This window comes from Solanum dulcamara, chromosome 12, assembly GCF_947179165.1.
Source record: "Solanum dulcamara chromosome 12, daSolDulc1.2, whole genome shotgun sequence".
NCBI lineage: Eukaryota > Viridiplantae > Streptophyta > Magnoliopsida > Solanales > Solanaceae > Solanum > Solanum dulcamara.
The window spans coordinates 16,414,493-16,486,581 of NC_077248.1; the positions used below are offsets into that span (position 1 = coordinate 16,414,493).

At 35.8% G+C, this 72,089-nt stretch overlaps 1 protein-coding gene and 1 pseudogene across 1 annotated transcript in view; one reads left to right on the forward strand and one right to left on the reverse strand.

Annotated features, from left to right (window-relative positions):
- Nucleotides 1–24,857: 24,857 nt before the first annotated feature.
- On the reverse strand, nt 24,858–28,643 carry LOC129875644 (uncharacterized; annotated as a pseudogene).
- A 35,348-nt stretch (nt 28,644–63,991) lies between these two features.
- The window catches only part of LOC129875541 (V-type proton ATPase 16 kDa proteolipid subunit), an 11,124-nt gene continuing 3,026 nt past the window's right edge, over nt 63,992–72,089 (forward strand). The window contains exons 1-2 of the mRNA XM_055950852.1: nt 63,992–64,132; nt 64,595–64,880. Of these exons, the coding sequence (XP_055806827.1) occupies nt 64,057–64,132; nt 64,595–64,880 (362 nt within the window). The 5' untranslated portion in view covers nt 63,992–64,056. The remainder of the gene's footprint in view (nt 64,133–64,594; nt 64,881–72,089) is intronic.

Below are 72,089 nucleotides of genomic sequence, written 5' to 3' on the forward strand. Positions count from 1 at the left end.
TAATAAAAATAATAGTAATAAGCAATGCTTACTCAGTTGGGAGTTTCTCTAACCGACAACCATCACTTATGAGCTAGCGATGATACAACGAAGCGATATTGTTGCCACATCCATACAATACCTTACCAGGGTAAATGACATCACCATCTTGGATCCATCCATCAAAGTCCTCTTTTTGGGACTCAAGAGGCATAGCCTCCATCCTACGCTGGCTACGTAGTTCTGGGGTTTGAGTCAATTAAACTCTTACCCAACTCGGTGCTCAATACTACTCCCAAAATATGTGCTCATATTAAACTCATCATCTAGTCTCATTGGACTTTAATTTAAATCTTCAAACTCATCTCATTTCATGTTCATCAATCATTATACTTTCAAAAACATCATTTACATCTCATCAAAATATCTTGCTCAAAATATCATTTGCTCAAATTCATTCAAATTCAACTCTTTTGCTCTTTTAAAACTCAATAAAATACATATATAGTATTAATTCATATAACTTCTTTTTATCAATGAAAATAATAAAAAGCCAACATCTTTACTCAAAACATGTGTAAAAATATTCATGAACATCAAAACAATTAGGATTCATGGAAAAGTAGCCATGAACAATAATTTCAATAATATGAGAGATAACAATAATAATAATATTAATGCATAAATATATCAAACTCAATAGACGAAGAATTAATTTATTTAGAATTCAAGATTTGGATAAAACTCAACTATAACTCAATTATAATGAATTTAAATATTGGGCGCATTGACGAACTCAATCCAATGCTATGAAAGCCGTACATACCTTAAATTCGAAGGTTTACTCCGAATTGGAACACTCTTGGACGCCTAGCTTTTTCTTTTCGCCGGAGTGTTTTGTGTACTACCCAGAGTATAAGAATAATTGGAGTAGTATTTTTATACTACTAAAACTAAAACTATATTTGAGAAGAAGTATAAAGAGAGAAGAAATGCTTAAGAAAGCTTGATGAATAAAATGAGGAAATAAGGTGGGTATTTGTAGGTGGGAAAGAGTGACCTAACAATAAATAAAATGATTATAAAGAAAAATCTGAAAATTTAATGGAATATGTTGATGTCATGGATGATGTTAAATGGAGGACAATTTATGCATGAATGATGTCAAATGTATCTAGATCTTTCCATGGTAGGTAAGATGAGTTCTTTTTAACAGAATACTCTTTTTCGAAGCTGCGTTTGAATAAGATAAATTCCTTATTAGGATTTTGTGTCTTCATAAGAATTGTAGATATGGAAGTCTAGTTTCATATCGTTCAAGAATCAACCAATTTGGAGCAACCTACAGTGAGATATGAATTTTCTTCTATAAACACTTAATTCCGTCACAGTACTATATCTTGCAAAGATTAATTTATGTGACCTACTTATACTCCGAATCTTAAGATATGTTCTTCATGAAAGTTGTAGGTAAGGATGGTATGGTTACCCAGAAATTTGAATCACCTAATTTGGACCAATCTATGAAAAGTTATGCCCAAAATACAGAGGCTGTATTATTTTCGTCGAGAATTGAAATACCGACATACAACATTTTAGGGATTGTTACAATATCTCCCCCTTGGGATCATTCGTCCTCGAATGAAGATGAAAATAGGAGACAAAGAATGAATATCATCAATACATCAATTTCTCAAAAACTCTGATACTCAAATGGTCAATGACTCAAACTCAAGAATAATCATCGATTCAAAGGTAGAAATAAGGAATATTACCTTGAATATCGTCATCAAAAGGCACAAATAGATGAGGATAGTTAGCCTTCATATCTTCTTCAGCTTCCCATATAGCCTCTTCAACAAATTAATTTCACTATAGGACTTTGACAGATGCCACTTCCTTAGTTCTTAATTTGCGAACCTGACGATCAAGAATTTGAACTGGAATCTCTTCATAACTCAAACTCTCTTTCACCCCAATGCTCTCAGCTGGGACAATAAGTGAAGCATCTCCTAAACACTTCTTAAGCATAGAGATGTGAAACACGGGATGAATAGCAGCTAATTCTGGGGGCAACTCCAATTCACAGGCTACGTTACCTACCCTCCTTATAATCTGATAAGGACCAATGTAGCGGGGACTAAGCTTCCCTTTCTTTCCAAATCTCATTACACCCTTCATGGGTGAAACTTTCAAGTATACCCAATCGTACACTTCGAACTCCAAATCTCTTCTCCTAACATCAGTGTATGATTTCTGACGACTTTGAACAGTCCTCAACCTCTCTTGTATGGTTTTCACCTTCTCCATAGCTTGGTGAACCAAGTCTGGTCCAATCAACTCAGCTTCACCAACTTCAAACCAACCAATTGGTGATCTACATCTCCTCCCATACAGAGCTTCATAAGGAGCCATTTGAATACTCGAATGGAAACTATTATTGTATGCAAACTCAATAAGAGGTAAATGATCATTCCAATTACCTTTGAAGTCAATGACACAAGCTCTTAACATATCCTCCAAAGTCTGTATCGTACGCTCTGCCTGGCCATCTGTTTGCGGATGAAAAGCAGTACTAAGGTTCACTCTTGAACCCAAGCCCTTCTGAAATGACTTCCAAAACTGAGCAGTAAATTGAGCTCCCCTATCAGAGATGATAGACAAAGGAACTCCATGCAGTCTAACAATCTCTCTAAGATACAGTTTGGCATAATCCTCTGCAGTATTTGTAGTCTTAACCGGCAAGAAATGGGCCAATTTGGTCATCCTATCCACAATCACCCAAATAGAGTCATGTTGTTTGCGGGTTCGTGGTAAACCGGTAATGAAGTCCATATTTATCATTTCCCACTTCCATTCTGGGATCTCTATGTTCTGAGCTACTCCACAAGGCCTTTGGTGCTCAACTTTAACTTGTTGGCAATTTGGGCACTTGGACACAAACTCTGCTATATCTCTCTTCATTCCACTCCACCAGTATATTTCTCTCAAGTCATGATACATCTTTGTTGAAACTGGATGGATGGAATACTTAGAATTATGTGCTTCTTTCATGATTCTCTCCTGAATATCATCAACACTTGGAACACATAATATTTCTTGATATCTTAATACTCCATCTCCCCCTTTGGTAAAAGCCATTACCTTCTGCTTGTGAACCTTATCCTTCAGTTGAAGAAGAATGGGATCCTGCTCTTGCTTTTCTTTCACCTCTGCAACCAGAGATGATTCAGCTCCATTTTGTACTATTGCACCACCCTCACTAGAGTCAATAAGTTGAACTCCCAAACGCGCAAGTCTATGCACTTCCTTTGCCAACTCCTTCTTTTCTTCTTCCACATGGGTTGTACTCCCCATAGATAACCTACTAAGAGCATCAGCAACTACATTTGCTTTACCTGGGTGGTAGAGAATGCTCATATCATAATCTTTGAGCAACTCTAGCCATCTCCTCTGCCTCAAATTCAGCTCCTTCTAGCTGAATACATACTGTAAGCTTTTATGGTCTGTGAACACATCCACATGTACACCATAAAGATAGTGACGCCAGATCTTAAGAGCAAATACCACAGCTGCCAACTCAAGGTCATGAGTGGGGTAGTTTCTCTCATGAGTCTTAAGCTGCCTGGAGGCATAGGCAATGACCTTACCTTTCTGCATCAATACACATCCCAACCCAACTCTTGAAGCATCACAATAGATTACAAAACCATCCGTTCCTTCGGGTAGGGATAGTACTGGAGCAGTAGTCAATCTAGCTTTCAACTCTTGAAAACTTTTCTCACAAGCATCAGACCATTGAAACTTAGCTTTCTTCTGAGTCAGCTTAGTCAATGGTGAGGATATAGATAAAAATCCCTCAATAAACCTCCTGTAGTAACCAGCCAAACCTAAGAAACTCCTTATGTCGGTTGGAGAGGTGGGTCGGGGCCAGTTCTTAACTGCCTCAATCTTTTGAGTATCAACTTGGATTCCATCCCCAGATATAATATGGCCTAGGAATGCTACAGACTCAAGCCAAAACTCACACTTTGAAAACTTAGCATACAACTCCTCCTCATTAAGAGTTTGAAGGACAATCCTAAGGTGATTATCATGCTCACTCTTACTTCTAAAGTAGACCAAAATATCATCGATGAAGACAATTACAAACGTATCTAGGTATGGCTTGAATACTCGGTTCATGAGGTACATAAAAGCTGCTGGAGCATTTTTCAATCCAAAGAACATAACAAGAAACTCAAAATGACTATAGCGGGTTCAAAAAGCCGTCTTCGGGATGTCACATTCTCTCACTTTCAACTGGTGATAGCCTGATCTGAGGTCTATCTTAGAGAACCATGTGGCACCCTGAAGTTGGTCAAATAAATCATCTATTCTAGGAAGAGGGTACTTGTTTTTAATGGTGACCTTGTTTAGTTGTCGGTAATCAATGCACATTCTAAGGGACCCATCTTTCTTTCGCACAAATAGGATAGGAGCGCCCCAAGGTGAGACACTTGGCCTAATAAACCCCTTATCTAGGAGGTCTTTCAGTTGTTCTTTCAACTTTTTCAACTCAGCAGGAGCCATCCTATAAGGAGGAATGGAGATAGGTTGTGTATCAGGAAGGACATCAGTACCAAATTCTATCTCTCTACCAGGAGGGATTCCGGGTAGATCCTCAGGAAAGACTTTAGAAAACTCATTTACAATGGGAACTGACTCAAGAGATGGAGTCTGATCATTAATATTTTTGACTCAGACTATATGATATATACATCCCTTAGAGATTAATTTTCTGGCCTTAAGATAGGAAATAAATTTACCCCTAGGCACTACAGAATTCCCCTTCCACTCTAAGATAGGCTCGTTTGGAAATTGAAACTTGACAATTCGGGTCCTATAATCAACTAAAGCATAACAAGAATAAATCCAGTCCATACCAAGAATCATATCAAAATCAACCATGTCCAACTCAACTAAGTCAGCCATGGTATCCCTATGATAGATTGACACAGTACAATTTCTATAGACCATCTCAGCTAAGATAGAATCACCAACAGGAGTAGATACACTGAAAGGCTCAAGAAGACACTCAGGAAGGATCTCAAATTTACTAGCCAAGTAAGGAGTCACAAAAGATAATGTAGCACCCAGATCAAGTAATGCATACACATTAAAAGAAAGGACTCGGAGCATACCAGTAACAACATCGGGTGCATTCTTTTGGTCTTGGCGACTACCCATAGCATACAGACGGTTGGTTACCCCACCTGCACTTAAAGCTGCACCTCTATGATTACCTCTATTCTGTGGAGCTGCAGAAGAAAACTGAGCTCTACTACTTCCATCTCCTTGCCTCTTTGAAGGACACTCATTCTAGAAGTGACCTGTCTTTCCACATCCGTAGCAAGAATTGGTGCCCACACGACACTCTCCCAAATGGAGCCTCCCACATCTAGCACATGGTGGTTTTCCTCTAGAACCTTGAGCCATACTTAATTGGGACTGAGAACCTTGAGATCGAAAGTTTTGGTGACTTAGCGATCTCTGATCATACCTGGTATTAGGTGTAAAAGCATTTGTTGGGGAAGGTGCATAATTGGAAGACCTTTTCTGAAAGAAAGACTTGTTACCCTTCCTTTGCTTCTGCTCATTCTCATGCCCGGCAGACTTAGCCTTCTTGCTTAGGTGTTCCTCTCGGTCCTTTTTCTTGTCATCCTCAACCTGCTGAGCATACACCATCAATCTAGAAAAATCCATGTCAGAAATCATTAGCATTTCCTTACATTCTTTCTTTATATGTTTGCCTAGGCTAGAGACAAACTTCCTTATCTTAGACCTCATATGAGGAATCATTTTTGGGGCATATTTGGACAATTGAATAAACTTCAAACTATACTCTTTTACAGTCATACTCTCTTGTTTGAGGTTCACAAACTCCTCAATTTTTGCTTCACGTAGCTCTTGGGGAAAGAAGTTATCCAGAAATGCTCTTTCAAACTCATCCCAAAGAGCAGACTCTGCATCCTCACCTCTACTTTCTTCCCACTAGTTATACCAGACATTTGCCACATCCTTGAGTTGATAAGACACCAACTCAACCCCCTCGATCTCTGTAGCATGCATCGCTTTTAGTATCTTCCACATCTCATCAATGAAATTTTGGGGGTCTTCATCAACGTTGGAACCCATGAAGACCGGCGGATTCATTCTCAGAAAATCTTTGATCCTCGTGGCAGCAGACGGCTCTTGATAACTAGAGCTAGGAGTTGGTGAACTTTGGCTACTATTTCGAGTAGCCACCAACTGGGTGAGCATAGCAATCGCTCCTCGAAAATCTTTCTCAGAAGTAGGAGTGGTCTGAACAGTAGGTACTTGGGGTACCTTAGTAGACCTTGCAGGTCGGCCCCTAGTTCTCCGTGGAGGCATCACTGACTGTGGAACCTCAGTGCTGGTAGCGTTTCTCTGACTAGCTGAACGTTTAGGAGGCATGTCTGAAACGTGTAAACGCACAAATTAGAAAGAAAGATTTTATAGAGTTAAACTCTATCGCACGAACTCAAATTATGAAAGAAGTGAAATAATTCCTAATGTCCTATAGCTTCCTGATTATAAGTGTGGTGCACGACACACCCATAAACAAGACTCTACTAGACACGGCTTCATAGACACCCTAGGACTCTTGAACTCTATGCTTTGATACCAAGTTTGTCACGCCCCGAGAGGGTACCCTAGGCGTGGCCAGCACTCAGAAACCATCTCTGGCTTCCGAGAGAACCACTTGGTCTCATTACTCATTTGTTCATCAGCGGAAGACTTAAGAATACTAATGTGGGCTTGTCATCATCAATATCAAAAGAAAAAAAAATAATTCTTAGAAAAAGTAGTTTCTAAGGAGAACTACACGGATTACATCATCAAACTCTGTCTATGAAGCCTCTAATACTCTTAGATGGTGCCAATGACATGTACATGGCTACCTCAAAAAGAAACATCACACGCAACAATAATAAAAGGATAAGAAGTTCCTTCGAATACAAGAAAGACTCACCAAATAGCCGAAAAGAAATGATCTTCAACAATGCGCCTATTGAGAATCTCTAACACTTGTATCTGCATCATAAAACAATGCAGGTCGAATGACATCAGTACATGAAGTGTATGAGTATGTAAAATGGCAGGAAGGTAAGGACAGATATCAAGAAACTCCTCTCAAGAAAATTCAGCTCAGAACTCAACATCATCTCAACATCAATATGTAATGCAAGTTTAAAATATAATAATAAAAATAATAGTAATAAGCAATGCTTACTCAGTTGGGAGTTTTTCTAACCGACAACCATCACTTATGAGCTAGCGATGATACAACGAAGCGATATTGTTGCCACATCCATCCAATACCTTACCAGGGTAAAGGACATCACCATCTTGGATCCATCCATCAAAGTCCTCTTTTTGGGACTCAAGAGGCATAGCCTCCATCCTACGCTGGCTACGTAGTTCTGGGGTTTGAGTCAATTAAACTCTTACCCAACTCGGTGCTCAATACTACTCCCAAAATATGTGCTCATATTAAACTCATCATCTAGTCTCATTGGACTTTAATTTAAATCTTCAAACTCATCTCATTTCATGTTCATCAATCATTATACTTTCAAAAACATCATTTACATCTCATCAAAATATCTTGCTCAAAATATCATTTGCTCAAATTCATTCAAATTCAACTCTTTTGCTCTTTTAAAACTCAATAAAATACATATATAGTATTAATTCATATAACTTCTTTTTATCAATGAAAATAATAAAAAGCCAACATCTTTACTCAAAACATGTGTAAAAATATTCATGAACATCAAAACAATTAGGATTCATGGAAAAGTAGCCATGAACAATAATTTCAATAATATGAGAGATAACAATAATAATAATATTAATGCATAAATATATCAAACTCAATAGACGAAGATTAATTTATTTAGAATTCAAGATTTGGATAAAACTCAATTATAACTCAATTATAATGAATTTAAATATTGGGCGCATGGACGAACTCAATCCAATGCTATGAAAGCCGTACATACCTTAAATCCGAAGGTTTACTCCGAATTGGAACACTCTTGGACCCCTAGCCTTTTCTTTTCGTCGGAGCGTTTTGTGTACTACCCGGAGTATAAGAATAATCGGAGTAGTGTTTTTATACTACTAAAACTAAAACTATATTTGAGAATAAGTATAAAGAGAGAAGAAATGCTTAAGAAAGCTTGATGAATAAAATGAGGAAATAAGGTGGGTATTTATAGGTGGGAAAGAGTGACCTAACAATAAATAAAATGATTATAAAGAAAAATCTGAAAATTTAATGGAATATATTGATGTCATGGATGATGTTAAATGGAGGACAATTTATGTCATGAATGATGTCAAATGTATCTAGATCTTTCCATGGTAGGTAAGATGAGTTCTTTTTAACAGAATACTTTTTTTCGAAGCTGCGTTTGAATAAGATAAATTCCTTATTAGGATTTTGTGTCTTCATAAGAATTGTAGATATGAAAGTCTAGTTTCATATCGTTCACGAATCAACCAATTTGGAGCAATCTACAGTGAGATATGAATTTTCTTCTATAAACACTTAATTCCATTATAGTACTATATCTTGCAAAGATTAATTTATTTGACCTACTTATACTCCGAATCTTAAGATATGTTCTCATGAAAGTTGTAGGTAAGGATGTTGTGGTTACCCAGAAATTTGAATCACCTAATTTGGACCAACCTATGAAAAGTTATGCCCAAAATACAAAGGTTGTATTATTTTCGTTGAGAATTGAAATACCGACATACAACATTTTAGGGGTTGTTACATAATATCGAATTTACTTAGCAAAATTTGCCATTTTGTCAACTTTCCCGTAGGCATAGGCTTTCGAAATATATATTTGAGCGGATCCATCCTTGAGATGAGAAAAATGGTATACGTGCATAAGTAATGTCTTAAATTTTCTGCAACCTAAGTCAAGGAACAACAAGTGCATTCCAATATAGTATATCGGGCTTCGTAAGGTGTGAATTTCTTACTCAAGTAGTATACAACCTGTTCTTTCTTCCCAGTTTCATCATGTTGTCCCAACACACATCCAAATGTATTGTCTGATACCGACATATATAGTAGCAATAGTCTCCCCAGTTCTAGAGGCACCAAGACGGGCGGACTAGACAAGTACTCCTTGATTTTGTCAAAAGCTTGTTGACAATCTTCAGTCCATTTAATAGCAACATCTTTCCTCAACAACTTGAAGATTGATTCACAAATTATAGTCGACTGTGCAATGAATCGACTAATGTACTCTAGTCGACCAAGAAAACTCATTACATCCTTTCGACTTTTTGGAGGGGGCAAGTCTTGAATAGCCTTTATCTTTGAAGGATCCAATTCTATGCCTTTCCTGCTCACAATAAAACCCAACAATTTTCCAGCAAGGACACCAAATGCATATTTTGTAGGATTTAATTTCAGATTATATCGCCTCAACCTGTCAAATAACTTCTTCAAATGTGTGAAGTGATCTGAGCTCTTTTGTGAATTGATAATGACATCGTCTACATAGACTTCAATCTCCTTATGGATCATGTCATGAAAAATGGTAGCCATAGCTCTCATGTATGTTAATCCTGCATTCTTGAGTTTGAAAGGCATTACTCGATAATAATATACTCCCCAAGGTATGATGAATATCGTTTTCTCAGCGTCTTCTTTATCCATTAGAATCTGATGGTAGCCTGCAAAGCAATCAACAAATGACTGCAAGTCATGCTTTGCACAATTGTCGATGAGTATGTGAATATTTGGAAGGGGAAAATCATCTTTTGGGCTGGCCTTGTTGAAGTCTCGATATTCTACACATACTTTGATTTTTCCATCTTTCTTTGGCACTGGTACTGTATTAGCTAACCATGTAGGATACTTTGTGACTCGGATGACATTGATATCGATTTTCTTAGAAACTTCTTCCTCAACTTTTAAACTCATATCAGGCTTAATCTTCCTTGGCTTTTGCTTGACTGGGGGACAAGATGGATCGGTCGGCAACTTATGTGAAACAATGTATGTGCTTAGACCCTGCATATCATCATAAGACCAGGCAAATACATCCATATACTGTCCCAAAATCAATAAGTTCTTTTCTTTGAGACGGAGTCAAATAGATGCTAATTCTTATTTCTTTCATTAGTTCTGAATATCCCAAATTTACCATCTCAGTTTAATCCAAATTTGGCTTTCTTTCATTCTCAAAATGTTCGAAATCTTCAGTCAACTCTTCAGGATGCACCTCTTCTTCATATTCCACAAAATATTATTCGATATTTGGAATTTGTTTGCTTATTTCATTACATGTCACGTTCTTGGTATTGGAAGATTTATTAATTTGATCGCTGAAAGAGAGTAAAAATTAAAAATTAAAATAATAATTAAAGACAAAAATTTTAATTTTAAAGCAAAAAATATAGTTTAGATGTGGCATTTAAGCTTTCAAAAGGTGAAGGCAAAATATTTGAAGATTCTTAAACATGATTCAGGCCTCAATTTTGAATCATGTTATTTCATTAATTCTAATACAAACATCTACCAAGATTCCCAAAGAAACGGGGAAAGGTTACAAGTTCAATTGTTCAAAACATCTCTAGGCTCTGCATCCCATATGGTCAGAGTCTCGGTACAATCCTCAAAAATCATATTGCATTCCACTTCTTCAATAAATAAGTTTTTGAGTCCTTCCATGAGGTTGTCTTCAGTGGCTTCCTCTGATTCCTTTGTAATACATGCCTTGGAAAATGACCGATTCAAGCGTGGAATGGGCTGGGGCAGTGGAATATCTCTTTTTCTTTTGAGATCGCCAATGAAACTTCTTCAGGAGTAGGCTCGTATCCTAAACCAAAAGTGTATTTCTGGCCAGACAACTGAATTGGCCCCACTATTCCATCCAAGTTCAATCCAAGACCTCGATCGGGCATGAAACCATTCTTCAGCATTTCCCAAGCTACCATCATAAGCACACATGGCAACTTTATCCTTTTGGCTTGATTGACACACATAATCTCTTTAGTATAGAATACAGACCCATCCAGTTCTTCCATACTTTCAACAACGGGGATTGAATTATCAGGATACATTGAATTACTACCTTCTCCATGAACAATAATTTCATGATGATTCCAAATAAATTTCAAATTTTGGTGTAGGGTAGAAAGGATCGCACCAGCCATATGGATCCATGGACTCCCGAGCAATAAATTATAACTAGCAGATATGTCCAATACTTGAAATTCTACTACGAACTCCTTGGGTCCAATTTGTAATGGCAAATTAATTTCACCAATGACTCCCCTTTGTGTCCCATCAAAACCTCTAACCCTCACATGACTTTCACAAATTTTCCCGACATCAATTCCCAAAGCTCGAAGGGTAATGAAAGGTCATATATTAACAGCTGAACCATTGTCAATCAGAACTCTAGAAACAAACTTATCCCTACACTTGACAGTAATGTTCAATGCTTTGTTATGCCCCAAACCTTCAGATAGTAATTCCTCTTTGTGAAAAGAGACTTTGTTAGCTTCCAAAACTTGCCCTACCATGGCTGAAAGATTCTCACTTTTGATCTCGACCGGAACATAAGCTTCACTTAGAACTTTCACCAAAGTGCCCCTGTGAGTTGCAGAATTCATCAATAATGACATCAAGGAAATTTGGGCGGGAGTCTTCTTCAACTGTTCAACAACAGAATATTCTTTTGTTGGCATTTTCCTCTAGAAATCCTCTATTTCAGATTCTGTCATAACCCTTTCTTGGTTACTCTCCTTATTTGGTCTGACTCGTGCAACATCTTCAGGGGCATAACATTGCCCATATCTTTTCATTCCAGCAGCAACAGCTTCTACAACTACCTTTTCTTTTCCTCTGTCCCTTGTGTCAGTTGAGTAACGCCAGGGAATCGCTTTAGTGTCAAAAGGAGTTGATTGAGCAACTAAAATCGTAATCTTAGGCTTAGGAACCAGAACTTCCACTTCAAATGGTGCTCGTGCCTAGACTATGGTAATGGGAGCAATAAAAGTTGATGTCATGACATTTTTGTCTTCTTTGACAGGCACAATGGTCCCTTCCAAATTGCATTCTTCATCAATGGTGATCATGTTCACATCCCATGGTTTGGAAAAATATTGTTATTTATATTAGGGGTAGCACCTTTGAGTTGAATGACTCCTTCTTTGATCAATGCCTCTATCTTATCTTTGAGAGTAAGACATTTTTCAGTGTTGTGTCCAGTAGTTCCAAAGTGATAAGCACAATGCTTAGTTCATCATACCATCATGGAAGGGGATTGGGAATTTGTCCTTAGATTGGTTGGAGTATCCCTATGGTTTTCAATCTTTTATATAGTTAGGATAAAGGTTCGGCTAAAGGTATATAGGTTTTGACTGGTCTTCTTTCAAAATTTGGGCGGGGTCTGGGTGGATTTGATAGGCAATTTTATGATTGATAGTGGGATTGAGGTGGATATGTAAGTTGGTATTGTGAGAGATTTGGATAAGTAGGTGCTCTAGGTGGATAATATATTGGCTGAGTGGTGTAAACTGGGTAAGGGGCGGTAAAAGGCTGGTAATATGGCTGAGGAACTTGAGTATATTGACTACAGTATGAAGGTTGGGGTAAGGGGTTTTGGCATGTTAACATTTGGTTTAGCCTACATTCCTGGATGGTCATGACAGCGGACACTCTGTCCTTCTTCTTCTTAAAGGCTCCTCCAATTGAATCTGACTGAATTACCTTACTTGTTGCTTGCAAGGTTGCCAAATTAGTAATTCTGCCAGTTTAAATACCTTCTTCAATGAATTCTTCCATCCTTACAACTTCAAAGAACTTTTGTCCTACCACGCTTATCATCTTCTCATAATATATTGCATCCTTTTGAGATTGTATAAAAAGAGAGGTCATCTCATTTTTCATCATCAAAAGTTGAACCTTTGCAGTGTCTGATCTCTACCTCATGGCATATTCTCTGAAAGACTCTGTCGACCTTTTTTCTAATTTCATCAAATAGAACCTATCTGGTATAGCCTCAGTGTTAAACTTGAACCTATTTATGAACTCCTATGTCATGATACTCCAGCTACGCCATTTCTTTGGATCTGACTTGTATACCAGTCTAGGGCTTCTCCTGTTAAACTCCTTATAAATAACTTTATCCTAATAGCCTCATCTTTCCCTACTCTGACTAGCTTGTCACAATATGATCTTAAATGGTCTTGAGGATTTCCCTTCCCATAAAACACATCAAATTTTGGTACCTTATACCCTACATGCAACTCAACATTGGGATGAACATATAAATCCTCATACTCAAGCCCTTCACACCTCTTGTGAATTTGGATACTTTTGAATGCTTCTTTCAAATTACGAATCTCCCTAGCTATGCTTTCATCTGTTTTTGATCTAGCCTCTCTCTCCATCTCCTCATATGGATAGACTTCTGGCATGGTTGGCATTGAAGTAACAAAAGGTTGAGATTCTGCTACATATACTTGCGGCACATATTACATGTTAGAAGTTACAGTATGTGTCATCGGTATGTGTTGGGTCACTTGGTATTTTGGGGTAAGCAAGTTGGTTTGGGTGAGGGGGGTATTTTGGGTAAGTACGATAGTTTTGGTGAGTAGAGCTTGGGTAAGTTCTGTAGTTTGGAGAACTGGATTTTGGGAAATACATGGGGTAGTGAAAGGCAGTGGACTGGTTTGTTGTGAATTGATATTTATAAAAGTGAGTTATGGTTGGTTGATGGGTTGTTTAGGAGCAGTCAGATTGGTTTTGAGAAGGAAAGGATTTGGTGGAAAGCCTTGAGGTGAGGGATAGTGAATAGGTGGAATAGTTGCATTTTCCCTATGATCGGGAAGTGGTGTATTTAGGCTAATGGACAAATTAGTAAGGTTTCGAAGTCGATCAATTTCGCTTTGCATATTGGCCATTTGTTGTATTAGGTTAGCAATGTGTTCATTATAAGGAATTAGGTCCCTTTCTTCTGAAGCCTTAGGTTCGTCTCTTGGGATAGTGACAAGTCCCAAACCATCTTGATCGAATGCATTTGAATCTGTCATATCAGTGGATGATTGAGCTTTTGATCTAGTGAAGTATGGATGGTCCGCCAATTCGCATTCAACGCAATTTGGGGAAATAAATGAAAAAGAAAACTCTGTAAAACAGAAGATAAAAATGTTATATAAAGCGAATAATTGTTGCTTTAATCAATCAATTAGGCAAATATTATTGACAAAAAGGAAGCATGTATCACATAGCAAATAAATTACATAGTAAGAAGAGAAATCAATAATACAAATGCGTCCTAATGTGCACGAGACCTCTTTTATGCCAAAGGTGGGCCTAAAATGCCAAATAAATGAGATTATGATAGGTTGATCCAAGTCATTAAATTGAGATAATTCGAGTTTGGAAGACAAAAGACCTAATTTTCATTAAATAACAATAGAAAGGTACAATAACAACAAAATACATGGAGAGATGACATAAAAAATGGAAATAAAGACTTGGACTAATTCTTGCTCTTAATCAAAACGGTGAAGTGGATGAGGATGATGCTCCAACACTGTTAGGCCCTGCTCTCACATTATCTAGAATCTGTATTATATTCGCCATTTGAGACCACATTTCTGATGTAACTATTTTGGTTTTGAGATTACAGTGTCGTATCCAAATTTTTGTCCTAATATCCTCAAAACCTTGCTCACCTTTCAGGCTTATGTTATTGCAATCCTCTTAAAGCCATGCCTGATATTATGGAATTCTTCTTACTAATCCATCTCCTACGTCCAACGTGATAACATTATATCGTTCATGAAGAATCTTATCAGCTCTAGGGACTTTAAAGTCTAATTCGAAGGAAATTTCAGAAGATTTCATATTTGCTCGTAGAGGGATCATTTGTGCTTGATCGAACTATTGAAGCACGCATATCGGGGCATATGGATGGAGACCTTCCAATCCAATGAGCTCGATATAGTAAAACCCTCTACATCTTATGTAGGCAATAGGACATGAGAGTAGTGGATATTTTTATTGAATTTGGTCACTAGTGCGGGAAATCAAGAATTCGTACCCATCATTAGTACTAATTGGAGACACAAACCTTTTCATCCTATCGTAAAAACTGTTAATATGATTTGTATTACTAAAACATATGTCTACCATGTCATCACATTGGTAAAAATGTTCTATCGCCCACATTTGCAAAAGAAGATTGCAACCTTCAAAGAAGCTTGTTTCTCCTCTTTTACACTTTCCGAGGGCTCGAAGTATTTCAACTAAAATCATAGGAACCAAGGTGATTTCCTTTTCTTCCACTCCTTTAAAAAGTGCTTTAGCCACATAGCATATACAAGTGCTAATATTTCCATGTTTTCGTGGGAATACCAAGGTTCCTAGTAAAGCCACAACAAATGCAATAGGACGGTTAACTTGCCAATGGATAGAGGTTTAAGAGAATTCTTTTCTGAATAACTTGTAACTGTCAAAACATCCATACCTCCCATATAAGTAATCCAAGGAAACCCAATTATGTTTGAAGCACCCGAGTTTCCTGGTGTTTTTCAATCCTAAGTATCGAAGAAATTTCTGTCCTGACTGGTTGTGTGGAATAATCTGACCTCTTCCTCGATACTTCAAACTAGTGAAATAATGGATTTCCTCCAATGTAGGTGTCAACTCAAAGTCCTTTAATGCGAACACAACACGATCTGGATCCCAAAATGGAAGTAACGCACTAACCACATACTTATCCGGGGAGATCTTGAATAGTATAGTGAGGAAACCCATTTTTTTCATAATTGCTGATTTCTCGTTGAGGCTAAAATTTTCCCACCATTTCTCCAATTTGTACGGGACACCCTCGACCATCCTAATTTTGAGCACTTGGGGGATTGAATCCATCCTACAATACAAATTAATAAAATGAGTACACATTTTCCAAACTCATCATATCAAAATTGGCTTGGATCTGTCTATCATTATCACGTTCTACAAAATATGCTTATTGGTCGTTGGGTCGTGAAATCCGCCGATATATGGGTGGTTTTCCTAAATGTGGAGTTGACACCCTGGGTCAATCCACCTAAGGTGTATGCATGCATGACTTAGATCGAAGGGAAGCACAACTCTATCTTATGTTTTTCTAAGATTTGGATTACTAGATAAAAGGTTTCTGAGTGGACAACTCGAGTGAGAAAGGCTATGCGGCCACACAGAAAAAGATTCGGACACCCCGCGCATATGCCAACTCTCTTAAATTTTGGGATTTTTGGAAAAAACTTTATGGGTGCGCAAAACACACCTCACGTGTACATGTGATAGTGTCAATTTTTCGAAATTGGAGAAAGTATGAACGGAATGACAGTTTATAAAGCAGTAACAAATATCCAAATATATAAAGCAATAAAATAATTGCAAACATATAATTAATATCAAGCAATAGCAAATAAATAATCATATAAATAAATAATCAAACAATTAATGTAAAAAATATGAAAATAAAAATAAAATTCTAATTGTTAACCTAAGCCTGTTATGGTTTAGAACCTATCTCCCCAGCAGAGTCGCCAAACTATTATACCCTATTTTAACTCGAAGTCAAACGGTGTACAATATATTGATGATTCCTAAATTATTTAATTTTAAGGAGTCGCCACCTAAATATTTTTAAGGGAAATTAGGATACCTAAATAATTAACTAATTTAATGTTAAAAAATAAACTCCAATTACTGGTCTACTTAACTTATGTGATTCTAGGTAAGTGTTCTAGTTATCCTAAAGAGAAGGAGTTAAGCATTCTTTAAGATTCGTTCAAAACGATTATCAGCCAAACTTAGGTTAAATAATTAAAACTAAAATATAAGCTTTAAATTTGAAAATAAGACTGAGTAATTAAGTGAAAACATCTACCTAATGTTAACTATTGTAATAATAATAACACTAATAATGGGAGCAATAGTAGTAATAGTAATAATGATAATGGTGATAATAATAATAGATAATAATAATAATCACAATAATAATAATAACAATGATAATAGTAACAATAATAACAGTGAAAATAATAATAATAACAATAATAACAATACTAATGATAACAATAATAAAGATAATAATAATGACAATAATAATAACAATAACGATAATAATAATGATGATGATAACAAATAATAATGATAATAATAATAACAACAACAATAATAATAACGATAATAATAGTAATAGCAACAAATAATAATAATAATAATAATAATAATAATAATAATAATAATAATAATAATAATAATAATAATAACGATAATGGTGATAATAATAATGACTGTAAATAAAATACTACTACTAATAATAATAATAACGAAGATAATACAAATAATAATAATAGTAAATAAAACAACAACAACAACAACAACAACAATAATTATTATTATTATACTAATAATAATAATAATAATAATAATAATAATAATAATAATAATAATAATAATAATGCTAATAATAATAACAACAAAATGCTGAAAATATAAGCATGTAGAATTGAATCTGCGTGAGATCATCTTGTCTGGTTTGTTATTCAAGGGGTCTAATATATCGACTCCATATAAGGGAATAATGATTATATCGGGTATCAAAGACTTAGAAATTTTAGAGTCCCAGATCAAGACTCCATTTTTGCTCCCAAAGTGTTCATGCAAATAGAAAAAGAGTGATGAAATTAGGGAGATAACATTTTTTAGGACAATATTTTATCACAATGACAGCGAAAAATGAAAGAACATGGAGTAAATATTATCAATTGCTGGACAGTGAATGGAGATGGCTTGTTCACGAATTTACCCTTGCTCTTAATGTAAAATCGGATATAGTAGAGAGAAAAACTCAAAAATTTCTTTTAAAAGATATGCAACTGTCTTCAAAAAAAATAATCCTCCCCCCTCCTCTGTCCGTCCGCCTCTATATATAGGGATATGCAGATGAATAAAATAATGCAGAATAACGGGTGAATAAAATAATATGAAATGGGCGGATGAATAAAAATAATACAGAATGGGCGAATGAATAAAATAATACGAAATGGGCGGATGATTTATATATATATGGTATAGGCGTAGTTATATATGCATTTTTGGACTTTTGCTCCTGCAAAATTTTTATTTAGTTTAAAGTTAAAAAAATATATATTATTTCCTTGTTTAGCAGGTTAATAATTGTAACTTTGAAATACTAAGCGTCATAAGATTAAATGCCCCCCACTAACCCATTTATCAACTTGAATATACATACGAAAACTTAGATTAGGGAATGTTAGTTTTATTCTTGAATATTATTTTGACGATCGATTAAGAGATATCTATTTGTTTTGTCTCTGTTCTTTGTGGTGTTTCAATGTTAACTTATTTCTTTTTTCTATTTCAACATGCATGCGTGACTTGATTTTAATGAATCTGATTTTTGTGTAGCTTTTAGGTTTAGAATATTAATCTTTTTGCTAGGGAATGAGCTTATTTGGTGTTGGGCAGTGAGAGCATATATAAATATAATATGTGTAAGTATTTAGACTAGTGCATGTATGGCATAGTGGAGGTGGGAATGTGTTGTTGAATAGGAAATTGGGTAGGGGCACGCGTGGGCTTATTATATATATATATATAGGGGACACACTTTTTGATTAGTATTATTATATAAGGTTAGGGGGCATGCATGTATATATATATATATATATATATATATATATATATATATATATATTAGTAGTATTTTAATATTATCAGATGAATATATATACTTATTTTATATATAGGGTATGGGAAAGGGGGCACGTGTGGGGAGTATATTATTTATTTATTTTTATATATATATATATATATATTATTTTTTAATTATTTTTATTTTCAGATGAAGAATTTTTTATTTTATTTTTTTATTTATTATTATTATTTTTTATTTTTTTATTTTTTATTTTTTGAGGAGGGGATGGTATATATATTATTTGCATGATGCAGTATTATGTGTTATTTAGGGGAAGAAATGAAAACAAAATAATTATTAGAAATAAATAAAATCTTTTTATGGGTCAATTTTGAATACTACTTAAAGGGTAATAATTATACAAACTATATTGATCGGGGTGAAAAATTGTGTGGAAAAATGGTCTTGGTTGAATTTCAGGCCAACTGGATCAAAAGATAAATTTTTGAAGTGAAGCGACGAAAATAGAGATGGGCGACAAGTCGCGGACCTGCCGCGGATTAGACTTAATTCTATCCTAGTTATTTTCTACGGGGTTAGAATTAGATCAAAAAAATTTTGAAAAAAAACTGCACTATGAGGGGACTAGGTCCGCGACGAGCCAAATTTTTCTTCACGAAGTTATTTTTAAAGAGAGGCATTTCAGATTTTTCTCCACCCCTCGTATACTTACCCCATGACTGATATTGTCACAACCCGAATCCGAGTATGAAAGACAAGTCAGCCTAATACCCAACGAAAAGTAAATGCGGAAAAAAATGGAATGAATCAAACTTTAACTTAATCAAAAACACGTAAATTAAACTCAAAATTCCCTAAGATTTGGTTGTCACGTGTACAAGCCACATATATATTACCGAAGTACGAAAGAAAATACAGTCACAATGTCTTTGTATCTAGAATAGGATTAAAACATAATAAAAGAGTAAGGGGTGTCCGCTAGATGGATGAAACAGCTACCTCAACACTCGAAATGATAGCATCGGATGTGGTAGAAAACACTAGGAGATCAAGCAGGTCCGGGCTCACAACCTACACAAGTGTAGTAGCAAGGGTTGAGTACCAAACAACACAGTACTTAGCAAGTGTAGAACTAAAACTAAGCAAATCTCAATAGATACAAGTACTCCTATCAGCATAACCGAACCTTCTTAACTACAACCTGCATAAAACCAGCGCAACTCTACACTTTGCACAACAATAATAATATAGTCCACGAATACTCATCAGCAGTCTTATTAAGTGAATTATATCAAGTCAAATACAGCATATACAGAGCAATAACTAGTAAATACGAATTCACACATATAAAAAATGCGATGTGATGCAATAAAATGATGCATGTCTGTTCTACCGATACACATCCACTAAATCACAGTCCGAAACCCATGGGGGACATTTCTGTCCATATAACCTGCTATAGAGCGTGTGGCCCGACCCCTTTGTTTCATAATACCTACCACGGAGCGTGTGACCCGACCCCTTTATTTCATAATACCTACCACGGAGCGTGTGGACCGACCCCTTTACTTCATATCATTTTCCAGTCTTAGCACAGTATATCAAAACCAATGCAATCAATTAAGGTTCATATAATTCACAATAATAGTATGATATCAATAATAATTTTCGCATCTCATATCAATATAGTCATTTCACATGTCCATAATAAGTCAATAATCTCATCACATCAATCACAAAGGGGTCGGAGTGTGTGGCTCGACCCCTTTGTTTCATAATACCTGCCACGGAACGTGTGGCCTAACCCCTTTCATATCATTTTCCAGTCTTAGCACAGTATATCAAAACCAATGCAATCAATTAAGGTTCATATAATTCACAATAATAGTATGATATCAATAATAATTTTCACATCTCATATCAATATAGTCATTTCACATGTCCAAAATAAGTCAATAATCTCATCACATCGATCACACCAATACACGTCATTAGATTACCATTTTATACCCCTCATCTCTATTTTTAAAATCACTCATACAGTCAATAATCTAGTCCAATTCTCATTACTCCCCAATGAACATAATAAGGAAATACTAGCATCTACAAGATTAAACTGAGGTTTAGAAGTTCACTTGCCTCAAATAATCAAGCAATCACTCCGGAACTTGAGCCTTTCCTTTTCGTTGTGCCTCCAAATCAATGTAATTTAGTCAAATAAATAATCATTATAAGATTTTGAAACTAAAAACATCCATATTACCATATGTCTAGACTAGACCCAAATCTATAATCAAGTTCCTAATGTTAATGCCAAATAACATGTCAACATTCATATTTTTCAAATTTCAATCCTAGGGTTAAATTTTAATCCCTCCAAATAGTATAAATTTAATGATATTCACATAATATAATACACCTAATATTCAATGGCGGCAAGAATCTTGACAGAAGCCAAAAGAAATTTTAAACAAAATAGTAAATCTTTCACAGCAATCAGATTTTGGTTTCTTTCCATATTGCATCATATTTTATAATTATGTGCCAATCATTGTTATATGATTGGTTCTCCTAACTAATCACTAACATATGCCCTAAAAAAGAGCACGTTGCAGCAACCAAGAATTCCAAATAAATAATTTGATTTCTTTATTCTTTACTAATCCAAAACCTACCCTACTAATCATTAGCCAATAAAATTTCTATCATGGAATACATTAAACTAATAAATATAAGGAGAACGTACATTCATCATTGTTAACTATATAAATATTTCAAATTGCATCTTACTTGTAGCATGGAGTACGATTCCTTTCGTTCGTCCGATCAAGCAGGTTTGTTTGCTCTTCTTTTTTCTTTTTTCTTTAAAATAATTATGTATTAAAAGTGAAAACTTCTACTATTTATTTTAATAAATATGGGATAAGATATTAAATAAGTTAATAATTTAGCGCACCAATTAAATTAATTATCTAAAACTACCCGTCAACTAATTAATTGTAGTTACGAAAAGTCCAAAATTTCAAATTTAAATTTACAAAAAGAGTATTTTATGAAATAGAGAGGAATCGTTCTCGAAATGACCTAACGGGTCATTATAAATATAGGTCGTTTTCGACCTTAAAAGAGTTCTTAAACTCATTCCTAAGTCTTTTATGCTAATTTAACTTAAGATCTAGGGTTAAGGAGTAGAGAAGAGGCTAGGGTTCAAAAGATTCAAGCAATATAATTCAAGATTGATTCTCTTATCTTCATCCCAGGTATGTAAGGCTAACTAAAGCATGAACTTTGTTCTTCCATGTGCCCCATAATTGTGATAGATTGATTTGTGAATGAAATGAGTCACCACAATAGTGATAGGTTGAATTGTGAATGAATTGAGTCTCCATTATTGTGTTTCTTGAGAATTTTCTTTAAACTTAACATATTTTGACATAATATTGCAAAATTGATGATTTCTATGAATTTGTTCTTGAACAAATAATTTTTGACTATTTACTTCATAAACCCTCATAATATTTTGACTAACATTGGATGAATATGATTAAGGATTGAGTCTAGAGCCTTCGACTTGTGAATGTATGATTGTGATTGGGATGTGATCATGATGATGGTCTTGATGAAACGTGATAGTCTTTGCATCTTCATTATTGAACTAAATTGAATGGTCTCAACTAAATGTTGTCATAAATAATTATCCCAACTACTCATAAATGAATGATTTGGGAATAATTAGAAGATTGATTGTCTGAAAGTACTGATTTGATAAAATCGATGAACTGATAAAAGTCCATATGAGGCTTGTTCATTAGTTGATTGGGATTGATTATCTTATGAGCATTGAGTCATGGGATGAATATTGAGCATCAAATTGGGTAAGAGTAAGTAATAACTAGAACTCAATAAGTACGTCGCCAAACATAGGAGAGAATTGAGTCGTTAAAGTCGGATGTTTTCCTATTTTATTATCCTGAAAAGATAGGACTTGATTGATTGTTGGATCCAGATTGGTAGATTTGTCCTTTACCCTAGCAAGGTATTGGACGGTTGTGGCAACAACAACGAGCTTGTTCTACGATAATTGGCTCATAAGTGATTGTTGTAGGATAAGAGAAACTCTCATATATGTCTTAATAGTACTCTGATTGGATTAGATTGGATTGTATATGATTGGTCTTTGTCTAAACCTTACTCTTACTTTAGACTTATGACATCTTGATCAAGCTTTTTAATTCTTGATTTGAGTTATCTAAGTTGATAATATTCTACCTTATGCATATTTCATTCTGCCATATTACATACTCGTACCATTCCACGTACTGACGTACATTTGGATCTGCATCATTTCCTGATGCAGAGACAAGTTCTAGAGATAATCAATAGGCGCACCATTGAGGATCCGTTCATATTCCAATTGATTGGTGAGTCCTCCCTACTTTCGAAGGATGCCATTCTTTTATCATCTAAATTTAGAGTTTAGACTTTTACTTTTATTTGATTTGAGGTAGCTATAAACCTGTCATTGATACCACTCAGACAGTTGATAGAGGCTTCATAGACTAGATTGTTGACTTATTTATACCACAAAGAACATATTTATCACAATAACAACCCAACAAGTGATCATTTCACGCATAATCTAGCATGTTTCCCTATTCACATACACATATGCATATCATGAAGTAATTTAACAAGTATATGAAACACATATAGGAAACTAGACCATCACCTACCTCAAATTCAAGCTTTCACAACCTTACAATGCAAGAGCCTTCCCTTTTTGATTTCGTTCTTCTCGTTCTTGGTCTAGAAATATTAAGTACATAATAAGAATCAATACAATGGCCTAACTATCAAGAAATATAACACAATTTCTTCCCTAGGCCAAACCTATGATCCTACTCTTACCCTAGGGCTATTTCCCATCATAGATTTTCAGCTCAAATCCTCCCCCAATTATCACCCATTCTTCTAGTTTCTAAGAATCAAAGTATGAATCTAGGGAGTAAAAACCTTACCTTAAGCATGAAAATCCATCGAAAATCGATGGAAATCGCCCTAGGTCACCTCGTGGGGTGTTAGAAACTGATTGTTATAGAAAAGACCAAGCTCTGGCGAGATAGATCCCGCTTTGGCGGCCCCACTCTAGCTGGATACATGGAAACAGTGATCTAAGAGTTTGTGCTCCAAGCCCCCATTTCTAAACACACCTCTTCTAAAGATACGTTAAAATTATACCATTCACGCCAAATTCAATTCTGAGAGTTTTACTCACCCAAATGCGATTCTACAAAGCCGTAAATGCTCTATATCGTATTGGCTATCAACCTGTCCAATCAAATTATAAATTTGACCTCCTACCATTCACGTGTCCAATCAAGTTACCTGAAGTTTTCTGGTCCTAAATCCTTCCCCATTGGCCTATCCCTAACGACGGGAATAGGTCTTTACAATAGATACTAATTTACCCATCACTCGACCCCGAGTGACTAACCAAGGAAAATAGGGCTAAAGTAAAGATAGAGTAGTACATGTTTTGTCGAATAGTTGAGGATACTTGTCTCACATGTCTTTCTTAGTATCCCAAGTAGCTTTCTCTACCGAACGATGTTTCCATTGCACTTTAACCATATTGATCTCCTTAGTTCTCAATTTTCGAATGTCACAATCAAGAATTACAACTGGCTCTTCCTCATACTGAAGTTCCTTGTCTAATAATACCGAGTCTTATTTAATGATGTAGTCCCCATCCCCATGATACTTTTTCAACAAAGACACATGGAACACCGGATGTACCCTAGACAAGCTAGGTGGTAAGTCCAACCTATACACCACTAGTCCTACACAATCAAGAATTTCAAAAGGACAAATATAGTGAGGGATGAGTTTACCTTTCTTGCCAAACCTCATCACCCATTTAATAAGTGATACTTTTAGAAGGGCTTTCTCACCAGCCTCGAATGTCAGCATACTCCTTCTGATGACTTTAAGCCTCTAGAAGCTTAGCTTGGATGCTTTTTACCTTATCTCGAGCATCCCTTACTAAGTCAACCCCCAATGGCTCTACTTCCCCAGCTTCAAACCACCCTATGGGGGACCTACATCCCCTTCCATACCTGGCTTCGGATGGTGCCATATCAATACTAGCATGGTAGCTACTATTGTAGGAGAACTCATACAAGGGCAAAAACTTGTACAATGTCCCCCGAAGTCTATCATACATGCCCTCAACTTATCTTCCAGCACTTGGATAGTCCTTTCTGATAGCCCATCGTTCTGTGGATGGAAATTTGTGCTGAAAGTGAGTTGAGTACCCAACTCTTCATATAACTTACCCCAAAATTTGTAAGTGAACTGCGTACCACGGTCTAAAATGATGGAAAGGGGCACCCCGTGCAGCCTTACTATCTTCTTCACATATATTCTGACTAACTGTTGTGCATTGTAATCCACTCTATTCGGAATGAAGTGTGCTGACTTCATTAAATTGTCAACCACCACCCAAATAGAGTCATGCTTTCCCAAAGTCTTAGGAAGTCCCACCACGAAATTCATGGATATTCTCTCCCACTTCCATTCAGGAATGGGCATTCTTTGTAAAAAAACCTGTAGGTCTTTGGTGCTCATATTTCACCTGTTGGCAGCTCTAACACTTGGCTACATATTCAGCTATGTCTTTCTTCATACCCGGCCACCAATATTGCCATTTCAAGTCTTGATACATCTTAGTCACTCCAGGGTGAATAGAGTATCATGAACCATGAGATTCAAATAGGATCTTTTGAATTAGTCCATCTTCCCAGGGAACACAAATTCTTTCCCTAAAATGGAGAACCCCTCTTACATATAGTGTTGACTTTGGAGCCTTGCCTATCAACATTTTCCCTCTAATTTTATTTAAGTATACACCCTCAAACTTCTTAGTCTTGATCTCTTCTATGAAAGTGGGTCTTATATTAACTCCGGCTATTATCCCACCTTTCTCTGAGATGCCTAGCCTTATGAATCTGGCCTCTAAGGCCTAAATGTTTCTAGCTAGGGGACGCTTAAGGGCCCCCAAACAAGCTAAACTGCCCATGCTCACTAGCTTCCGGCTCAATGCATCTACTACCACATTAGCCTTGCCTGGATAGTATTGGATAGTGACATCATAGTCCTTGAGCAACTCCATCCACCTTTGTTGTCTCAAATTCAAGTCCTTCTAGGTGAACACGTGATGTAAGCTGCGGTGATTAGTAAAAACCTCACACTTTACACTGTAAAAATAATGTCTCTAGATTTTTAGTGCAAATACTACTGCTGCTAACTCTAAGTCATAAGTCGGTTAGTTCCCCTCATGCATCTTTAATTGCCGCTAAGCATACGCTACAATATTCTTATCCTACATCAACACAATACCCAAATCGAAATGTGAAGCATCATAATAAATAATAAAATCTTTACCTTCGACCGATAGGGTCAAAATTGGTGTTGTGGTTAGGAGAGTTTTGAGTTTTTAGAATGTCTCTTCACATTTGTCAGTCCACTCGAATGGTACTTCCTTTTTAGTAAACCTGGTCAAGTGGGTTGCAATAGAAGTAAAGTTTTTCACGAACCGTCAATAGTAACTGGCCAGTCCCACAAAACTTCTAATCTCTGTCACAGAACTAAGCCTAGCCCAATTCTTAATTTCCTCAATCTTTTGTGATTCCACCATTACTCCTTCTTTTGAAACAACATGGCCTAAAAAGGCAATTAAAGCAGCCAAAATTCACACTTAGACAATTTTGCATACAACCTTTGTCTTCCCAAATCTCCCAACACAATTCGAAGATGATCTGTATATTCCTGTTCACTTTTGGAATACACCAATATATCATTTATAAACACTATCACAAACAAATTCAGGAATGGTTTGAACACCCCATTCATCAAATTCATGAAGGCTGCAGGTGCACTGGTCCAAGCAAAGGACATTACTAAAAATTCATAGTGCTTATACATGGTCCTAAAAGCTATTTTGGGCACACCCTCAGGTCAAATTTTCAACAGATGATACCCAGGCCTGAGATCAATCTTTGAGAAGACTGAAGCACCTTGCAACTAGTCAAACAAGTCATCAATATGAGGCAACGGGTATTTATTTCTGATGGTGACCTTATTCAACTGTTGATAGTCAATGAACATTCCCATACTACCATCCTTCTCCTTGACAAACAACACCGGAGCCCCCTAAAGGAAAGCACTAGGACAAATGAAGCCCTTATCAAGAAGCTCCTAAATTTGAGCCTTAATCTCTCTCAACTCTACTGGAGCCATATGGTATGGAGGAATGGAAATTAGATGAGTATCCAATTCTAAATCAATGTAGAAGTCTATGTCTTGATCAGGAGGCATACCAGGCAAGTCTGAAGGAAAAACTTCCAAAAACTCACACACTACTGGAATAGACTCAATAGAAGGAGACTCTACCTCCACATTTTGGATATGGGCCAAATAGGCCAAACAACCCTACCCCACCATTTTCTAGAATAGAGAAAGGATATGACCTTAGCTGGCTTAGGCTTGTACATCCCTTCCCACTCTATCCTCTCCCCCTTCGGGATCTCTAGAGCCACAGTCTTTACATTGTAATTAAGTAAAGCAAAGTAGAGAGACAACCAAGTCATGCCTAAGATCACATCAAAATATGTCATGTCTAGGATCACTAAGTCAACCCAAGTCTGGTATCCCATAAACACAACAGAATAAGAATGATACACATTGGTGACTGCGATTGACTCTCCGATAGGGGTAGAAACATGAACAAAGGCATCCAATATATCACACAATGCATCAAAACCCAAAGCATATCTTACATACACATAGGAATAAGTGGAACTCAGATCAAATAAAACAGTAGTCATCCGGTCATAAATAAAAATAGTACCCGTGATAACTACGTCAAATGCCTCTACCTCGATCTTCCCTGGGAATGCATAAAACTAAGCCCAATCATCCTGATGGACCACCTCTCTATCAGGATAGACTGTTCCCTGACCTGCACTACTACTTCCCCGGCCCCCACGACCTCTTAGATTTCCTCGCCCACTTTGTGGACGCCCTCTGCCACCATTCCCTCCAACTGCTGGGATCACTACTCTAGTCTATTGGGAGGTTCAAATTATCCCACGGGGGTAGAGGCACTCTCTCTACATATGGACCGTCTCTCCTTAGTTAAAACAGTCATGATTAAAAGATGGGCGGCTACTTAGAAATATTGCTTCCTAGCCCGCATGGGCCTGATACTGCTATAGAGTACCTGAAAAACTGCTAGTGGAAGTGGGCAGTGCTGACTGAATTGGTTGGGCAGCAATCACCGGCCTACCTGATCCTCTAGAATAGGATCTCTGAAAGTTACTTCCACTCTTGGGCCTTTTAGCTAAAGCCTAGGCTTGCCCTTCCTTCCTCACACCTTTAGTTTTCTTAACAAAATCCGTGACCTCATTGAAGCTCCTACCAGAAGAAGTCATATGAACAGAAAGTATTTGCAACTCGGGGTCCAACCCCTTCATGAACAACCTGATCCTCTCCTCCTCAGTAGTGACCAGCTGAGTAGCGTACCTGGACAGTGCCTAAAATTTGGCCTCATAAGCAGTCATTGATATCCCTCTCTGCTCAAGGGCCATAAACTTATCCTTGTTCCTATCCCTCAAGGTATGGGGCACATACTTTACTAAAAATAGAGCATGGAACTAAACCCAAGTGCTTAGGGGCAACACAGAAGAACGACACTCCACATAGGCCCTCCACCACTGTTTGGCCTCTCCCTTTTCCACGCCCTCGAACGACTGGCTCTTCTTCAGGCCCAACTAGAGCTACTAGTCTGACACCATTATAAAATATGTTAACCATCTGCGGAAAAGAGAGTAAAAGTGATTAGATACCAATTTGGATCATCAGATACCAATTGGAATCAAGTTATAGCATAAAAAAGGGAAGACAGTGAAACTTTTTCTAAAATCCTGTAGCCTCTCAAAAAAAGTACAAACGTCTCCGTACCTTTTTGCAAAACTCTACTAGACTTATTTTGCTACGACGAGATCAACAAACCCAAAATCTAATACCAACTTTGTTACGACCCCAACCCGCCGTGACTGGCACCCACAATACTTATTTCAGAGAGAGAACTATTTAATAGCCCAACAACAATAATCGTAATAGGTACAAAAGCTTAAATATGCGAAATTAAATACCCCTAGGAACTGAAAGTCATAGTACCAAAACTCTAAACTAACAAGTCTAGAACTGAACAAGTCTAGAACAAAAGTACAACTTCAAATAGAAATCAGTAATAAATAGAAACCTTGTTTAATCACCTAATCCTAGAAATGAAAAGGACTAGAATAACGGTAGAGTCCATGATAGTCTGAAGGAACAGCTAACCCTTGAACTCGAAGACATGATAACTCGTTTCAACGAGGTCTCTCTGCAACCAACTGAATATGTCCTGTACTCAACAAAAAGAAAGAGCAAGTGTAGTATCGATACACAAAAGATAATGGTGTACTGGTAAGATCACGCGGTTAGCCAATAAGTGGATCATAGACAAGTAAATCCGACACAATAAGCATATACATATACAGAATAAGTCAACAACATTTTAATATAATAACTCAATGTCTTCCACATGCTATAATTTCACACAAAGGTCCTCTCAGGGGACCTACAAATAATCAACTTTATAACGGAATGTGAATCCCGATCCAAGTATGTGTCAAAACATGACACCATTCTCACTATTTGAGTTCTACTCCTCCAACTTTCTCTTTCTAACTCTAGGATCATTCTACGAATCATAGCTCACCATGCCTGAAATCACATTCCATCGAATGGTGACACTTATCATTTAGATACACAACTTCCCTCTAAATCCTCTACAGCATCATACCAAGATCCCTAGATCTCTAGCACTCTAACATGATTCCTAAACCACCTACCCCTCCAACCATAATAAATATATCTCAAAGATAACATTTGAACCAAGATTTAGAGATGAGATTCTAGGATACATCTTGCTCAGGCTCAATGCACGATCTATATGAATAAGAGTGCATTCTTTCAAATCAATAGACTTAAGCACATTAATCGGCTCCTCTCAAGTCTTGTGTAGCCTCTTTACATTCTCAAGACTTTATCTGAAAGTAACTCATCAATAAGAATCTGAGCTTGACTATTCCAACCACCTTGCGTATAAGGTTAGTCGAATAGATTTGAGCAACGCACAAATTAAAAAGGAACTTTCATAGAGTTACACTCTATCGCACGAACTCAGAATATGAAAGAAGTGAAATAATTCTTAATGTCTTATAGCCTTCTGATTATAAGTGTGGTGCACAACACACCTGTAAGTACGACTCTACTAGACATAACTTCATAGACTCCCTAAGACTCCTAAACTCTGTGCTTTGATACCAAGTTTGTCATACCTCGGGAGGGTACCCTAGACATGGACGGCACTCAGAAACCATTAATTGCTCCCAAGCAAACCACTTGACCTGATCACACATCCGTTCATTCATTCAATCAGTAGAAGACTTAAAATAAAGAGATAATTAGTTGGAAAATTCCAATCAACAACCTAGCTCAAGGAAGAAAGGCCATGGTCCAACAAATCAAGCTCCAATCTATGTCATTAAATAGTCTGACAAGAACAATTCAAGAAAATAAAATACTCAATCAACCCATCACTATCTAGTCTATGAAGCATCTATCACTACTATCTAATTGGTGCCAATGACAGGTTCATGGCTACCTCAAATCAGAATGAAAAAATTAAACTCAACGCAAGAATAATATAAGAGGTATCTTCCGAATGTAGGGGAGGATTCACCAATATGCTGAGTGTGAATAGATCCACAATGGTGCACCTATTGATAATCTCTTAAATATGTCTCTGCATTATGAAATGATGCAGCCCAAATGGCGTCAGTATATGGAATGTACGAGTATGTAAAATGGCAGAATGAAACATGCGTCAAGATAGAATAATATCGATTCAAATATCTTAAGTTAGAAAGATAAGAAATACTCAATCAAGGCGTCATAAGTCTAAACTAAGAATACAGTTTACACAAAGACCAATCATATACAATCCAATCCAATCATGTACAATCCAATTTAGTCTAATCATTTACAATTTAATCCAATCTAATCATATACAATTCAATCACATACCATCCAATCCAATCCAATCCAATCCAATCATATACAATTTGATCCAATCCAATTATATATAATTTGATCCAATCGTATACAATCCAATCACATATCATCCAATCCAATCCAATCATATATAATCAATTCAATAATAAAGTCAAAGGACTCAACTCATTAGATATGAAAATTAGAATTTAGCAATGTTTTACAATTTGATCCAATCATCTACAATTACAATCAAACCAATCATATCATGCACAATCCACTCAATTTGGGAGTTTCTCTAACCGACAAATATCACCTATGAACCAGTGATGTACAACAAGCCAACATTATTGCCACGTTCATCCATACTTTGACAGGGTATGAAGTAATCAACCAATCATGGATATCAATCAATCACGTTCTATCATTTCAGGACAATAAAATAGGGAAACATCCGACTTTAACTGTATAATCCCTTCCTATGTTAGCTGCGTAGTTCATGGGATTCGAGTATGGACTATACTCTTACCCAATTCAGTGCTCAATACTCCTTCCAAAACTCAATATGCGCATATCTATCAAGTGAGTAAAATACTCAAAATACTCATTAAGTCTCTTTGGACTTAGTTTCAAATCAACTCATTTAGTCTCATTGGTCTTTTTTCAAAACTCAATCAATCTGGTCTCATGGAGCCTTCTTTCAAAACTCAATCAATTCCAATCATCACTTCATTTAATTTGACAATCCTTTCAAGACTCATTCATGACTCATCAGGACTCCAAGTCAACAATCATTAATGTTTTCATTTAATACACGCTTTCAACTAAATCATGCAGTAAATATTAAATGTATTTAAAATATAATTTTTACTCCTTAACTCAACTCAAAATAGACATTTTAATGTAAAAATGCTCAACTCGTTTATATTCAAAATACTCATGCTCAAAATAATAATTAAGAGACTTATCAAACTCAAATCATGCTTCAACTCTTTCTAAATCAAAGATGAAAATAATTATTTTTAAACTCAAAATAGTGCATAAATAATTTATTCAAAAACGTTCACAAATCATTATTAAAACTCCTTCTCAAACAATCATCTATACTCAAGATCCTCATATGACTCCAATAATGGCAAGATTTGGATCTTCTGGACTCAAGATGTCGATTGTAAAGTTATTGATGTTGACGACCAACAGATCACTTGCGAGGTGAAACACGTAGAGCATCAAAATGCATTTCTTATGACATTTGTTTATGGAAAATGCAAAGATACTCTTAGAAGGCCGCTCTGGGATAGGCTCCTTCACCACGCTCCCACTAACCTTCCTTGGTGCACAGTTGGAGACTTCAATGTCATTACCTCCACTAATGAGAAACTAGGTGGAATCCCTTATAACATGCGAAAAAGCTTCGAGTTTATTAGCGTTATTGAAGCTTGTGCCCTTACAGATTTAGGGTATCATGGCTCAGACTACTCTTGGTGTAATCAACGAGATATGCATAAAAGAATTTGGAAGCGACTCGATAGAGCTATGGTGTCCGATAATTGGTTAGCCGTTATGCCTCACACTTCAATTACCCATCTTCCCTCTACTGGTTCTGACCATAACCCTTTACTAATAGAGATGAATGCTAGGCAGGATTCCGTGATTAAATATTTTAAATTCCTAAATTGTTGGGTGGATAACCCTACTTTTCTCGAAACTATAGAGTCCTGCTGGGGCACACCCATGACAGGGAATCCAATATTGTCCTTCCACCAAAAAATGAAAAGACTTTCCTCCACCCTTAGCAAATGGTCGCGAGTGGAATTCGGCGACATTTTTGCCAAGGTTAAGAAATATGAAGAATTGGTGAAAAGTGCCGAAGAAGATCTGATAGTGTCCAATAATGAAGAGAACAGGATTCAATTGCATGCACTCAACGCCGAATACATCAGATTTCTTAAAATTGAAGAGAACATTCTCAAACAAAAAAGTCAGCTACATTGGTTCAAGGATGGAGATGCTAACACCAAGTATTTCCATGCTCTAATCCATGGTAGGAGAAGGAGACTGTTCATTCACAAGGTTACCAACGAAGAGGGGGATTGGATTTAAGGCGACGAACACATTACTAGAGCAGCATGCGATCATTTTTAGAAAATATTTACAGGCGATGAGTCTCCGATTCCGGAGAACATCTTGAATTACGTTCCTAGAATGATCACAGATGCTCAGAATGAAAACCTTCAAGCCACGCCTACCATAGAGAAGTTGAAACAGGTGGTCTTCTCCATGAATCCTAATTCTGCAGCTGGTCCAGATGGTATGAATGGAAAATTCTTCCAAGCTTGTTGGGAGATTATTTCGGAAGACCTACTAGCAGTGGTTACTTCTTTCTTTGGGGGGGTATGCTATACCTAAGTTCTTTCCTCATGCCTGTTTGATCCTGCTCCCAAAGGTATATCACCCCAACACACTCTCTGACTATAGACCCATTAGTCTCAGTAACTTCACCAATAAGATCATATCAAAACTCATTTGCCTCAGGCTTGCTCCAATTCTCGGTCTTATTTCTCCCAATCAGTCCGGGTTTGTAAAAGGAAAAAGCATCTCTGAAAATATCATGCTAGCATAGGAGATTATCCACGATATCCGAAAGCCTATTATTGGCGACAACGTGGTTATCAAGTTAGACATGGCCAAAGCATATGATAGAGTCTCCTGGTCCTATACTTGTCTGGTACTGAGAAGGATGGGCTTCGGTGAGACCTTTATTGATATGATTTGGCGAATCATTTCTAACAACTGGTACTCTGTTATCGTTAATGGGTCTAGACATGGTTTTTTCCACTCCACCAGAGGGCTCAAACAGGGTGATCCTCTTTCTCCCGCCTTATTTATTTTGGGAGCGGAGGTGCTATCAAGAATGTTGAATAGTCTTCATAGTTACCACTTCTACCGTGGTTTTCATATGGCGAAAAGAGGCCCACAGATTAATCATTTGAGTTTTGTGGATGACATTATCATCTTTTCCTCCAGAAGGAGGGAAATTCTTCAGATTATCATGAAGACCTTAACTCTGTATGAAAAGACATCGGGGCAGCTTATAAACAAGAATAAGAGCCACTTCATGATGCATCCCAGTGCGCTCCAAAACAATGTGGAAATGGTGAAACAGGTTACGGGTTTCACTCAGAAGCATAGTCCCATTACCTACTTAGGATGCCCTCTGTACATTGGCAGGCAGATAGTCATGTACTACACGGATATGGTCTCTAAGGTTGTCAACAGAATTAGAGGGTGGCACTCTAAAATCCTCAGCTACGGGGGTAGAGCTACACTCGTGAGATACGTACTTCAGTCGCTCCCCATTTACCTTCTTTCGGCCATTACTCCCCCTCATACCACTCTCAAACAGATTGAGAGAGTCGCCGCTGATTTTTTCTAGGGGTGGAAGGATAACAAGAAAAAATACCATTGGGCTTCATGGAAAAAACTTTGTTACCCTTATGACGAAGGAGGTATTGGGTTAAGGAGAACTATAGATGTGTGCAAATCTCTCCAGTTAAAGCAATGGTGGATCTTTAGAGCTAAACCAACGTTGTGGGGTGAGTTCCTTAGAGCCAAATACTGTCAAAGAGCCAACCCCATGATCAAAAAATTCCATTCTGGCTAGTCGCTTGTGTGGAAACACATGATGCACAAAAAACACATTGCCGAGCCTCACATTCAATGGAGGATTCACTCAAGTTCATATTGTTTTTGGTGGGATGATTGGCTAGGTATCGGATCCTTAGCCAACTATAGGCAGGAGTTGAGAAGAGCAAGCAATGCTAGGGTGGCTGATTTTCTTATAGATGGGCAATGGAACATCGATATGCTAAATCAGTTGGCACCAGCGCAACTCGTTCCTCTCATCACTTCTTCCACACTTCAGCTGCAAGGAAACACACCGGACCAGGCCATTTGGAAGCTGAATACCAATGGGAACTTCACATGCTCCTCGGCATGGCAGCTTGTGAGGGAATATAGGACCAAGACACTTTCCGACCATTACACTTGGCACAAAAACATCCCCTTTAAATGCTCTTTTTTGCTGTGGAGGGCTTTTAGAGGCAAGCTGCCAACGGAGGAAAAGATCATTGCATTCGATCATGTTTCCACTCCATGCTATTGCTTCCACAGCCCAGGTCCGGACACCATAGAGCACATTTTCAACACGGGCCACTTTGCTATGAATATTTGGCGCTACTTCTCTGACTCCCTAGGCATAAAACATGAAGCCACACCCCTCAAACCTCTTGTTATGAGCTGGTGGCTTCACAAGTACCGCACAGAAGCTCACAAACTTATCCTTCACTCCACCCCAATATTTATATGTTGGAATTTATGGAAGAATAGGTGCACGAGCAAATACGGGGGAAAGATTTCTAGCCTGGCGAGAGTGAAATTTGCCGTTTTCAAAGACATCTCTAATCTACTTAGAGTCGTGTACCCCTATATCCATTGGCCTTCAAACTGGATCCACACTATTTTCTACATAGATAAGTGTGCTCATGAAATAAAGATCACCCAAGTCTCGTGGACTAAGCCACAACTCAGTTTCGTTAAGCTGAACACTGACGGAAGCGCGTTTGGTAATCCAGGGGCAATTGGGGGGGTGGCATCTTAAGAGATCATATGGGTAGATTCATCTTCGCCTATGCCATACCGTTAGGGGAGGGAACCAACAATCAAGCCGAACTAGAGGCGGTAGTTTATGGGCTTAAATGGTGCATTCAACAGGGCTTTCAGCACGTTATCCTAGAAGTCGACTCGGAGTTGATCACTAAATGGATCAATCATTAGACGAAACCTCCGTAGAGCCTTCACCGGGTAACTCATGACCTTGTTGTTATTTCCGAATTATTTGTTTTCTTTTCTTGCAGGCATATATACAGGGAGGCAAACTTCACTGCGGATGCTCTCTCCAAGCACAGTCACACTCTTACCACTCCAGGACACTACACCACCCTCTAGCAGCTACCTCGGGGTACACGAGGATACTACATGCTAGATAGAGCCGGCCTACCTAGCTTTAGACGGAGGAAGACCAAAAGGATTAAGAAACCTCCATGATGTACTACTTGTGTTGCAGCATTGGATTGAGCGCCCAATTGCAGTGTTTGTCTCCATGTTATATTTTTAGCCATGTTATTTGATGATCCCCGTTGACGCTAAAATTTTGTTGTATATAGATTTTATAAGGATTCATCCCTAGTTTTATTTAGATTTTTCCTTTATTTTATGTAAAGGGCGAGTCTTCCTTATTTATGCTTTCCTAATTTCTTTGTATCGAGAGGAGTCCTCTTCTTTAGGTGCATATTTTGTAGGTTTCCTTTTTATGTGCTTGTATCGGGGATGAGTTGGCTGACCTTAGTAGGATGGCCGACTTATGAACCACCATAGGATTGGATGTTAGGTTTATGTTCCCCTCCGTGTATTTTTCTGTTTTATGTATAATAAGGCTTGGGGGTGTGCGGCTCAACCCCCGGCTGTGCACGAGAGGTGGAAGCCTCGTGTAGGGTCTGTTCCCGTAAAAACTTTTTGACTCCAATCAAATTAAATTATGCAAATCATATCATGTAGTCACATTAGACTCCAATCCATTTTATCTCAAAACATCATCATCAACATTACCTCTTCATCAATCATTTAACCTTTTTAAAACTAAACATCATTTACATCATCATCAAACATCTTGATCCAAAATTCTTATTTAATTCTATGTTCAATTTATAGAGACACAAAGGACATTCTAGCTCCACCAAGGTTTCGTTCCTATTTATGCCATTCACATTCATAGCTATCCCAATCCCTTCTTTTTATTCCAATCAATACATATACATAATCATTTTCAGTCAATATGTATGTATGGTTTATGAAATAAAATATGAAAAGTAATTATTCAAGTCATGAAAATCATCAATCAATTAATAGTATGTAAAAATATTCTAGAGTTTAGGAAAAATTCAAGAAAACATTCATAGAAGGTTCAAGTCTTTCACAATTTCCATCCAACACATCTATGAGGCATATGGAAGAACTCAGTCCATATTTTAGGTTAGCCTTACATACCTGAATTGAAGAAAAAATCAAGGATTTGATTGCCTTACTTGAAGAACTTGAATCCTAACTCTTCTTCTTTTCTCCAATTCTTGCTCTCAATGTTCTTGGATGTTTTTGGAGAGAAAAACTCCTTAGAAACTGATATGGGGGCAAAATATATCCCTAAAAATGAGTCCAAGATCGTATATATATAATAGGGAATGGTCCAAGTTGCCCTTACTAAAATATGGAAAAACTGGCCAAGTTCGCGACAGGTCCGCGTCACGGACTTCTCGCGCACCTCTCTGGTTGACTGGGCATAATGTTTTACTCCGAACTCCAAAAAATACAATCTTTGTGGCGTTGGAAAGAAGACTCAAAGACCTTTAATTTGATACATCATAGGCCGCCTAATTCATTATATTCTAGGAGATATGGTCATTTGAAGTTGACCCTTATACGAACTCATACTAACACTTAGCCGATAGAAATCCTTTGGACTCGGCTTGGTGTTAGAGATCCCTTATGACCCTAAAACACATCTAATACACTTCAAATACTTAGGAATTGATCCTAACTCATATATACAACTAGAAGTCACCGAGTTCGATCCTACACGCACATGAAGAATGGTTCGAGTCTTGGCGGAAAAAAAATTGGGGTGTTACAACATCCCCCAACATGTGATGTTATATTCACGTGGTGATATTCTATCTTTCCAAGAGTACTACCCTGTACGTAGTCTATGTCCTAGTCGTTGCGCTGCGGTCCATTTTCCAGCTTCGCTTGCGCGATAATATATATAACAGTTCAGTTATAATAATAACCTATTAGGCCTTTCACATCTTCATCCAAAAAAATTATATGATCTTTGTGATATACTTAGAATTGATATGAAATTTAATGATTTTTTTATGGAAAAAAATTTCTATATTGCTTATGCAGTTACTTTTTTCGTCTCAAAATAAATATTATTTTAATAAACTTTTATTCTAAAATAATTGTCACCTTTAGAAATTCGATACAAAAATTACTATATTTTTCCAACTATACCTCCGTTTCCTTTCTAGCGTTCAATTTGAAAAGACCTTTATTAAATAAAGTTAGTTTTTAAAACTATATATTGTACTACAAAAAATTACGTGAATAACAAACATATACTAGTTAATTAGTTATATAATTATAGTTTAGCTAATTTATAATTCGCAACTAATATTTAGTGTTAATTACGATTCGAATTTGTATAATTTGCACATTTATATAATTCAAAATTTGTATAATATAACTTATATAACTTTTGTATAATGTAAATTTTTATAATATAATTTGTATATCTGTTTAAAGTTCAGATGTTTGTGTTAATATAAATTCGTTATTTTGAATTATACAAAAATACCTCAATTATCCGCGAATTATACAAACCCATAAATTATATAAATGAGGCAATTTTAACTATAGATGCAATCCGTAAATATGCAAATTATAGTTAAGAAACCTAATTAAGTTTATTATAATGATTATTTATGAAATTTGCTTATACTATTTATTAATTTTTTAATCAACACAATTTTTATTAAAATAATATTTATTTTGAGACGCGGAGTAGAAGACTTTCAAAATTTGACTATAAATATTTATAATATTAATGTGATCACCGACCACGTGATACATTTTTTCAATTTGGACAATGTTGTTTTTTGGATTATTATTGACTTTTGGTTTTTTGTGGGGTGGGGTAGGGTAGGGGTGGAGGAGTTGGCGTCCAAGGGGTTAGTCATGAGTTAAACTCCCTCCGTTTCTTTTTATTTATCAAATTTTAATTTGACATGAATATTAAAAAAATAACAATTTATATAGTGAATTTATTATTTATCTTTATTAATTAATAGAGTTTTAAACATATTTAATCATTATATTTTTCAGACATATTAAATTAATATTAATAAATTAAGAATATAATAAGAAGTCTTAATTTTTCAAAATTAATAAATAAAAAATTTAAATTAAAAAATATTTAATAAATAAATAAAACGAATAAAATAATATTTAATTATTTTCTTGATGTTGGATGTAAGATTTGTTAATGCTATTTTTCTTTTCACATTTTTGAGCTAATTACTATAGTACGTTGAAAGAAGCCACAAGCTCAATTCTCTCTCTCATTGAACAGTAATTAATAGTCAATGTTGTCGGCCAATCTATTCTTTAGGATTTCCACAAAATAACTCCTTTCCACGCTAAAGAAATGTTTGGCCTTGTTTGACTGTAATATTGCAAAATTGACTTTTCTCTCAACAATTTTGTGAAGGACCTCCTTGATTGACACCGTGACTGGCTTGTGGAACAATGGTGCATTTGCATCTAATCTAGATTGTTAATTATACAGTAAAATTGATATTCTATTATTTACTAAATTAAGTTCTATTCATTGAAAGTGTGCAAAGTATTTACTATTAGATCACTTAAAAATAATTATAAGAAGTAAATTTCCAGAGAAATATGAGGAAGTGCAGCACACACTTCCAATGCAGTCACCATCTAGTGTATTGAAATCGAGTGAGCGATGAAAACAATGTTAAGCTTGTCTTATCCTCAACCCTTTAACAACATAAAGAAATGTTTCTATATTTAAGTAATTGAAAGTTCCTTTCTCTCACCAATGTGTAAGGAATACTCTTTCCAAAAAGTGAAGTTACTTTTTTTCACTTTTTCTCCATTTTTCTTTCCTCCATTTTTTCATTCATATTGCATCACTAAAACTCAACACTAACTTGCTAGCACATAACAAGCCCCCTCGTCGTTGATCAATGCAACGATCCACTAGCACCAAATTTGTCCAAACCTTTGATACCTTTGAACTCACAAAGTTTGGAGCAATCAAAGGAACACGAACATGAACGAGAGGATGACCAAGTTTCACGATTCAATTTTTCAAGTCATTATGACATCTATTACAGCTCACCAGTAGGTAAGTTTATTCCCTATATTCCAGAGCTAGAAGCAACAGGCTATCATACGGAAGAAAATATAAGCAGAAGATGAATATAAATAAACAAAATAAAAGCTAAGGAGAGAAAATTAGGCATACATAAATACCTTCAAAACCTGGTATCAGTCGATACTCGAGCTACTAATCAAGACAGGAGTACACGATAAATACACATATATACAGAACCTTCTTCGAATATAAAATAAATATTAGTCCTAGCCAAAACAGAGAGAGAATGACAAATCCAAATGCTAGGAACTCACTCAAATCTTCGAATCCAAAAGTTGCTCCTCACGAGGCACAATTAACGGTGAAAACTCATATTGTGATGTGCAAAGTGCAAAAATATAGTATGAGTACCAAACAAATGGTATAGTCAGTAGGCATAGGGTGACCGAACTTTAAAGATAAAACAAGCATAAACAACAGGTAATGAAGGAGCATATATCACAAGTAACTCGTAATAAGAAACAAATTGATTCAAGTTAAAGAGAGTAAAAGAAACAAATAAATGAAGCAAGGGATGTACCTGAATGTGCTAGCCCAGAAGCCTATTCACAACAACACTTTAAGAAGGAAGATAGCTTAGAAGGAGACATAGTAATAGAAATAACCACAAATATCACATAAAAGCCAAGAAGGATATTCTAAACCAATCCCTACATAAAAGTGCCAAATAGTGGAGAACAAGGGCAATATCTTCCTTCAAATAAAGAACAACCCTTCATACTGCCATAAGTACACAATCAATCAAATAATAACCTTACTGAGCCCCCATGCACCCAGAAGATACATAACAGCAAACTAAACTCATAAGACCAACAAATACAAATAATAACCAATTATGATGGTGATAACCAATTCATAATGAATGCGAGTTATGTAGTAAAATCAGTAGTAAAATCAGTGTCAAGTGCTTCATGCCAAGGTATATACACTTACTCTGAGTTTTGGCCAGCGAGGTAGGACCCACGTGTCTTCCTCCTCCAATTTTATAGATCACAAGTACAAAGAATCCATGATGGGTTTGGGAAGCCCGTATATATCTGCCTAGTCCTGATCCTGGACTTTTCAATTGATCCTCTTGGATCTTCTCCATTATTGTGACCGAATATATATACATAGTGCCACAATGACATAGAAAGGATCGGCGACTCTCCAACCGGTCAAGTAAAAAGTGAGCACATCCCAAATGTCTCTAATATGTTAATTAGAACAAAAGAACGTCCTCGAAGCCTCATAAATCTTGAAAATAAGTTCTCCAAAATGATTCAAGTGGTACGACTTCCGTTAAAATCAACTTAAAATAATAACTGAGTGAAAACAGTCTTTCTCCAAAAATAACAATAATTGTCCAATGCATGATCCAAAAGCGATTCCTAAGTCCAAGAACTATGTGTCATCATAGGATTTGTCTCAAATAGACATTAGCTAGTATATCCACTTTAGCTCAGATAGCATAGTTCTTACCTTGGTAAGTAGGACACTCTTTTTTCAGTGTAGGAGCAGTACTGTGACACCTCAAAATATCTATGCTAAGATTCGGACCGTTCTTTATATGCATATAGGCTTGAACTCGAAGACTTCAAAATAAATATATGATCTATGATTGATTTATAAGTATTTAAAGTATATTATATGTGATTTAGGGTCATAAGGGATCCCAAAAATCAAGCCAAGTCGAAAGAATTCCTCTCGGCTAAGATTCTGAATGAGTTCGTATAAGGGTCAACTTCAAATGACCATATCTCCTAAAATATAACGAATTAGGTGGCCCATGATCTATCAAATTAAAGGTATTTGATTCTTTTTTTCAATCTACCAAGATTGTATTTTTCTAAGTTCGGAGTTAAAAGTTATGATTGGTCGAACAGAGAGGACCTGCAGCGAACTTTGGCCGATTTCCAGATTTTATAGGGGTATTTTGGGAAAATTACCTAATACTTATATATACGAACTTGGAACATTTTAGGATCACTTTTGTAGTCTTCTCACCTCCAAAGAACCCTAATCTTCATCCTCTTCTCTTTCAAATCATCTCCAATAAGATTTGCCCAAAAATATCAAGGATTCAAGTTTTCCATTGAAGACCTAACATTAAGGTTTCTTCAAAATCTACTCTAAGGTACGTAAGTCTACTATAAACATGGATTGAATTCACCCATCTTCTTTTAGATTGAATGTTCATAGAAATTGGGTTTTCTTGGTAGATTTATGTCCTAATGAGTTTATACATCTATTAACTTGATTTTGTTATATTGATATTGATAAATTGAGAAATTGATAAATGTTTCATGTTTGATATGAGTTGTTATACATATTTTGTTATGTCTAAGAGTTGATTGATATGAGTTGTTATACATATTTTATTATGTCTAAGAGTTGATTGATATGAGTTGTTATACATATTTTGTTATGTCTAAGAGTTGATTGATATGAGTTGTTAAACATATTTTTATTATAAAATTAAATATTTGAGTATCCTAAATTGTTGAGTTAAAGTCTTGGTGAGTCATGATTTAGCCCCAAAATAATAGCTAAATGAATGGAGAAATGATTGGATAGAATTAAATGTTGTCATAAATATATCTAAACTACTCTTGGAAAAATATGATTGGGGTTGATTGGATAATATGATTGGTCAAGAAGCTTGATTTGGGATAGAATTGATGAATTGACAAGGGTCCAAATGAGACTGGTCGATATGATTAGATTGAATTGATTAGATAGAGTTTTATGAGCATTGAGTTTTGGGAGGAGTATCGAGCACAGAATTGGGTAAGAGTAAGTAATAACTCGAATCCAATAACTACATCGCCAAATATAGAAAGGAATTGGACCGTTAAAGTCGGATGTTTTCCAAATTACTGTTCTGATATAATAGGACTTGATTGGTTATGGACCCATAATTTATTGATTTGTTCTTACCCTGGCAAGGTATGAACGGACGTAGCAACAACGTCGGCTTATTGTACTATCACTAGCTCATAAGTGATGGTTGTCGGATAAGATAAACTTCCATATAGGTCTTGATAGTACTCTGAGTCGGATTGGGATGGATTGGGTTGAATTATATGGGATTGGTCTTGTATAAATCATATATTCTTGTTTAGGCTCAGGACATCTTGATTGAGTTGTTTCTTCTTCTGAGTTGAGGTTCCAAGTTGATTTGATTCTACCTTGATGTCTGTTTCATTTGGCCATTTTACATACTCGTACATTCTACGTACTGACGCCATTTGGCCTGCATCGTTTTATGATGCAGAGACAGGTACTAGAGATCATCAACAGGCGTACCGTTGAAGATCTATTTACTTCCCGCTAGTTGGTGAGTCCTCCTTATTTTCGGAGGATACTGCAGTTATTTTTTCAACTTTGAGTTAGTTTTCCTTTATTTTGATTTGTGGTAGCCATGAACCTGTCATTGGCACCTCTTATATTGTTGATAGAGGCTTCATAGACTAGAGTGTGGATGATGCTGAATTGTTTCATTGTGACTAGTTTTATTTTTACTAGTTGTTGAATAGAGATGTGGTTAGCCTTTGGACTTATTATGAATAATATTCTTATGAATTGAGTCTTCCGCTGATAGAATGTGACTGCATGAAAGTGTGATTAGACCAAGTGGTTCACTTGAAGGCCAGAAATAGTTTTTGAGTACCGGCCACATTTAGGGTACCCTGTCAGGGCGTGACAAGTACACTGAAATCCGTGTAGTAGCTCACATGATTTATGTCGGTTTTAGTATATCCCACAAATTATTGCTTTGACCTTGCATTCATTTATTTCAGTTTTAGTATCTACTAGTTGCATGTTTTACTACTTGATCATTGCATCAGTTCATGTATTTCAATTCCATATTCAGTTGAGCATCTCAGATTCATCATGTCCAGCTTTATAGATAATCATGAATATCTCACATACTCAGTATATTAAAGTACTGACCACATACTTCTTTTTTCTACATTTTTCATATGATGTAGATTAAGGTTCTTACTATCAGGATCCTAGTTAGCAGATCGCAGCTTTCAGTCAGCAAGGGATGAGGTTTCTTATTTCAAGCACTCACGTTAGTTTGTAGTTCTAGTATATTATTTCTCTTCACATATATTGATTAAGGGAAGAAGGGGTCATGTCCCGATTAACTATAATCAGTATTAGTAGAGGCTTCATAGACATGCAGTTAGATAAGAAACTTTCTTAAATCAATGACCTCCACAATTTTCTGATCACTCCAACACGTAGCCTCGCAAAACTCAATGTGTAGAAACTGAAATCACTTAAATCGGAGCTTCCTAGCTCAAGATATTCGACCTTGAAAATATTGAAATGAACTGAAAAATGGGTTTGATCTTAATTAAAAGACCAGACAAATGACCTCCACAAACGCGGACCCCAGACTGCGAACGTAGTGGTCAAAGGACCAGGGTTAACTCTAACCCTTATTTGCAAACACGGAAGGCTACCCGCAAACATAGAGTATCAGAGATCCAACACTTCGTGAACGCGGAGCTCATCCCGCGAATGTGATGCATAAGAAGCCTTTTCTCCGCGAATACTACACCTAGCTCACGAACGTGGAGACCAACATTATTGGCCTCTATGAACTCGGCTTGGCACGCGCGAACGCGAAGAACAAAAGTTGGTTGAACCAGCTGATGCATACAACTAGTTTAACCCAACTTGAAAATCTTTGACGGAGTGCTCGGGATTCGTTCAAAATTCTGTGCTCATAAATAAGATATGCTACCTCATCAATTTGGCATTCCCGATTCAATAGAGATGTCGAAACTTCTAATTAAGGTCGTCTCGATTAAAAAATGGGTCCCACACCCAAGTTCCATTTTAGACAAATTTCACAAGGTAGCTCAGAGTAGTCTAAAAGACTCAAAATCTGCATGAAAGGTCATACTAGACCAAACTCGACGTTTCAGAGTTAACACAATCATTAGAATTTCATTCTAAGGCCGTCTTCGATCGAAGTTAACCGTTCAAACTTTTAGAGCTCCAAAATATTGAAACTTGCATAAAATCTAAACAAATGATCAGGTGACCGCACTGTCTGTCCCAGCAAGTCATAAATGACTTGAGTTTGCTATAGAAAAACTTTAAACACTGAAATTACTGAAAAGACAAAAATGGCCTAGATGATCATTATACCGGGCCTTCAAGATGTTGGATCTTCTGAAATACGATGGAACTACAGATAGATAGAAGCACGTGATAGCCTACACAACTGCCGTTAAATATAAACAATTTACTACCAAATAAGATATCACCGCACTCGAAATAATGTTCAGTCACAACAAATCAATTTTTCGAGCTAGTTCTTGTATGAGTTGAGGAGACAAACTAGCAATTTTAACTCTTCATGTAATGTTCTTTTCGTCAAATTGTAAAACCAAAAATTTTAAGCATGTCTTCTACAGTCTCCAAACTATTACTTGAAGCCTTCATAATACTTTAATGGATGATATTAGATGCTCACACAGACTTAAGGACTCGTTAATGGATCCGAAGAGAAAGTTGAATTTTTGAAACTTCTTAAATCATTATATTTTTTTTGCATGATTGTTAGTCTGGAAGAAAAGCAAGAATCGTTGATCAATAAAGAAAAAAGATAGTGAAAAAGAAGGGAAAGAGGGGTGCGCACATTGGCCTTTTCCCTTTGTTTGTTATAAAATATAAGTAGGCGTTTGAACATGTAATTTCATCTCGTGATTTAAAATTATGAGATAAAATTATATATTCATGAGATGAAATTAATGTTTGGACATGCGATTTCATCTCATTATTTCAAATAATGAGATGCAATTTCAAATTCTTCAAAAAGTTTGATTTGAGAATTTCATATTTTTCAAATATTATAAAAATTGACCCACAAGTTTATATTTGTAAAAATAGCCCATCATATTATACCTACCAACCATTCATTTCATATGTAAATACTATTTATACTTTATATTATTACTCTTATCAACCTTTCAACCGTTTATATTATATAACCATTACTCTTATCAATCAAATTCATTTGGGTAAACAACACAAATTTTACTAGTTTGGGGGCTAACTATCTGTATTCCTGTGAGTTTTCGATGTGATCATTTCTACCATATTGGTTCTCAGATACATGTATCTGTCGCGTCCAGATACATCTAATTATGTTTATCTAAATATGAAATGTAACTGAAACATATCAATTTAGGAGCAAATCACATATTCTTTCCTGATTTTTTTTGTCAAATGCTTTCCTTAATTTCTTCTCTAAAAAATATGTATCTGCAACTGATATAATGCATCCGAATATTATTGAGTATTTACTCATCATTAAATATATTTGTGCTTCACAATGACTTTTGTATTTGTGTTTTTATGATGTATGTGTGTTTCACAATTTGATATATATATTTTTATATAGTGTATTCGATGTCAATTTGAAGTATCCAATATCAATTTCATTTGATGTATTCAATATTAATTTCATACCATGTATTCAGATACATATATCTGATATCAAATACGCATAAATGCATTCATCAAATAAGCCAGTATCCTATGTATTTGTCCATATATAGATCTTTAGAAGAAGAAGAAAAGGACAAAAAATATACAAATACACATATACCTAGATATTTCCACAATAATTCTAAAAACATTGTAAAAATATTAACCTAATCAATCAAACAACATTGTCGTTGTGAGGAATTGGAAATAAGCAATCCAGCATCATTAGTTTCCCTTCTTTCTTCGGTGCGATGTTCGATTCAACACCGAATTTAATAATAAACAGAACCAAAATTTATTGAATATGCTACTTCAGCTTCGAGAGATAAATCACTTGATGAAGATTTTCATCACAAAATTGAAAAAAAATAATTTTTATCCGTCCAATAGTGGTGGTGTGTTGTACCTCTACTAACAATACTTTTGATTGAATAATTTTTAGCAATCAAAGTAGATTAAGAAAAATCAAAGTCAATAAACTTTGATTGAAGAAGATTGTGTGAGGAAAAAGGAGGAGAGAATATTGGAAGATAAACCTAGGAGGGGGGATTTAGGAGAGATATGGGGTGATTTGGAGCGAAGGAGTAAATCATAGAGATAATTAAGTAGTAGGACTCTATTTTCTGCTAATTTTAAGAAATGGTGTATCTCAATGTGTTTGACTCCAAATCTAGTAAATAATTATTAAATAGTGGGATAATATATAATTATTTGAAACTATAGATGAGATCAGTAGATATGGTATGGATATATGTCTAAATATGTAGTTTTTCCAATTTATCATTACTTCAAACCTACACCTACTTTATTTATTATTACCAATCAAATTTATTAGTGTTTCTAACCAAATTCATATAACATGGCCATTACTCATGTTTAATTTTACTTTTTTTTATTGAAATAAAGTTCAATTAAAGTAATTCAATCAATAAATGTTGTATTTTTTATAACAGTTTTGCAATAGTTTATTATACTTTTGTTATGAACTTTTGCTTAATTTTTAAGATCGTACAAAGAATTGAGACACAATATTTTTTATTAGTATAAAGAAGGCGCTAGCTAGCGCCCAGTCTATACAAGTGTTTTCTACCTCCATTTGGTTTTGATAGTTTTCACAACTTATGAGATTTTTATGTTTATGAGATAAAAATTACTAACTTAAAAATTCAAGTTGCATGTACAAACAAAATTTCAACTTCATCTTATATGATTTCGTATCGTAATTTTATCTCACATGGCCAATTGACCAACAACAACAACAACAACAACCCAGTGAAATCCCACATCGTGGGGTCTGGGGAGGGTAGAGTGTACGCAGACCTGACTCCTACCAATGTAGGACGGTTGTTTCCGAAAGACCCTCGGCTCAATAAAAACATGGCCAATTGACCCTATGTTCTTATTAGTTTGGTAAATAAAAAAATATATATACGTTTAATAATATTAAATTTTATTTAGTTATTGGGGGTAAATTTTCCTTTATTTTATATTATCATAGTATATGATTTTAGTAAATTTGAAACACTCGCATAGCCTTATTGAGTTAGGGACTAGTTTGGGAAGATTTTGCACGAATTCTCCTAGTTTGAGGTGGTGGTCTTTAATTTTTATTTCTTAAATTAATTGTCTTTATTTTTTGTTTATGCTGCTCGTTTAATAAATATTTTTGGGTCAAAGTATCATAACTATGACCTAATTTTGTAAGACAAAAGTTTAGAGTACTTTTGCCTTGTCCGGTAAAATTCTCTAGGAATAAGTTCTGCCTCTTTAAGGCATAATTTTGTGGATTTTGATACTAAACTTATGCCTCCATCGATATAAGTTTTGTAGGAACATAATTTGTGGGTTATGAACTTCTTAAGGCATAACATTCTGAAACTGAACTTATGTCTTTATTGACATAAATTCGGTAGAAATTAAGTTATGCTTGTATTATATTATGATACAAAAATATAAATTATCTTTCATTTTTTTTCTAGGTCAAGGATATTTAATTACTGAAAATGCTTAAAGACAAAAATTAAAAATCATCTATTTAAAGGACAAAAATTAAACAAAATGAAAATATTTTTGCGAATGACCCTGGTTTGAATGAACAAGCATTTGTCGAAATGGGCCAATTTGAGTTTCGAACTTTTTGGTTGTCTGACCAAATGACCCTTTTTGGGTCATCATTTATTTTTTGTGCATGTCTTAATGTAAAAACACAAATATAGCTTAAGTGTTATAAAATAAATTAAACTTAGCAAATTAATAAGAAGGGGAGACGGTAAAAGAAAGAGAGAGTTCAGAGAATTATGCGGCAGAAAAAGTAGAAGAGTTATGTATTATGTTTTCTTCGGTGTATCCACATTCTCTAATCTCCAAGGCTATTTATAGCCAAGAAAATCATAGGATAAGTAACGGAGAAATGGCAACATGCCATTTAGGGGGTACCACTAGTGAAAGTGGAACATCCACTACATGTTGTTCTTTCATAACACTCTCCCTTGGATATCTATGTGTAATGTGTCTCATTAAAAACTTTACAAGAAATAATATACATAGTTATTCTGAACACCCATAGATGTTGTGCCTCGTTAAAACCTTACTAGGAAAAACCCTGTGAGAAAAAGGCTAGTGAAGGAAAAAGAGTACATACATCTGGTAATACGCCTTCATTACTGCCTCATTAAAAACCTTACCAGGAAAACCCAGTGGGACAAAACCTTGGTTAAGGAAAAAAGAGTACATCGCGTATTTTACTCCTCCTGATGAGAACTTCATTTGATATTTTGGAGACGACGCATTCCAATCTTATATCTTAGCTTCTCAAAAGTTGATGTTGGTAATCCCTTTGTGAAAAATTCTGCAAGATTATCACTTGAACGAACTTGTTGTACATCAATATCATCATTTTTCTAGAGATCATGTGTAAAGAATAATTTTGGTGAAATATGTTTCGTTTTGTCCCCTTTTATGAAGCCACCTTTCAATTGAGTTATGCACGTGACATTGTCTTCGAATATAACTGTAGGTACTTTGACATCATTTTCCAGGCTACATCTTTCTTTGATGAACTGTATCATCGATCTCAACCATACACATTCTCTACTTACTTCATGAATTGTTATTATTTTAGCATGATTTGAAGAAGTAGCAACAATAGACTGCTTTGTAGATCGCCATGATATAGCAGTTCCTCAATATGTAAATAGATAGCCTATTTGAGATCGAACTTTATGTGGGTCTGATAAATAACCTACATTTGCATAACCAATAAGGTCTACACAACCTTTGTTAGTATAAAACAAACTCATATCAATGATACTGTCACGCCCCGGGAGGGTACCCTAGATGTGACCGACACTCGAAAGCCATTTCTGGCCTTCAAGCGAACCACCTAATTCAGTCACACTATCATTTAATCATATTTCACTCAATGGAGGATTCAATCGTGAGCACACTATTCACATTATGGGAGCCGAAGACCAAACACTATCAACTCAACAAAACAAATACTATAAGACTCCTCAAAATAACGGTCCAACCTCCCCACACTCTAGTCTATGAAGCCTCTATCAAAGTCTAGGAGGTGCCAATGACAAGCCCATGGCTACCAATAATCAAAATAAAGGAAACAACACAAAACTATACAAGGAGCTCAACATCCTCCGGAAACTAGGAGGACTCACCAAGCAGCTGGAAGTGTGAAGATCTTTAACGGTGCGCCAGTTGATGATCTCTGGTACCTGTCTCTGCATCATAAAATGATGCAGGCCAAATGGCGTCAGTACGTGGAATATACGAGTATGTAAAATGACTGAATAAAACAACATCGGTATAAGATCAACCAACTCGAAAATCTCAACTCATAAGGAAGTGACAACTCACTCAAGTGTCCTAAGTCTAACAAGAAATGATTTAGATGGGACCAATTCACATGTCATTCAACTCAACTGACTCAGAGCACTATCAAGACCTAAATGGGAGTTTCTCTTATCCGACAACCATCACTTATGAGCCAGTTCTAGTACAATAATCAAACGTTGTTGCCACACCCGTCCATACCTTGCCAGGACATGAACGCCTCCCTAATCATGAATTCCATCGATTAGTCAAGTCCTATCATTTCAGGACAATAAAATAGGAAACATCCGACTTTAATGGTCTGATCCCATGGGAAGCATCCGACTTTAATGGTTCCATCCATACCTACATTGGCGACGTAGTTTCTGGGGTTCGAGTATGGACTATACTCTCGCCCGCTTCGGTACTCGATACTCCTCCCATGACTCTATGCTCATAAGACTCCCTCCAATCATCTCAAACAAGCCCTCACGGCTAGTTTCATTTAGGACCTTGCCAACTCATCAACTCTATTCTCATTTTAACTCAATCAAGTCATAATGGCAAGTCTTATTTAGGACCTTGTCCACTCGTCAATTCTATCCTCCAATCAACTCAATCAAGCCTAATTTAATAAGCATTTATAACATCCCACAAACATAACAAACAAATCCTCTCCTAATTTATCACCTCCTTAGGACTCGTCACAACTCTAAGGTTTTAAACCAACAATTCAAGAGGAATAACACATTTAAGGAAATTTACACATTCAACATAATTACATGGTTAAGGAAATCAACAAAGCATATCAAAAAACCATCTCCATCAACTCATGCTAACATGAAGGTTTAGAAATTCTTAGCTCAACAATTTCAACACAATAAGAATCAAATTGATAGTAGGCAAGACTCATTCAAACATAAACCATATCAAGAAACTCCATTCTCATGGACGTCTAACCTCAAAGAAGAGTAGGTCACATGGGTGGACTCAACCCATGCTTTGAGTAGCCTTACATAACTTAGAATAGATTGTTGAAGAAACCTTGTTGTTGGGTCTTCAATGGAAACTTGGAGTCTTGAAGCTTTTGGAACAATCTCTTGTTGGAAATGGAGAAGAAGAAGAAGAAGAGAGGGATTTCTAGGGCTTTTTAGAGAGAGAGTGAGGGATTGAAAATGGTCCCAAAATGTGCTAAGGCTGATACATATATAATTTGGGGCAATTTCCAAATTGCCCTTTATAACACACCTCAAATTTCTTCCCCTAAACAAATTCAAACCCTTCTTGTATACGGGTAGGGTCGAACTCGAGCATTGAGGAGCGTATGCATGAGTTGAAATGAGTCTTTGAGAATTTGAGCAGCGTTAGAGGTGAGGTGGGGTCATGAAGGACCCCTAGAATCAAATTAAATCCAAAAGATTCGTTGTGGCTAAGTTTGGGTGAGAGTTCGCATAAGGGGTCGACTTCTAATGACCCTATCTTTTAAAAGACGATAATCTGGGTAGCCCATGACCCATTAAATCAAAGGTCGTTGAGTCTTCTTCCCAACGCCACCAAGAATGAAACTTTTGGAGTTCGGAGCCGAAAGGTATGACGATCCTAAGATGAACTAGCACAACAGAGATTTTCAAGCCTGGGTTGCAATTGCTGGAAAACTGGACTTGGCGCCGTAGTGGCGCGACGCGCCACTATCGCGCTAAAAACATGCATCAGTAGTTTGGGCTCTGGCGCGGCGCGCCACTAAAAGTTGTGCAGGGTTGTTCAGGCAAAATTCCCAGAATTCAGAACAATGACCTTGGAGTTGTAAGGGCGCAACGCGCCACTATTGCGCCAGAAACATGCCTCAGTAGTTTGGTCTCTGGCACGGCGCGCCACTACGAGGTGTACAGGTTTTAGGCGTATTCAGCCTGGCGCTGCAATGGCGCGACGCGCCACTATCGCGCCAGGTGCATTTTTGCAATATGTCTTCAGCCAGAGGGAACTCAACCTGAGGCAAAGGAGATGGCTTGATCTACTCAAAGACTACGACATGAGCATCCTCTACCATCCAGGTAAAGCTAATGTTATTGCTGATGCTCTTAGCAGGTTGTCTATGGGTAGCATTGCCCATGTGGAGGAGGGAAGGAGGGAACTGGCGAAGGAAGTACATAGATTAGCCTGATTGGGAGTTTGAATCGAAGAGAATAATGAAGGTGGAGTAAACGTTCGAGATGGGGCTACGTCCTCACTTGTAGCAGAGGTAAAGGAGAAACAAGATCAGGACCCCGTCCTCCTTCGATTGAAGGAAGTGGTTCACAAACAAGGGGTGATGGTTTTCACCAAAGGGGGAGATGGTGTGTTGAGGTACCAAGGTATATTGTGTGTACCTGATGTCGATGATGTTCGAGGGAGGATTATGGTCGAAGCGCATAGTTTCAGATACTCTATTCATCCAGGCTCCACGAAAATGTACCATGACTTGAGGGAAATCTATTGGTGGAGTGGGATGAAGAGGGATATTACGGAATTTGTTTCCAAGTGCCCGAATTGCCAACAGGTGAAGGTTGAGCATCAAAGGCCATGTGGTTTAGCCCAAAACATAGGAATTCTAGAATGGAAGTGGGAGATGATCAATATGGACTTTATTACAGGCTTGCCAAAGTCCCGAAAGCAACATGATTCCATTTGGGTGATTGTGGATAGAATGACGAAATCAGCTCACTTTTTGACGGTTAAGACTACTAACACCACAGAAGATTATGCAAGGTTGTATATACAAGAAATCGTCAGATTGCATGGGGTCCCTTTGTCTATCATCTCAGACAGAGGAGCTGAATTTACTTCCCAATTTTGGAAATCTTTTTCAGAAGGGATTAGGTTCGAGGGTGAACTTGAGTACAACCTTCCATCCCCAGACAGATGGCCAAGCAGAGCGCACCATTCAGACGTTGGAAGATATGTTGAGGGCATGTGTACTTGACTTCAAGGGAAATTGGGATGATCACTTGCCTCTCATAGAGTTTGCATATAACAATAGCTATCATGCAAGCATTCAAATGGCTCCTTATGAAGCCTTGTATGGAAGGAGGTGTAGATCACCCATTGGGTGGTTTGAAGTTGGTGAAGCCGAGTTGATTGGGCCCGATTTGTTCATCAAGCCATGGAGAAGGTACGAGTTATTCGAGAGAGGCTAAAGATAGCCCAAAGCCGCCAAAAATCTTACACCGACATGAGGAAGAGAGACTTAGAGTTTGAGGTGGGTGATTGGGTGTATTTGAAAGTGTCACCCATGAAGGGTGTCATTAGGTTTGGAAAGAAAGGGAAGCTTAGTCCTCGATATATTGGTCCTTACCAGATCTTGAGGCGGGTTGGGAGTGTTGCTTATGAGTTGGAGTTGCCTTCAGAGCTAGACTCTATTCATCCGGTATTCCACGTTTCGATGTTGAAAAAGTGCTTGGGCGATCCCTCGTTGGTAGTCCCTATTGATAGCATTGGAATTAAAGATAGCTTGTCTTATGAAGAGGTTCCGGTTCAAATTCTTGATCGCCAAGTCCGCAAACTGAGGAACAAAGAAGTCACCTCAGTCAAAGTCCTATGGAGAAACCAATTTGTTGAGGAAGCCACATGGGAAGCGGAGGAAGCCATGAAATCTAAATATCCCCATCTATTCGTGCCTACCGATGAGAATATTGAAGGTAATGTCCATTTCCTTGATTTGAATTCATTTGTGCATTTTGAGTTTTGATTAATAATTCACTGAGAATTTGATTGATTGAATGACTGAATGTTGATTGTGATCTGTACCCTGAGTCCATTCCTGGCCACTCGTCATTCAAGGACGAATGATTCCAAGGGGGTGATAATGTAACACCCCTCAAATTTCTTCCCCTAAAAAAATTCAAACCCTTCTTGTATACGGGTAGGGTCGAACTCGAGCATTGAGCAGCGTATGCATGAGTCGAAATGAGTCTTTGAGAATTTGAGCAGCGTTAGAGGTGAGGTGGGGTCATGAAGGACCCCTAGGATCAAATTAAATCCAAAAGATTCGTCGTGGCTAAGTTTGGGTGAGAGTTCGTATAAGGGGTCGACTTCTAACGACCCTATCTTTTGAAAGACAACAATCTGGGTAGCCCATGACCCATCAAATCAAAGGTCGTTGAGTCTTCTTTCCAACGCCACCAAGAATGAAACTTTTGGAGTTCGGAGCCGAAAGGTATGACGATCCTAAGATGAACTAGCACAACAGAGATTTTCAAGCCTGGGTTGCAATTGCTGGAAAACTGGGCTTGGCGCCACTATCGCGCTAAAAACATGCCTCAGTAGTTTGGGCTCTAGCACGGTGCGCCACTAAAAGTTGTGCAGGGTTTTTCAGGCAAAATTCCCAGAACTCAGAACAATGGACTTGGAGCTGTAGGGGCGCGACGCGCCACTATCACGCCAGAAACATGCCTCAGTAGTTTGGTCTCTGGTGCGGCGCGCCACTACGAGGTGTGCAGGTTTTAGGCGTATTCAGCCTGGAGCTGCAATGGCGCGACGCGCCACTATCGCGCCAGGTGCATTTTTAGCCTATTTTCAGAACTTTTGAGGATGGGCAATTTGGGAATTGCCCCAAATTATATATGTATCACCCTAGACTATTTTGGGATCATTTCTTCAGCCCCCACTCTCTCTCTAAAAGCCCTAAAATCCTCTTCTCTCTCTCTCTCTTCTTCCTCCTCTCCAAATCCTTCTCCAACAAGAAGAGTTCCAAGAGCTTCAAGGTTTGAGTTTCCCCATTGAAGACCCAACCACAAGGTTTTCTTTAAGTCTTCACTAAGGTATGTAAGGCTATCTAAAACATGGGTTGAGTCCACCCATGTGCCCTACTCTTGCTTCGAGGTTAGATGTTCATGAAAATAGAGTTTCTTGGTATGGTTTATGCTCGTATGAACTTTGTCCCCTATGTATTTGATTTTATATGTGTTGATGTTGTTGAGCCAAAGAGTTCCTAAATTGAGCCTTTATGTGAGTATGAGTCAATGAAGGTGAAGTTGTTAAATATGTTTTATTAATCCCCTTAACTATGTAGATCATGATAAAGGATGTTATTTTCTTGAAAATGTTGCTCAATATGAAATGTCAATTTAAAGTCTTGAAATTGTGATAAACCTCGAAGATTTTCTCAAATGGATGAAAGAAATGATTGATTATATCTAGATGATGCTATATATGTGCATTTAAATTTCTTTTTGAGATGTGATTGAGATTGATCGGATAACATGATTGGAAGAGATTGATTGTGATAGAGTTGATGAGTTGACAAGGTTGTAATGAGACTTGTCAATATGATTTGATTGAGTTAATTGAATGGAGTTTTATGAGCATTGAGTCTTGGGAGGAGTATCGAGCACCGAATTGGGCAAGAGTATAGTCCATACTCGAACCCAATACCTATGCTGCCAAACGTAGGGGGATTAAACCGTCAAAGTCGGATGTTTCCCCCCAGAGATTTGTCCTGACATTATAGGACTTGGTTGGATTGGATCCATGAGTGTTTGATTCGTTCATACCCTGGAAAAGTATGAATGGGCGCGGCAATAACGTCGTTTTCTTGTACCTTCACTGGCTCATAAGTGATGGTTGTCGGATAAGAGAAACTCCCAAATAGGTCTTGATAGTACTCTGAGTCAGATTGAGTTGGATTGTATGTGATTGGTCCCGTCTAAATCATATTCTTGTTTAGACTTAGGACATTTGATTGAAGTTGTTATTCCTCTTGAGTTGAGCTTCCGAGTTGATTAAGTCTTCCTTGATGTTCGTTGTATTCGGCCATTTTACATACTCGTACATTCCATGTATTGATGCCATTTGGCCTGCATCGTTTCATGATGCAGATACAGGTGCTAGGGATCATCAACCGGCGCTTCGTTGAAGATCCACATACACCCTCAGCTAGTTGGTGAGCCCTCCTAGTTTCCGGAGGATGTTGAGCCTTCATGTATAGTTTTGTTGACATTTCCTTTATTTTGATTGTTGGTAGCCATGGACTTGTCATTGGCACCTTTTAGACTTTGATAGAGGCTTCATAGACTGGAGTGTGGGGAGGTCGAACTGTTATTTTGAGGAGTCTTATTTTATTATCTTGTTGGGTTGTAAATGTTTGGCCTCCGGACCCCATATATATCTATATGTATGATCAGTATTTCATTATTTGAGTTTTCCGCTAAAGAGAATATGACTGAATAAATGTGTGACTGGACCCGGTGGTTTGCTCGGAGGTCAGAAATGGCCTTCGGGTGCCGGTTACGTCTAGGGTACCCTCCCGGGGCGTGACACCCTTTCTACAAAATTATGAAAAATAGGCTGAAAACGCTCTTGGCGTGATAGTGGCACATCGCACCATTGCACCGCCAGGTCGATTAGGCCTAAAAACCTGCACATCAGTTAGTGGCACGCCGTGCCAAGGGCCAAACTATTGAGGCATGTTCTTGGCGCGATAGTGGCGCATCGCTCCCTTACAGCGCCAAGGCCATATTTTCTAGGTTCTAAAAAATAGGCTTGAAAACCCTGCACACCTCGTAGTGGTGCGCCGCGCTAGGGGACAAACTACTGAGGCATGTTCTTGGAGCGATAGTGGCGCGTCGCGTCACTGGGCGCCAAGCCTAGATTTCCAGCAGTTGCACCCCAGGACTGAAATTCCTACCGTGCTAGTTCATCTTGGGATCGTCATATCTTTTGACTTCGAACTCCAAAAATTACATTCTTGGTGGCGTTGGAAAGAAGACTCAACGACCTTTAATTTGATAGGTCGTGGTCCACTCAAATTGTCGTCTTTCAAAAGATAGGATCGTTAGAAGTCAACCCCTTTAAACGAACTCATCCCAAAACTTAGCCACGACGAACCTTTTGGACTTAGCTTGGTCCTAGGGGTCCTTAGTGACCCCACATCACCTCCAACACTCTTCAATTACTCAGGGACTCATCTTAGCTCAAGCATATACTTCACAATAATAGAGTTCGACCCTAACCGTATACAAGAAGGGTCCGAATCTTAGGGAAAATTTTTGAGGGGTATTACAGATACCCTTTAGGTATCGCAAAATATTCTTGATACTGTTCCAATGTCTTCGCATTGGGGATGAACTATACCTTGCCAAAAAATTAACAGAAATGTTATATCAGGTCTGGTTGTATTAGTAAGATACATAAGTGCACCAATAGCACTGAGATATGGTACTTCAGGACCAAGAAGTTCTTCATTCTCTTCTGGAGGTCGAAATGAATCTTTATCCACTTCTAGTGATCAAACAACCATTCGAGTACTTAATAGATATGCTTTGTCCATGTAAAATCATTTTAAGATTTTTTCAATGTAGGCAGATTGGTGGACAAAGGCCTCATCTGCTAAATGTTCAGTTTGCAGACCCAGACAAAGTTTTGTCTTTCCAAGATCTTTCATCTCAAATTCTTTATTTAGCTATTCAATCGCCTTTTGGACCTCTTCAGAGGTACCAATGAGATTTATGTCATCAATATAAATGGCGAGTATAACAAACTCTGATTCTGTTTTCTTAACAAAAATATATGGACAAATGACATTATTTATATAACTTTCATTTATCAAGTACTCACTAAGGCGATTATACCACATACGCTATAATTGTATCAAATCATATAATGATCATTGCAATTTGATTGAGTACATCTCCTGAGACTTAGTACATGCTTCAATCAATTTTAATTCTTTTAGAATTTTCATGTAAATTTCATTATCAAGTGAACCATAAAGGTAAGATATAACAACATCAATTATATGTATTTCAAGATTTTCATATACAGCTAAACTGATGAGATATCGAAAAGTTATTCCATCCATAACAGGTGAATATATTTCTTCATAGTTTACCCCGGGTCTTTGAGAGAATCCTTGTGCAACAACGTGTGCCTTGTATCTTACAATTTCATTTCTCTCATTTTTTTGCACAAAAACCCATTTATAGCCAACTGGTTTTACACCTTCTAGGGTTTGGACTACATGTCCTAAAACCTCACGTTTAGCAAGTGAGTCTAATTCTGATTGAATTGCCTTTTGCCATTTTGTCCAATTACATCTATGTCGATATTTTTTGATGGATTTAGGCTTAAGACTTTCACTATCTTGCATGAGGTTAAGTGTAACATTATATGCAAAAATATAATCCATCATGATTTTTGATCAATCTAAATTTATCTCATCACCAGTAGAACTAATTGAAAGTTCTTCATTCACTTGAGTCTCGGGTTCACTGATTTCTTCAGGAATATCAGGATTACTCAAATGTTAACCTTCTTCAGGAGGTTCTTTTGTAGTATCATCTTTATTATAAATCACACTTCTCTTTCTAGGATTTTTATCCTTTGAACCCAATGGTCTACCACTCTTCAGGCGTCCAAACGGGCAATCGGCTGCCTAAAGGACCCTATTTGTGGTTTTAGGATTCAGAAGCTATGATACTAGTAGATGGTCCTTTTGGGACATCAATCCGGATAGGCACATTCACTATAGAGATATGTGACTTAGTTATCCGCTTTAAATCAGTAAATGCATCTGACATTTGATTTTTTATTTTCTGTAAGTGGATGATCATCTGGACCTCGTGCTCACATGTGCGGGTATGTGGATCAAAATGAGATGTGATGAAATTATTACGCAATTTCTCTTTCGGGTTCCTTTTTCTCTCCTCCTAATTGTGGGAAAGTTGTTTCATCAAATCGACAATCTGCAAATTAGGCAGTAAATAAGTCTCTTGTCAACGGTTCAAGGTAGTGAATTATGAAGGGTGAGTCAAACCCAATATATATGCCCAACCTTTGTTGAGGGCCCATCTTTGTATGTTGTGGTGGTGCTACACACACGTATACCGCACAACCAAAAATTCGTAAATGGGCTATATTTGACTCATGATCAAATGCTAATTATGACGAAAAATATTTATTATAATTTATCAGTATCAGACGTACAAGTGCTGTTGCATGTAAGATAGCATGACCCCAAACAGTAATCGGTGATTTTGTTTTCATTAGTAGAGGTCTTGCTATCAATTGTAAGCACTTAATAAATGACTCTGCAAGGCCATTTTGAGTATGAACATGAGCAACATAATGTTCAATTTTTACCCCAATTGATAAACAATAATCATCAAAAGCTTAGGATGTAGATTCTCCAGTATTATCAAGGCAAATAACTTTAATTGAATAATCTAGGAATTGCGTCCTTAATCTTATTATTTCTACTAATAACTTCGCAAATGCCAGGTTGCGTGATGATAAGAGGTACACATGAGACCATCTTGATGATGCATCTATTAGGACCATAAAATATCTAAACAATCCACTAAATGGATGAATAGGTCCACATATATCCCCATGTATACGCTCTAAAAAGCCAGAAGATTGATGCCAACCTTCAGGGTTGATGGTCTGGCAATTATTTTTCCTTGATAACAAGCAGCACATGAAAATTCATCATTCATAAAAATCTTTAGGTTCTTTAATGGATGTTCAGTTGAATTTTCAATAATTCGTCTCATCATTATTGATCCAAGATGACTTATTCGATCATGCCATAGTAAAAATGTATTTAGATTGGTAAACTTCTGGTTTACGATCAAATGTACTTCAATTGCACTAATTTCTGCATAATATAGGTCAGATGACAAAGTTGATAATTTTTCCAAAATATATTTCTGGCCTGAGACACTCTTGGTTATACCAAGGTATTCAGTATTCATTTCATTTAGTATCTCAACACGATATCCATTTCTGTGGATATCTTTAAAATTTAACAAGGTTTTTGGAGATTTAGAAAAGAATAGTGCATCTTCTATAACAATCTTTGTCCCCTTAGGTAGAAATATGGTAGTTCTTCCAGTGCCTTCAATAAATTTTAAATTACAGAAATTGTAGTAATATTTTCTTTTCTTCTAAGCAAGTAGGAAAAATATTTCTCATCTTTAAAAATGGCATGAGTCGTTCCACTATCAGGTACACAAATATCCCCGTGATTGATCATTGATCCAAATAAAATTTGAGACATATCCATATTTTTCTTCAAAAAGAAATAAAATAAATATTACAATTAAATCATGACTCATTATACAAATTTTATTTAGTTACATGAATTAAAAAAATATAAACATATTATTTAGTACAGACAAATAAAAAGAAAATTATTTAAATATTATCATGTTTATCAATATTCATATTTCCTTTTGGGAAATTAAAAAAATCAGCTACATCTAGATGCATAGGCTTAATATTATCTTCAGAAATAAAGTTTGTCTTTGGATGATTTTCTGCTCTCTTCAAGGATGCCTGATATAGCTGAATCAGACGTTTTGATGATCGACAGGTTCGTGACCAGTGCCCCATATCTCCACATCTATGACATATACTTTTAAATTTTTCTTTGGTATAACTTCTTGCTTTTCACTCTTTTTTTATAGTGATGATCATTTCTCGGTGCCAGCCAAGCATCATGATTATAATTTCTTCTTCGACCATGACCACGATGATGACTGGGGATTTGACCTCTTTCTCGTTGGTTATAGTTTGCCTGATTCATTTCAGGGAGTGACAAAGAACCAACGGGTCGACTATCATTATTTTTCATCAACAGTACCTTATGACGTTCAGCAATAAGAAGGTGAAAAAATAATTCAAAATATTTTTTAAAATCCTTTTTGTGATAGTGCTGCTGTAGGAGCATATTCGTGGGTGGAAATATGGGGTATGTTTTTTCAAATTTATCTTGCTCAGTGATTTTCTTCTCCGCATAAATTTAACTGTGCTATAATTCTAAACAAGGCAGAATTATATTCAATTATATTTTTAAAATCCATTAATCTCAAATTGAGCCTATCATGACATGCTTGTGGAAGGATGACCAACTTCAAGTGGTCATATCTTTCTTTTAAATTCTTTCACAGTTTAAGGGAGTCTTTTAATATAAGTTATTGTAATTTTAACCCTCGTCAAGATGGTGGCGGAAAAATATCATGGTTTTAGCACGGTCTTGACTAGATGTCATATTTTAATCTTTGATGGTGTCTGTCAGACCCATCAATTCTAGGTGTATTTCGGCATCTAGTGCCCATGATGAGTAGCCTTTTTCAGATATATCAGGAGCAACAAATTCAAGTTTGGAGATATTCAACATTTTAAGAAAATAAAACTCTTACCATTTTGTTTCCTTATTAAAATAGTTCAAAGTGATGGAGTCTCGTGCTGATAACGTGTTATAAAATAAACTAAACTTAGCAAATTAATAAAAAGGAGAGACAGTAAAAGAAAGAGAGAGTTGAGAGAATTATGCAGTAAAAGAAGTAGAAGAGTTATGTATTATTTTTTCTTCAGTGTATCCACATTCTCTAATCTCTAAGGCTATTTATAGCCAAGGAAATTAGAGGATAGGTAATGGAGAAATGACAACATGTCATTTAGTGGGTACCGCTAATGAAAGTGGAACATCCACTACATGTTGTTCTTTCATAACATTAAGCGCTTTATAATTGAAAAAATAAAAAAAATAAAATTTTTGAATAATTCTAGACCAATTTGGCCTTACAATTGTGCTTAATTAACACACATAAGGAATAGCATACTTGCAACATCGATGAAATATTCTTTCAATTTTAATATTCTGCAAAAAATAAATATGAAATTTGAATGCTTCATAGGAATTCAAATATACCAAATATCAAATTTAATGTTTCCATTGAACGAGATTTCATATGTTTTGATCTATTGATATTTTGCATCGTACTTGTGCTATTACTTTCTCGTGATGATCGATATAGTAGGTTGAGAAAAATAGGGAATAGAATTTCAACACATTATGTTGGAGTTTGAATTTTTTCGGTTTGAAACTTTAGAAACAATGACACCATTAATAAAATAATAATAAATTTAAAATAGGGATAATACATAAGTACCCTTCAACTATAATCGAAATCGCTAGGACACATCTCAACTATACATGAGTCCTATTACCCCTCTGAATTATTTTAAAGTGTAACAAACACATCCTTCAATGCTGAAGTGGCACAGAGAGTGTGTTCACACTCTTGAAGGCATAAGAGAGACGAAAAAGAAGTATTAAAATTTGATTAATTTGAATACATGTCCATTTTCAATTGGACATTTTTATTATTAATTAATACACATAAGTAGATAACATTAAAACTTAAGTTGATATCTTTTTAATTAAAATTAAGTTTTTGAATTATGAAATAGAGCCCAATTTTATCATTTTTAGAAATATAACTATTTTTTTACAACATAATTAAATTATCGGTGATTTTTTTCCAAATATTTCATCAATTTGTATAATATCGGAAGAATTTTTTTTTTTTTTTTTTTTTTCTCAAACACTTAACATGAAATTTGAAAAAAAATGCGTATTAGAGATTTAGTTTAGGCAATATATGATGAGCACAATTTAAATTAATTCACTTTTAAATAATATAGATGTGTAATAGATCGTCACAATAGTTTAAGCGTGCAACTGATTTTTTGTGACAAGTTCAAATGTAAATTTATGCCTTTTCCCATTTGAGTTTGGAACTTTTTGGTTGTCTAACCAAATGACCCTTTTTTGATCATCACACGTCTTAATGTAAAAACACAAATATAGCTTAAGCACTTGATAATTGAAAGAATAATTTTTTTTTTTTTGAATAACTCTAGACCAATGTGGCCTAACAATTGTGCTTAATTAACACGCATAAGGAATAGCATGCTTTCAACATCGATGAAATATTCTTTCAATTTTAATATTCTGCAAACAATAAATATGAAATTTGAATGCTTCGTAGGAATTCAAACATACCAAATTTAATGTTTCCATTGAACGAGATTTCATATGTTTTGATCTATTGATATTTTGCATCATGCTTGGGATATTATTTTGTCATGATGATCAATATAGTAGGTTGAAAAAAATAGGAAGTAGAATTTCAACACATTATGTTGGAGTTTGAATTTTTCGAGTTTGAAACATCATTAATAAAATAACAATAAAATTTAAAATAAGTATCACAAGTGAAACAAAAAAAATCTAAGTATTAAAATGTATTTCATGAGCAGAATAAATATGTATAATAATGTGAAAAATATTATTTTATCCGTGCTACTTCTTTTGAAATCAAGGACAATTTCTTGAATTTTCAACTTTCAAAATTTAAAACTCCATAATTGTGTCAATAATTATATAAAAACGGTACGTCTCTTGAATTCAAAGGACAATATCCTAAAGTTTTAATTTGTAAAAGTTGAAGCTCCATTATTGTGTTATGAAGTTTGAACAAGCCTTGCTAAAAAAATATAGTTGAAATTCTTTTAAAAATACTCGATTGAAACTTCAGAATAATATATAAAAGTTCCACCGTTAAGAATTTTGAACTCTAACCTATTGTAATAGTAGAATTTTACTTGTAAAATTTTTGGAGTCTAATACTCTATGATGGAATTTCATTCATATTTTAGCGTAAGAATATTTATTTTCCCCTTTTTTGGGAGGGTTATTGAATGGCTAAATACTAAATAGTTTTGAGGTATTGGTTAAAAGTTAAAACTAAATGTTGTTCCCTCTTAATTGTGCAATCGGCCCAAAACAACCTCTAAAGCCCAACCCATTATGACAGAGTTATCAATTATTCCATTTGTGAGGGAGGAGAAAGACATCTTTTCAACTCCAAAACTCAAAATTCTCAGATCCAAATCCTAACGACAATGTCGAACTTTGCCGGAGATGAAACTGCCCCCTTCTTCGGCTTCCTTGGCGCCGCCGCCGCCCTCGTTTTCTCATGTAAGTTCTATCCTAGATCTGCAAGACTCTATGGCCGGATCCAACTTTACAGCAGCAGATGTTTGAATTTCTTCTTCTAGTGAACTATCTTTACTTGAAATTGTTTGAAGAATGTTAGCACTGCTGCTGGCTCTTTGCATTTACCATCTTGAAATACCCGATCGGCCTCTGATCATATTTTATTCCTTGTGCTTTTTTGCCAGCGTTGCTTTTTTATTACTAGTAATTCAATTTGTTGTCTTGAATTATATATGAAGCTGAACGGTATTGAAAATTATATCATTTTATCCAACCTGTACTTGTTATGACGTTCTAAGACACTGAGATTTTCCATCTATATGCTTTTAATATTGGATCTCCTTTTGCTGGAGATACAAGCACATCTTATACGAATCATGCGAGTACATATTATGCTTAGTTGCAACTGATCTCAAATCTAATTTTATTTTGAATAATTCGTAGGTATGGGGGCAGCTTATGGAACAGCAAAGAGTGGTGTTGGGGTGGCGTCAATGGGAGTGATGAGGCCGGAGTTGGTGATGAAATCAATTGTGCCAGTGGTTATGGCTGGTGTGTTAGGTATTTATGGATTGATTATTGCTGTGATCATCAGTACTGGGATTAACCCCAAAACAAAGTCGTATTACCTATTTGATGGCTATGCTCATCTCTCATCTGGACTTGCTTGTGGTCTTGCTGGTCTTTCTGCTGGAATGGCTATTGGTATTGTTGGAGATGCTGGTGTTAGGTATTGATTCCTCGATTTTTTCTTGGTTTCTCTGTCCTTTTCTTTATTTGCGTGCTAGTGCTTGTTGAATCTGAATTGAATAGTTAGAATGTGAAAGATCATATATGAAGACACGACATTGATTTTTAGTGTTATGCTGTTAGAACAAATTGACAGATGGTCTTTGTGGTACTGTTCGTCTTTTGGTATCATGGAGAGGGTAAACTTTTAGTTGTCGAACATTTTTACAAAAAAAAGGAAAAAAGAGATTTGTTTAGCAGTCGAACTAGAGTTCCAACTTCCAGAGAGTGGATCTAGTAAAATGTAGTATGTTGCATCTCGATAAAGATACCTTGGTATGTGTTTTTCACAATGTTATGATTTGTGAAAATTGCAGTCTTAACACATCTGCAGGAAACTTTTGGAAGTTAATAAAATAAAAAAGTTCAAATAGAGAACGTAGTTCCTTGGTAATTTTAGTTAAGGTTCAATTTAATTTTTCAGTTCACCATCTTAATTGCCAGATCCCCTTCCGTTTATTGCAACAACTAAATTGAATACACTGTACTGATAATCTATAGCAGATGATTTCTTTGAATAAGAAAGATAACATTAGCTAATCTTTTTTGTGTTTGAGAACCTAAAATTTTAAAGTATGGATTAGGTCATGTCTAAATAATGATTGATAGTGAAGAGTATACTTTTTGTTCAAATAGTGACTCGAACCCACAACCTTAGGGTTGAAGGTGGATGGTGCTCACCACTTGAGCAACCCAGTATACTACCGACTCCAATTAGTGTGGAAGCAAAAGGTGGTGGTATCACACCCTTCTCAAAGGAACCGTACATGACACTCTCGCGTCATACGGCTCCATCCCGGAAGCATGACCTTCGCTTTCCTTTGACCAACGGGCCCTCAAACCTTTATGATTTCGTGTCGAACCAGGTCTCCATCTTCGAACTTCTCGTTCAATGAGACCCTAGGTCTCACTGTTTCCACTTTCCTTTTTCTAGCTCTTCTTTGGGTTCCATATCGATGCGTGTATGCCTTCGTCGAAGAAAGAAGGGGAATCACAAGAAATTTTCATACACCTAGACCTAGTTCCATCGATGAATCATTCGAGAACGAATTTAGCGAGACTAATCTAATCTTATTGTTTTTTGTTTGCTATGAGAAAATAAATACAAAATATGTAGCAATATTATAATTACCGCACCCAATGGTGTTATCTGTAGTCGATGAAGTGAGAGAAGAATCATGAGCTCTCAGGTACAAATCCTAGCGAAGGCGAAAAACACAAGGAGATTTCTTTCCATGTACCTAAGCTTTGGTGATCCAACTTATCTGGCACTTGTGTTGGTAGGAGGTATCAAGTACCTGATGGAATAATCAAGCTGGCCCAGACACCACATACATAAAAAAGTAATAATATAGCTATTAGAAAAGTTTTCCCATGGTTTTATAGTAGGCATGTGTCACTGAGTTCAAAACCTAACTATTAAACCAAATTTTGTTTTTAGGTGGAGAAGGATGGTGGGGAGGACCCATTGTGCCTGAGTTTCATTACTGAAACAACAGCTGACTCAGTTATAGAAAAACTAGAACTACGAAAAAAGTAGACGAGTTGTAATCTTTTCACCCGTTCTTAATAAGTAGGAATGAGCAAAAAATAAATATTCTAGCACCTTAGATCTAAGAGTAAGTAAAACATGTGCAAGATATACTTACTTCTATTCCAAATTGCTTTTTGTTTACTTCCTCCTTCCAATTTATGTGGTATAGTTTGATTCGTCATGAAGTTCAAGAAAGACGGGAAGACTTTCAGAACTTTTGGTTTTTAACCTGCCATGACCATTTTGTGGTTATATCATGCCATTAAGGATCATATGGGAAATTTAAAACTAAATTGTTTCCAAATATATAAAGTTGCGTGTCTTTTGGAATGGTCTATTAAGGAAATACTGGAATAGTACCACATGAATTGGATTATAGGGAGTTGTTTGTTATTGTTTAGTTATTGAATATTGGGTTGACCATTACCACTTTTTTAAAAACTGATTACTTATATGTATAAATAAACAAAACAGTACATGGGTTGTATTGAAACCATATTTATAAGTGGGACTCTAAGGAAATAGATTCCTCCATCCTACATAGTACCTAGAACATCAGCTATGTCAACAGATTCCTTTGATTAAATCTGTTTACACCAAAAACAAAAAAGCAGAAGGCAATTCCATTTGATCTTGTGTCCTCAAATTCTCAAAACACTTGGAATTCCTTTCTTTCCAGATTGTTCACCAAATGCTTGCAGGGACGGTTCTCCACCTACTCTTGTCTTCTGCTTGGACTCTTGCTTCCTCCCAACTATGTAAAACTTCAGTGATCTTTTCGGGCATTATCCAAGAATTTCCTCTAAGACTAATGAAAAGTCTCCAAAGCTGAACTGTAATTCTGCAGTGTAGAAATAGATGATTAACTTTCTCTGCTCTCGCTCTACAAAGAAAACATCTTGTGCAGAGAGTTATATTTCTTCTTGCCAGATTAGCCTTAGTAAGGACAACCACTTTTGCTAATAACTAAACAAAGCAGGCTATTTTGTGTGGGGTTTGGTCTTCCAAATGTATTTCCAAGGCCTGTCTACGATCTGAAAGTTTGCCCGACTCTTCATTTTATAAGCATCCCTCACCTTAAATAAGCCAGAGTTGTGTCCCTTCCATCTGAGAAAATCAATCCCCTCTTGAAGACCACTGAAGGATTCCAATGTGTTGTACAATTCTGTCACCCTTTGTGTTTTTCAATCATTTAGCGTTCTTCTGAAAGTGATATCCGACCATGATCTGTCCTTATTTCTGTCATGGTCTTATGTTGATGCAGCACTAAGTTTAATATGTCTTGAAATCTCTCCTGATACACCCTCTTATAAGTGCACTCGAGTGAAGAAAATTTGAAAAATTAGCTTATAAGTGGTGGTATTTTCCAACTGTTAATTGCCCCATAGTCATATACTCATATACAATGATTATTTAATCAGTTGTGTATTTCTTCTTACTTCCTTATATACAATGCATACTTTATCCAAACTTTGTATTTCTTCTTTAGATGTAATGGCTATTTATTTTAACTGAGTATTTCATTTTTCATCCTAATTTGTTAAAAACTTGGTTGAACTCCACAATTTTTTAGCCAAAAAAAGAAAATTGTTTTAGCGAAAGTAATGGAGTCGGTACATTTCATTTTGTTTCTTATTTAGATGCAATGACTATTTATCCAGTTATGTATTTTCCCCCAAATGTGTAAAAATTTGGTTGAAGTTCTATTTCTAGTCAAATATTTAGATGCAATGACTATTTATCCAATTATGTATTTTCCCCCAAATGTGTAAAAATTTGGTTGAAGTTCTATTTCTAGTCAAATATCTAGATGCAATGACTATTTATCCAATTATGTATTTTCCCCCAAATGTGTAAAAATTTGGTTGAAGTTCTATTTCTAGTCAAATAAAAAGTTCCAAAATATGTAGTTTGAACAGTGTATTTCTTTTTAATTTTCTATAGATTCAATAACTATTTATTCCAATGGTGTATACTTATTTTTGGGCCAAATCTGTAAAAAACCTTAGCAGAAACTTCATTATCTTTAACCTATAAAAAGCATTTTAGCCAAAATAATGGAGTTCCAACAGTGTATGCTTTTTCCCCCTTGAGATACAACGACTTTTTGCTTCAATGGTGTATACTTTACCGGGCCAAATATGTAAAAACAATTTGGCTCAAACTTCATTATTTTCAGTATTATAAAAATGCTTTATCCTAGATAATAGAGTTACAGCCAAATTGTTTACAATTTTTACTTGAAAAAGCTAATTCAATAAACTAATATATTAAAAAGTCAATAAATAAATTTTATTTTGCAAGTTGCCACATGGACAAAAAAATCACTGTGACAATGTGTGGCTATTACCTCTATTAGGTGAGACTGGTTTGGAGAGTCGAGGCTATAAAAATCCAAGTTTGGGGGTAATTAAGACCACGCTAAATTTGTGTTAATTTAATAAACCGTGCCAAGTTAGGGGGTAATGAGGTTTTCTGCCTTGATACAATCACTCAGTAATCTTTTCTGTTTAATAGTTTGTGATTAAGTTTTGGTAGTTGCATCTAGCATGGTCATATTCAGCAATCTTGTTAATATGTAAGCAAACAGACTTTCAAGAAAAAGAAGGAACCGAGTGTGTGTTAACTACTTAGTTATGGTAATATTTTGAACAGAATGCAGGACTTTCTTAATTTTAGAAAAAAGGACTGCAAGACTAGAATTCATGATTTTATTGGTTATAATCTCAAAAAAAAAATGATTTTATTGGTTATCTGAATCCAGCATTACAAGTTAATTCGCATGACTAGAAGGTGATAAAGCCAACTTATCAGATGTTACATTGGTTTTGAAAGTTCAAATTTTAAAATGAAATGTTTGTCCATAGTTCAGCCTGTCATACATCTTAAATTTCTTTAACTTGCCAAAAGGTATATTGTGTGAGCAATTTAATCTCAAGCACTCCTGAGGGGCTTGCATTTGTATTTTCTTAATTGTTGCTTTGGAAAACATAGGGATAACTGTCAAGTTGGACAGAACTACTATTGCTGCATGTATTGACTATTCTAAGACTTTTGTTTGGCTGAGGTCAATAACATGATTCCTTTCTCAAAAGATGTCTTACTATCTTTTTTGGCTGTTCCAAAGTGCTGGTGTATGCTTTACTTATGTAAAAACACCGTTCCTCTATTTTGCTTCCCTTTTGAATATATACTACTTAAAAGGTAACATGTGACAACTTCTACTTTTTAGAATCTCAAAGTTGTCAAAAAGTAACATCTCCACTTTCGATGATTGCCAGGACTTGGAGTGTTAACTATAACTATAATTCTTTTGTTCTGCTTTTCCCTCTTTTTAGAAGATAAATCTAGCGACAATGCGTGCCCGTTGTTTCCTTTCTTTTTCTTGCAGTTTCAAGCTGCTGTCAAAATTCATTGACCTTTTCCAGTCCGTCCATATTTAGTTTCCTGATTAAGTTAAAAAAAACAAAGATGATAAGCACTAGTCTCATCCTGCACCAGTCGGAGGAGGATAGCTGTTAACATGACCTGTTGGTTGATTATTTTCTGACATTCCTGAAAAGGAAAATTATGGAGTGACCTGAAGTCTTGTGGAAGCATTTCTCCTTTGTGGGAAGTGAATAAAAAGAGAAAATAACATTGTTGCATTTCAAACCCAGAGGCTAGTTAGGGAGTTCAGAACCTATTGGACCATAAAGAGATAAAATTCACACAAATAAGCCATATTTCTAGGATGTAACTAAAGTAGGCTTAGTGTAATTTTTTTTCCGTTTTATCAAAAAGTTTAAACGGCAGACGTTAACTGATTCAGCGTCTAAATTTTAATGTATAATGAAAATTTTTCCTACACTTTATAAAACATAACTTTTTCTTCCACTTTATATAGTGGAATTTTTTTACACTTTATAAAGTGAAAGTTTTCTTACACTTAACTATAATTAGTACAGGTACGCGCGCGTTGCACGGATATTTAAAAATGTAATAATATTTTAATTTAAAAATAATTAATATAAATTATTATTGAGTAACAGAGGTGTATATGTAAGCATATATAATATTTTGATTTTATAATAAAATTTTACTATAATCTATGTGCACTCAGGATATGATCTTGAAAGACACCAAACATTATTCTAACAACTTCTCCTTCTCCTGGTATAATGAAATTAATAGCATATGTAGCTTCAAAGTTTGAGGAGCGTATAATTATTTTGGTAATAATCCGCGCACTCGCGTAGGACCTTCATCATTATTATTATCCTTGTAATTTTGCTTTCCATTATTTAATTATAATGTGGTACTCCTGTTGTTCCAATTATATGACACATTTTTTTCTTTTAGTAACAGCCCCTAACCAAATGACATATTTATATATTAAGTAATAATTAACTATTAAAATGTTAGTTTTATTCCTAATGAGATGATTTGTATTTAAAGACACACAAACATTATTCTAACAACTTTAAATAGTAAGTTTTAATAGTAATTGCGTATTCTTTAAATACACCTTTTAAACTTAATAAATGAACTAAAAGTAAATATCTTTTCAATTTTTATCTTGATCCACATCATAAATACTATTATCATTGTATTGATAATTTTAAAAGATAAAAATACAAAAAGAGATGACAAAATAGAAAAAAAAGAAAGAGTATGAAAAATTACTAACATGGACATTAATCCCCGCGTTCCAATCCCCACTAACCGAACATCACTTGCAGTAACTACCCCATGTGTTATACGTATCCCCTCATTTTTCTCACACACTAATACACACATAAATCATAAATCATAATAATGCCTACAAAACTAACAATATAATAGATATTTAGCCATACAAATTGAAATAGAAAAACTGCCACAAATCGTGCTCTTTATATCTCTGCTCCTAGTAATTATATGGGTTTAAATTTATGACAAACAAAATTGTCGAAGGCGTAGCGCTAGATGAAGATTTTCTAGAGATTTTGAACTTCCTACTGCTATGTCCATCTCTAGAATTGTCTCTCTCTAAATAAATATCAATAAAATTTTAAATATTTCGCCTCCAAATTGTTCTATGACATAATTTATGGTTATGAATTGCATTTTAGAAATGAGATAATCTTTTTTTAAATATTAAAGTAGTAGCATATAAAAGTTGAGAAGAGCATACATACATATAATGGTAAGGAGATTTACATGGAGAGAAACTATTATAAAAATAAAGAATTTTTTGTACCTTCCGAACAAATTTCAATGGACAATTTGTTATCTTCTATTGATTTCTTCTCTCTATTGGGCGGAAATGGAATACAGAAATTTGGTTGAAAGAATTTGATTTAATCCTTTTAAGAGAAGTTTCTTTCTAATGTGCAGTTTATGTCTATTAACTGTTTAAATTTATTTTGTGAAATATTAAGTATTTTAAAATTTAAAACTTAAATGCAATTAGTCATGTTCTAGTACGCCAAGTTCAAATTAATTAGCTTTTAATTTTATAGAAAGATTTTAAGGAATTCAGCAACATCCTTTTTTTTTTTTTTTTTTTATATTTGTAATTCAAAAGTCATACCAAATAATAAGTGATTAGGATTAGGATTTAATTTTTAAATAAATAAAATATCTCATTTAATA